This window comes from Lactuca sativa, chromosome 9, assembly GCF_002870075.4.
Source record: "Lactuca sativa cultivar Salinas chromosome 9, Lsat_Salinas_v11, whole genome shotgun sequence".
Lineage (NCBI taxonomy): Eukaryota > Viridiplantae > Streptophyta > Magnoliopsida > Asterales > Asteraceae > Lactuca > Lactuca sativa.
In genome coordinates, this window is record NC_056631.2 from 45,412,037 (window position 1) to 45,484,125 (window position 72,089).

General features: G+C 36.4%; 6 protein-coding genes, 1 long non-coding RNA gene and 1 pseudogene across 8 annotated transcripts; 5 read left to right on the forward strand and 3 right to left on the reverse strand.

The window, feature by feature from the left end:
* Nucleotides 1-20,491: 20,491 nt before the first annotated feature.
* LOC111876126 (uncharacterized) lies at nucleotides 20,492-25,680 on the reverse strand. The gene is made up of 7 exons (XM_023872659.3): nucleotides 25,066-25,680; nucleotides 21,914-21,994; nucleotides 21,674-21,748; nucleotides 21,499-21,543; nucleotides 21,306-21,395; nucleotides 21,111-21,212; nucleotides 20,492-20,868 (listed from the first exon to the last, which is right to left on the reverse strand). The coding sequence occupies exons 1-7, from the start codon at nucleotides 25,579-25,581 to the stop codon at nucleotides 20,683-20,685; spliced, it is 1,095 nt and encodes a 364-aa protein (XP_023728427.1). The 5' UTR covers nucleotides 25,582-25,680; the 3' UTR covers nucleotides 20,492-20,682.
* LOC128128399 (uncharacterized) lies at nucleotides 22,197-22,856 on the forward strand. The gene is made up of 2 exons (XR_008226301.1): nucleotides 22,197-22,377; nucleotides 22,555-22,856. It is a non-coding gene; the product is annotated as an uncharacterized LOC128128399 (long non-coding RNA).
* A 7,626-nt stretch (nucleotides 25,681-33,306) lies between the features above and the next one.
* On the forward strand, nucleotides 33,307-36,624 carry LOC111876124 (xanthoxin dehydrogenase). Its single transcript, XM_023872658.3, has 3 exons — nucleotides 33,307-33,468; nucleotides 35,436-35,489; nucleotides 35,742-36,624. The coding sequence occupies exons 2-3, from the start codon at nucleotides 35,446-35,448 to the stop codon at nucleotides 36,532-36,534; spliced, it is 837 nt and encodes a 278-aa protein (XP_023728426.1). The 5' UTR covers nucleotides 33,307-33,468; nucleotides 35,436-35,445; the 3' UTR covers nucleotides 36,535-36,624.
* A 1,247-nt stretch (nucleotides 36,625-37,871) lies between these two features.
* LOC111876123 (serine/threonine-protein kinase AtPK2/AtPK19) lies at nucleotides 37,872-40,559 on the forward strand. Of its 2 annotated transcripts, XM_023872657.3 has the most exons (6): nucleotides 37,872-38,003; nucleotides 38,540-39,308; nucleotides 39,405-39,525; nucleotides 39,624-39,797; nucleotides 39,908-40,015; nucleotides 40,118-40,559. In XM_023872657.3, exons 2-6 carry the CDS (start codon nucleotides 38,683-38,685, stop codon nucleotides 40,436-40,438), a joined length of 1,350 nt encoding a protein of 449 aa, XP_023728425.1. In that variant the 5' UTR covers nucleotides 37,872-38,003; nucleotides 38,540-38,682; the 3' UTR covers nucleotides 40,439-40,559. The 2 variants fall into 2 exon arrangements, with proteins under 2 accessions (XP_023728425.1, XP_052623309.1); XM_052767349.1 differs by lacking the exon at nucleotides 37,872-38,003 and having other exon boundaries at nucleotides 38,030-39,308.
* Nucleotides 40,560-50,118: 9,559 nt separating this feature from the next.
* On the forward strand, nucleotides 50,119-52,233 carry LOC111876122 (serine/threonine-protein kinase STN8, chloroplastic). Its single transcript, XM_023872656.3, has 4 exons — nucleotides 50,119-50,903; nucleotides 50,991-51,164; nucleotides 51,246-51,650; nucleotides 51,727-52,233. The coding sequence occupies exons 1-4, from the start codon at nucleotides 50,322-50,324 to the stop codon at nucleotides 52,072-52,074; spliced, it is 1,509 nt and encodes a 502-aa protein (XP_023728424.1). The 5' UTR covers nucleotides 50,119-50,321; the 3' UTR covers nucleotides 52,075-52,233.
* A 158-nt stretch (nucleotides 52,234-52,391) lies between these two features.
* On the reverse strand, nucleotides 52,392-55,993 carry LOC111876091 (eukaryotic translation initiation factor 2 subunit beta-like; annotated as a pseudogene).
* Nucleotides 55,994-65,477: 9,484 nt separating this feature from the next.
* Nucleotides 65,478-68,514, reverse strand: LOC111876090 (protein FAR1-RELATED SEQUENCE 5-like). The gene is made up of 11 exons (XM_023872618.2): nucleotides 68,322-68,514; nucleotides 68,218-68,277; nucleotides 68,061-68,129; nucleotides 67,825-67,977; nucleotides 67,442-67,719; nucleotides 67,302-67,399; nucleotides 66,930-67,158; nucleotides 66,586-66,811; nucleotides 66,353-66,513; nucleotides 66,188-66,240; nucleotides 65,478-65,832 (listed from the first exon to the last, which is right to left on the reverse strand). The coding sequence occupies exons 1-11, from the start codon at nucleotides 68,512-68,514 to the stop codon at nucleotides 65,478-65,480; spliced, it is 1,875 nt and encodes a 624-aa protein (XP_023728386.2).
* Nucleotides 68,515-68,927: 413 nt separating this feature from the next.
* Nucleotides 68,928-69,434, forward strand: LOC111876089 (uncharacterized). The gene has a single exon (XM_023872617.1). The coding sequence runs from the start codon at nucleotides 68,928-68,930 to the stop codon at nucleotides 69,432-69,434; it is 507 nt and encodes a 168-aa protein (XP_023728385.1).
* Nucleotides 69,435-72,089: the final 2,655 nt, after the last annotated feature.

The following is a 72,089-nucleotide window of genomic DNA, read 5'->3' on the forward strand; positions in this document are numbered from 1 at the left end:
GGTTTCTGTAGTTCCCTTCCTCAGATTGCTCGGGAATCAGTTCCGGTTGCTCAATGGGCATAGTAGGTTCGTCCCTATTCAACATCCGTCTCATTTCTTCCCTTTGTTCAGCCAACATAGCCCGAATCATGGCTTGAACTCCAGCCATGGTGACTGGCTCAGGCGCAACTTCTTCTACAACAGGTATTTGCTGAACCACTGGGGGTTGGTTCCTGTTCCCATTTGCGTTTACGTTTCCGCTACGGGTCCTTACCATCTCGATCTATACACCAAATAAGGTGAATTTAGACCTTTACTTGACCTTTAAATCATCCTTATCACTCCGAAACGTTTACATGCTAGTTCTAATACCGTAGTCGTACGTTTAGAATCCTAAACACATAAGGTTTCCAGATCTGGTCGGCAACAGACCATAGATCCGAACAATTAACAACATATCATGCACAAAGCATTTAGCACATAAAAGCATTTTAGGCACAATTCCTAAAATAAGCTAGTGCTCACACCTCACAATCATCGCTTAGCATTCTAAGTTTAAGTCTAGAAATAAATCCATATTCCTAGTTCGCTTAAACTAATGCTCCGATACCAACTGTGACATCCCCAAAATCACGGCCAGAAAAGACCGATTTTGTTTATGCTTTATAAAAATCAGAGTACTTCATTTTATAAAAAGGTTGCGGAATTTGTTCCCAGAAAAACATGGTAAATACGTTATTAAAACATTTTCAAAGAAACGTATTTATTTCATTTTAAAATGTTTGGGATGTCATCGTTAATACCGAAACATAAGCATAAACAGAACTTACAATGATTTACACTAGTGATCTACATCTCTTCTAAATCTCTTAGTGTAATGTCACTTCACTTCGTCACCTGTGATATACATAAACTAAGTGGGTCAGGTTGGGAAACCTGGTGAGTACATAGGGTTTTCAACCCACAATAATATAATTATTATGTTCAATCAAACAATCAACCCAATTACCCATCCCCATTATCTTCTTTACTCTTTAAGGATTTAACCTAAGAGTCATCTATCCTGCATTCGTTTATTCCGAAGTCCCTTACTTCCAGGGTTATAGGACTGGCACTAAATCCATAGCTGCCAATGTTCGTTCATAAGCACTAATTCCATAGCTGCTATAGTCTATTCATCGGGTACTAAATCCATAGCTACCAGTCTTTATCTAATAGGTACTAAGTCCATAGCTACCAATGTTCAACAGGTACTAAGTCCATAGCTACCAATTCCTACAGGTACTAAATCCTTAGCTACCAGCGTCTAACTAATAGGTACTAAGTCCATAGCTACCAATTCCCAACAGGTACTAAATCCATAGCTACCAACGTCTAAAAGGTACTAAGTCCATAGCTACCGGTGTTTTTCCCATAGGCACTAAGTCTATAGCTGCCAATGTATACTCACGTCATCTTCTATCTCTCATCATTCATCTACCCATCTCATACCCAACATTTGCATATATATAAGATACGTATACAGTTTAAGTCCTTTAAAACATGTATAAAACGTTCAACCAGCATAGACAGCAAGTATTCAGATAATATGCACACATAGCACGTAGTTTATATAAAATACTTCATATCTATGTGTAAGATGAAAGGGACTATGCACTCACCTGAAAGGTGGTGAGTCGGCACACGGACAGCACTTCGTTACTCTTAAAACAATTATCCCTTTACGAAACCTAGTATCATTACCACTAGAGTTTAGTCTAACGCTTGACGAGACTAATTTAATAGTCTAGCTATTATTACTATTATATAAGCGTTAAATAACACTCAATATAACTCATAATAATAGCCCAAATAATTATTTTAAGGTCCTAACAATGTTACTATAATTAAATAAAATCTATATTAAATATACTATAGGCGTAGCTCACTTACAGCGGGTTTTTATTAAAAATCGGGCTTCGCTGGAGCAGCGTTTCCGAGCCGAAGGCTTTTCTTCTCGGAGCCGTCGGGCGCTCCGGGGCTTTCTTCTCATGATAGGGAGGTTCCCTAGACTTGGGAGGGGTTTAGGGAGGTTAGAGAGAAGTTAGAGAGAGAAAGAAAGGCTTATGGTGTGAAGAAAATATGAGGAGTTCACCCTTGTATTTATAGGAAGTGTATAGTAAAGTAGTCTCCAAGCTTCGTCCGTAACTTTTGCGTACGAGCTCCGTTTTTGTCTGTCTTTTTACTGTTGAGTTCCTATTAATGAGATCTTCAACTTTCATTTAGACCTCGTTAGCTAATTCTCATTCTATCTCGGATTTACAAAACTGTATCAAATTCGCCGCGCTCGAAAAGTAGAGACTAAGCTTCGTCCATAACTTTCGCATACGAGTTCCGTTTTTGTCTGTATTTTTACCGTTGAGTTCCTATTAATGAGATCTTCAACTCTCATTTATACCTCGTTGGCTAATTCTCATTCTATCTCGGATTTACAAAACTGTATCGAATTCGACGCGCTCGAAAAGTAGGGACTAAGCTTCGTCCGTATCTTTCGCATACGAACTCTATTATCGACATTCTTTATATCCACGCGTTGGTATTTACGAGTACTACAACTTTCATTTAGATCCCGTCGGCTAAAAATCGACCGATCTAAAATTCAGATTTCGGGTTGTGCACTACTATGCCAAATCTTAGAAAAATCATAACTTCCTCATACGAAGTCAGATTTGGGCGTTCTTTTTATCGATGTTCTTAGTTTAACATATTCTACGACTTTCGTTTAGATCGCTAAGGCTAAATCTCGCTCTATCGTAAATTCACTATTTACGCTTCCCGGTATCGTGTCGGTTCCGTCGCGAAACTTCAACGGGTCATAACTTCTTCGTTATAACTCGGATTTCGGCATTTTTTATATGTACGAAAACCTTGTAACATACTCTACAACTTGGTTAAGATTATTTATTCTAAATAATCTTTTGTCGAAAAGTTGTTTTCGACCCCTATTGCCTCTAATTGACTAGCCCGGATCTACAGGCATTACAATTATCTCTCCCTTAGGATGATTACGTCCCGGAATCATCAACGAAACAGGGTCGTATAATCACTCCATGCGTCATCTCTTCATCCTAGGTAATAATTATAACTTCTACATTCCTTCAATTCTATCTCTTAAACTCATTGACTGTAAGAGTACTCGATCGTGCACCTGCTCTCTACCTCAGGTTAGACTCCAAATTATGACCTTCAAGTCACAATCTCGATCCATGCTGGATACGGACTTGAGATAAGTTCTTTTATTACTACTATAGATCGATGTGTCATATTCTAATGACCTATCATCGTATGTTGCAACACTTAGACTTAGGTCTCTTAAAGTTAAATTCTAAAACAAACTATGCCTTCCTTCATGTTCTAATGTGATATAATCACACTTTAACATTAGGCATTTCTAGCCACCAACTTCTTTAACAACGAGTGCGATACTTCTATTGATCGCTTTGATTTCAACCGTTTGGTTTAAGTCGGACGCTACATCAAACTTGGTTCTCTGAACCACAGAACATACTCATCGTAGTCGGACTCGATTCGATATGACCACTAGGGTCGGAATATCAACAATCTTCTTAGTCATTACCGAAACGATGGTAACAACACACTTGAATAAAACGAAATCAATTACTAGCTTCTTGGTAACCTTGTGACTTTCCCTGATCCAAGTGTGAGTCCTGTGCTTCCGGTAGTATAGGCCTCTACTACCATTCACACCTACTCATACTCGTCCCAAGTATTGTCTCGCAGTTTCCCAAGTCACCATGCAGCAAATCATACAATCATTCAACACATCAGATAACAAAACGAAGGTTTTATATTAATTCTTGAAACGATTATATAGGTGTTCAAGTTCACCCTAGACTATGCCTCTACTAGGCTACATCATACGAAACTATGGCTACTGCATAATCCGATCTTCGGGTAAGAAGTCCTCATTCTTGATTCCTCGCATGGTTCTCTGCTTCGTCGAGGATCATGTGAAATGCCCTTGGCCTTGGTGGCGTTTCTGGTCTTGCTGCTTTATTTTTCCTTGGGCAGTCTCTGGACATGTGCCCCTTGCCTCCACATCCGTAGCATACTTTGTCATTATGTGTGCAGTCTTTGGAATAGTGACCCGTCCTCCCACACTTGTAACAAGTCACTTCTTCGTTGCACTTTCCACCATGCTTCTTCTTGCATTTATCACACCATCATGTTTCACCTCCATCTGCTCCTCCAAGTTTTGAGAATTTGCTTTCCTTGTTCGACCTCGAAGATCCCTCAAACTTTCGCTTCTCTCCTGCCTTATCTTTTTCTAGACCCTTTTCTCTTATATGGGCCTCTACGTTCTTAGCTGCCCTAACAGCTGTTTTCAAGGTAGTTGCCATTTTGACCATTGGACCAAAGTCAGTGGGCAGTCCGTTAGCAAACCTATCGATCTTGGAGAGTTCAGTAGGCACCAAGTAGGGAAATAGCTTCATCCTCTCGGTAAATGCGGTGGCATACTCATCAACACTCGTCTTCCCTTTCTTTAGGTTCTGAAACTCATTGTTTAGGTCTATCAGATCTACCTCGGAGCAGTACTGCATTTTCAACTGTTCCAAAAACTCTTCCCACGACATCCTTAAGGCTTCTCCTCGTGGCATCGTATCTGCCAATAGCTTCCACCAGCTCAAGACTCCAGTTTTCAGCTGCCTTACTGCAAAGACAGTCTTTTGTTTCTCATTACAGCTGCAGCTCTCAAACACCATCTCCATCTCAGAGATCCAATCCATAATCTCAACCGGCTTTGGGCTTCCTGAGAGGCTTGGTGGTTTCGCACCCAAGAAATTCTTGTACATCCACCCATCCTTGTTGTTTCTCCCTTCTAGGCCATCCCTTTGCTCACCTTGAGTCCCAACTTGACTCACATGGTTTCTGTAGTTCCCTTCCTCAGATTGCTCGGGAATCAGTTCGGGTTGCTCAATGGGCATAGTAGGTTCGTCCCTATTCAACATCCGTCTCATTTCTTCCCTTTGTTCAGCCAACATAGCCCGAATCATGGCTTGAACTCCAGCCATGGTGACTGGCTCAGGCGCAACTTCTTCTACAACAGGTATTTGCTGAACCACTGGGGGTTGGTTCCTGTTCCCATTTGCGTTTACGTTTCCGCTACGGGTCCTTACCATCTCGATCTATACACCGAATAAGGTGAATTTAGACCTTTACTTGACCTTTAAATCATCCTTATCACTCCGAAACGTTTACATGCTAGTTCTAATACCGTAGTCGTACGTTTAGAATCCTAAACACATAAGGTTTCCGGATCCGGTCGGCAACAGACCATAGATCCGAACAATTAACAACATATCATGCACAAAGCATTTAGCACATAAAAGCATTTTAGGCACAATTCCTAAAATAAGCTAGTGCTCACACCTCACAATCATCGCTTAGCATTCTAAGTTTAAGTCTAGAAATAAATCCATATTCCTAGTTCGCTTAAACTAATGCTCCGATACCAACTGTGACATCCCCAAAATCACGGCCAGAAAAGACCGATTTTGTTTATGCTTTATAAAAATCAGAGTACTTCATTTTATAAAAAGGTTGCGGAATTTGTTCCCAGAAAAACATGGTAAATACGTTATTAAAACATTTTCAAAGAAACGTATTTATTTCATTTTAAAATGTTTGGGATGTCATCGTTAATACCGAAACATAAGCATAAACAGAACTTACAATGATTTACACTAGTGATCTACATCTCTTCTAAATCTCTTAGTGTAATGTCACTTCACTTCGTCACCTGTGATATACATAAACTAAGTGGGTCAGGTTGGGAAACCTGGTGAGTACATAGGGTTTTCAACCCACAATAATATAATTATTATGTTCAATCAAACAATCAACCCAATTACCCATCCCCATTATCTTCTTTACTCTTTAAGGATTTAACCTAAGAGTCATCTATCCTGCATTCGTTTATTCCGAAGTCCCTTACTTCCAGGGTTATAGGACTGGCACTAAATCCATAGCTGCCAATGTTCGTTCATAAGCACTAATTCCATAGCTGCTATAGTCTATTCATCGGGTACTAAATCCATAGCTACCAGTCTTTATCTAATAGGTACTAAGTCCATAGCTACCAATGTTCAACAGGTACTAAGTCCATAGCTACCAATTCCTACAGGTACTAAATCCTTAGCTACCAGCGTCTAACTAATAGGTACTAAGTCCATAGCTACCAATTCCCAACAGGTACTAAATCCATAGCTACCAACGTCTAAAAGGTACTAAGTCCATAGCTACCGGTGTTTTTCCCATAGGCACTAAGTCTATAGTTGCCAATGTATACTCACGTCATCTTCTATCTCTCATCATTCATCTACCCATCTCATACCCAACATTTGCATATATATAAGATACGTATACAGTTTAAGTCCTTTAAAACATGTATAAAACGTTCAACCAGCATAGACAGCAAGTATTCAGATAATATGCACACATAGCACGTAGTTTATATAAAATACTTCATATCTATGTGTAAGATGAAAGGGACTATGCACTCACCTAAAAGGTGGTGAGTCGGCACACGGACAGCACTTCGTTACTCTTAAAACAGTTATCCCTTTACGAAACCTAGTATCATTACCACTAGAGTTTAGTCTAACGCTTGACGAGACTAATTTAATAGTCTAGCTATTATTACTATTATATAAGCGTTAAATAACACTCAATATAACTCATAATAATAGCCCAAATAATTATTTTAAGGTCCTAACAATGTTACTATAATTAAATAAAATCTATATTAAATATACTATAGGCGTAGCTCACTTACAGCGGGTTTTTATTAAAAATCGGGCTTCGCTGGAGCAGCGTTTCCGAGCCGAAGGCTTTTCTTCTCGGAGCCGTCGGGCGCTCCGGGGCTTTCTTCTCATGATAGGGAGGTTCCCTAGACTTGGGAGGGGTTTAGGGAGGTTAGAGAGAAGTTAGAGAGAGAAAGAAAGGCTTATGGTGTGAAGAAAATATGAGGAGTTCACCCTTGTATTTATAGGAAGTGTATAGTAAAGTAGTCTCCAAGCTTCGTCCGTAACTTTTGCGTACGAGCTCCGTTTTTGTCTGTCTTTTTACTGTTGAGTTCCTATTAATGAGATCTTCAACTTTCATTTAGACCTCGTTAGCTAATTCTCATTCTATCTCGGATTTACAAAACTGTATCAAATTCGCCGCGCTCGAAAAGTAGAGACTAAGCTTCGTCCATAACTTTCGCATACGAGTTCCGTTTTTGTCTGTATTTTTACCGTTGAGTTCCTATTAATGAGATCTTCAACTCTCATTTATACCTCTTTGGCTAATTCTCATTCTATCTCGGATTTACAAAACTGTATCGAATTCGACGCGCTCGAAAAGTAGGGACTAAGCTTCGTCCGTATCTTTCGCATACGAACTCTATTATCGACATTCTTTATATCCACGCGTTGGTATTTACGAGTACTACAACTTTCATTTAGATCCCGTCGGCTAAAAATCGACCGATCTAAAATTCAGATTTCGGGTTGTGCACTACTATGCCAAATCTTAGAAAAATCATAACTTCCTCATACGAAGTCAGATTTGGGCGTTCTTTTTATCGATGTTCTTAGTTTAACATATTCTACGACTTTCGTTTAGATCGCTAAGGCTAAATCTCGCTCTATCGTAAATTCACTATTTACGCTTCCCGGTATCGTGTCGGTTCCGTCGCGAAACTTCAACGGGTCATAACTTCTTCGTTATAACTCGGATTTCGGCATTTTTTATATGTACGAAAACCTTGTAACATACTCTACAACTTGGTTAAGATTATTTATTCTAAATAATCTTTTGTCGAAAAGTCGTTTTCGACCCCTATTGCCTCTAATTGACTAGCCCGGATCTACAGGCATTACAATTATCTCTCCCTTAGGATGATTACGTCCCGGAATCATCAACGAAACAGGGTCGTATAATCACTCCATGCGTCATCTCTTCATCCTAGGTAATAATTATAACTTCTACATTCCTTCAATTCTATCTCTTAAACTCATTGACTGTAAGAGTACTCGATCGTGCACCTGCTCTCTACCTCAGGTTAGACTCCAAATTATGACCTTCAAGTCACAATCTCGATCCATGCTGGATACGGACTTGAGATAAGTTCTTTTATTACTACTATAGATCGATGTGTCATATTCTAATGACCTATCATCGTATGTTGCAACACTTAGACTTAGGTCTCTTAAAGTTAAATTCTAAAACAAACTATGCCTTCCTTCATGTTCTAATGTGATATAATCACACTTTAACATTAGGCATTTCTAGCCACCAACTTCTTTAACAACGAGTGCGATACTTCTATTGATCGCTTTGATTTCAACCGTTTGGTTTAAGTCGGACGCTACATCAAACTTGGTTCTCTGAACCACAGAACATACTCATCGTAGTCGGACTCGATTCGATATGACCACTAGGGTCGGAATATCAACAATCTTCTTAGTCATTACCGAAACGATGGTAACAACACACTTGAATAAAACGAAATCAATTACTAGCTTCTTGGTAACCTTGTGACTTTCCCTGATCCAAGTGTGAGTCCTGTGCTTCCGGTAGTATAGGCCTCTACTACCATTCACACCTACTCATACTCGTCCCAAGTATTGTCTCGCAGTTTCCCAAGTCACCATGCAGCAAATCATACAATCATTCAACACATCAGATAACAAAACGAAGGTTTTATATTAATTCTTGAAACGATTATATAGGTGTTCAAGTTCACCCTAGACTATGCCTCTACTAGGCTACATCATACGAAACTATGGCTACTGCATAATCCGATCTTCGGGTAAGAAGTCCTCATTCTTGATTCCTCGCATGGTTCTCTGCTTCGTCGAGGATCATGTGAAATGCCCTTGGCCTTGGTGGCGTTTCTGGTCTTGCTGCTTTATTTTTCCTTGGGCAGTCTCTGGACATGTGCCCCTTGCCTCCACATCCGTAGCATACTTTGTCATTATGTGTGCAGTCTTTGGAATAGTGACCCGTCCTCCCACACTTGTAACAAGTCACTTCTTCGTTGCACTTTCCACCATGCTTCTTCTTGCATTTATCACACCATCATGTTTCACCTCCATCTGCTCCTCCAAGTTTTGAGAATTTGCTTTCCTTGTTCGACCTCGAAGATCCCTCAAACTTTCGCTTCTCTCCTGCCTTATCTTTTTCTAGACCCTTTTCTCTTATATGGGCCTCTACGTTCTTAGCTGCCCTAACAGCTGTTTTCAAGGTAGTTGCCATTTTGACCATTGGACCAAAGTCAGTGGGCAGTCCGTTAGCAAACCTATCGATCTTGGAGAGTTCAGTAGGCACCAAGTAGGGAAATAGCTTCATCCTCTCGGTAAATGCGGTGGCATACTCATCAACACTCGTCTTCCCTTTCTTCAGGTTCTGAAACTCATTGTTTAGGTCTATCAGATCTACCTCCGAGCAGTACTGCATTTTCAACTGTTCCAAAAACTCTTCCCACGACATCCTTAAGGCTTCTCCTCGTGGCATCGTATCTGCCAATAGCTTCCACCAGCTCAAGACTCCAGTTTTCAGCTGCCTTACTGCAAAGACAGTCTTTTGTTTCTCATTACAGCTGCAGCTCTCAAACACCATCTCCATCTCAGAGATCCAATCCATAATCTCAACCGGCTTTGGGCTTCCTGAGAGGCTTGGTGGTTTCGCACCCAAGAAATTCTTGTACATCCACCCATCCTTGTTGTTTCTCCCTTCTAGGCCATCCCTTTGCTCACCTTGAGTCCCAACTTGACTCACATGGTTTCTGTAGTTCCCTTCCTCAGATTGCTCGGGAATCAGTTCGGGTTGCTCAATGGGCATAGTAGGTTCGTCCCTATTCAACATCCGTCTCATTTCTTCCCTTTGTTCAGCCAACATAGCCCGAATCATGGCTTGAACTCCAGCCATGGTGACTGGCTCAGGCGCAACTTCTTCTACAACAGGTATTTGCTGAACCACTGGGGGTTGGTTCCTGTTCCCATTTGCGTTTACGTTTCCGCTACGGTTCCTTACCATCTCGATCTATACACCGAATAAGGTGAATTTAGACCTTTACTTGACCTTTAAATCATCCTTATCACTCCGAAACGTTTACATGCTAGTTCTAATACCGTAGTCGTACGTTTAGAATCCTAAACACATAAGGTTTCCAGATCCGGTCGGCAACAGACCATAGATCCGAACAATTAACAACATATCATGCACAAAGCATTTAGCACATAAAAGCATTTTAGGCACAATTCCTAAAATAAGCTAGTGCTCACACCTCACAATCATCGCTTAGCATTCTAAGTTTAAGTCTAGAAATAAATCCATATTCCTAGTTCGCTTAAACTAATGCTCTGATACCAACTGTGACATCCCCAAAATCACGGCCAAGAAAGACCGATTTTGTTTATGCTTTATAAAAATCAGAGTACTTCATTTTATAAAAAGGTTGCGGAATTTGTTCCCAGAAAAACATGGTAAATACGTTATTAAAACATTTTCAAAGAAACGTATTTATTTCATTTTAAAATGTTTGGGATGTCATCGTTAATACCGAAACATAAGCATAAACAGAACTTACAATGATTTACACTAGTGATCTACATCTCTTTTGAATCTCTCAGTGTAATGTCACTTCACTTCGTCACCTGTGATATACATAAACTAAGTGGGTCTGGTTGGGAAACCTGGTGAGTACATAGGGTTTTCAACCCACAATAATATAATTATTATGTTCAATCAAACAATCAACCCAATTACCCATCCCCATTATCTTCTTTACTCTTTAAGGATTTAACCTAAGAGTCATCTATCCTGCATTCGTTTATTCCGAAGTCCCTTACTTCCAGGGTTATAGGACTGGCACTAAATCCATAGCTGCCAATGTTCGTTCATAAGCACTAATTCCATAGCTGCTATAGTCTATTCATCGGGTACTAAATCCATAGCTACCAGTCTTTATCTAATAGGTACTAAGTCCATAGCTACCAATGTTCAACAGGTACTAAGTCCATAGCTACCAATTCCTACAGGTACTAAATCCTTAGCTACCAGCGTCTAACTAATAGGTACTAAGTCCATAGCTACCAATTCCCAACAGGTACTAAATCCATAGCTACCAACGTCTAAAAGGTACTAAGTCCATAGCTACCGGTGTTTGTCCCATAGGCACTAAGTCTATAGCTGCCAATGTATACTCACGTCATCTTCTATCTCTCATCATTCATCTACCCATCTCATACCCAACATTTGCATATATATAAGATACGTATACAGTTTAAGTCCTTTAAAACATGTATAAAACGTTCAACCAGCATAGACAGCAAGTATTCAGATAATATGCACACATAGCACGTAGTTTATATAAAATACTTCATATCTATGTGTAAGATGAAAGGGACTATGCACTCACCTGAAAGGTGGTGAGTCGGCACACGGACAGCACTTCGTTACTCTTAAAACAATTATCCCTTTACGAAACCTAGTATCATTACCACTAGAGTTTAGTCTAACGCTTGACGAGACTAATTTAATAGTCTAGCTATTATTACTATTATATAAGCGTTAAATAACACTCAATATAACTCATAATAATAGCCCAAATAATTATTTTAAGGTCCTAACAATGTTACTATAATTAAATAAAATCTATATTAAATATACTATAGGCGTAGCTCACTTACAGCGGGTTTTTATTAAAAATCGGGCTTCGCTGGAGCAGCGTTTCCGAGCCGAAGGCTTTTCTTCTCGGAGCCGTCGGGCGCTCCGGGGCTTTCTTCTCATGATAGGGAGGTTCCCTAGACTTGGGAGGGGTTTAGGGAGGTTAGAGAGAAGTTAGAGAGAGAAAGAAAGGCTTATGGTGTGAAGAAAATATGAGGAGTTCACCCTTATATTTATAGGAAGTGTATAGTAAAGTAGTCTCCAAGCTTCGTCCGTAACTTTTGCGTACGAGCTCCGTTTTTGTCTGTCTTTTTACTGTTGAGTTCCTATTAATGAGATCTTCAACTTTCATTTAGACCTCGTTAGCTAATTCTCATTCTATCTCGGATTTACAAAACTGTATCAAATTCGCCGCGCTCGAAAAGTAGAGACTAAGCTTCGTCCATAACTTTCGCATACGAGTTCCGTTTTTGTCTGTATTTTTACCGTTGAGTTCCTATTAATGAGATCTTCAACTCTCATTTATACCTCGTTGGCTAATTCTCATTCTATCTCGGATTTACAAAACTGTATCGAATTCGACGCGCTCGAAAAGTAGGGACTAAGCTTCGTCCGTATCTTTCGCATACGAACTCTATTATCGACATTCTTTATATCCATGCGTTGGTATTTACGAGTACTACAACTTTCATTTAGATCCCGTCGGCTAAAAATCGACCGATCTAAAATTCAGATTTCGGGTTGTGCACTACTATGCCAAATCTTAGAAAAATCATAACTTCCTCATACGAAGTCAGATTTGGGCGTTCTTTTTATCGATGTTCTTAGTTTAACATATTCTACGACTTTCGTTTAGATCGCTAAGGCTAAATCTCGCTCTATCGTAAATTCACTATTTACGCTTCCCGGTATCGTGTCGGTTCCGTCGCGAAACTTCAACGGGTCATAACTTCTTCGTTATAACTCGGATTTCGGCATTTTTTATATGTACGAAAACCTTGTAACATACTCTACAACTTGGTTAAGATTATTTATTCTAAATAATCTTTTGTCGAAAAGTCGTTTTCGACCCCTATTGCCTCTAATTGACTAGCCCGGATCTACAGGCGTTACATCGGTATAAATGATGAACTGCACTCCATATAAACAGTGCCTCCAAATCTTGAGGGCAAACACCACTGCCCTCAGCTCCAGGTCATGTGTGGGGTAATTCGCCTCGTGAGGCTTCAACTGCCTCGAGGCGTAAGCAATCACTTGTCTCCTATGCATAAATATCGCACCTAACCCTGAAATCGATGCATCATAGTACACCACTAAATCATACAACCCCTCAGGTAGTACTAGAATCAGAGCCTCGCATAACCTCCATCTCAGGGTCTCAAAAGCCATCTGCTGATTTGCACCCCACCGAAAAGTCACATTCTTCTTGGTCAAGCGAGTCAATGGCACAACAATCTTGGAGAAACTTGAATAAATCTCCAGTAATATCCCACTAAACCCAAGAAGCTACAAATATCTGATGCATTCCTCAGCACTTCCCACCGCATCATAGCCTCGACCTTGGCTGGATCAACCGAAATACCCTCCTGATTGATGACATGCCCAAAAAATTGTACTTCCCGCAACCAGAAATCACATTTGGAAAACTTTGCATAAAATTTATCCACCCTCAGGGTCTCCAATACCTCCCTCAAATGTTGCTCATGATGTTCCCTGGTCTTAGAGTAAACAAGAATATTATCGATAAAAACAATCAGCGACCGATCCAGCATCGGCCTACACACTCTATTCATGAGGTACATGAACGCTTCTGGGGCATTGATGAGCCTAAGCCGCATCACCACAAACTCATAGTGCCCATACCGAGTCTTGAAAGCCGTCTTCGGTATATCCTCATCCCGAATCCTCATCTGATGATACCCAAACCGAAGATCAATCTTGGAAAACCAAGACGCACCCTGTAGCTGATCAAACAAATCATTGATCATCGGCAACGGATAACGGTTCTTCACGATTAGTTTGTTCAGTTCCCTATAGTCGATGCACATCCTATGGGATCCGTTCTTCTTTTTCACAAAAAAGATTGGTGCTCCCCACGGGGAACTGCTCGGACGAATGAACCCTCGGTCTAGCAGCTCTTGAAGTTGTGTACATCACTCCTGCATCTCTAGTGGTGCCAACCGATATGGTGCCTTTGCTATCGGAGCGGAACCCGACACCAAGTCAATGCGAAACTCCACCTACCTCTCCGGAGGCACTCCTAGTAACTCTTCGGGGAAAATGTCCTGAAAGTCTCGTACCACTGGCACACTGCCCACATCCGTCATGGTCTCTACTCTCGTATCTGAGACATAAACCAGAAATCCCATGCAACCCTGCTGTAAAAACCTCCTATCCCTCGCAACCGAACAGAGGGTCAGTCCCTGCAAGGCCCTCTCACCATGAATAACCAGTTCTCCCCCACTTGGGGTTCGATCCCTGGCCAACTGGAGCTCGCAATGAATCATGGCCCCGTTGGCCCCCAACCAGTCCATCCCGAAAATCACTTTCAACCCTCACAGCGGTATAGAAACTAGATCAACACGGAACCTCTCGCCCAATACATTCAGGACACAGCCCTGATATATACCCTCGTAGTACTAACAGTGCGGTCGTCTGCAATCTCTACCTCGAGCAGGGAATCCAAGGTCCCCGGTGCGTCCCCAAACTTCTTGCTAAGTGCAAGTGACATAAATGATCGGGTAGCACCCGAATCAAACAAAACATGAGCAGACATACCATTGACCAGAAAGGTCCCTATACAAGCATAAATACACATAAGTCATATAAATAAGAAGAGTAGAGAATAATAGACGCGTACAAGCCACAACGTCTGCGCGGCCCGAGCCTCCTCGGTAGTCAGTTGAAACGCGTGGCTCTTCACCGCCAGGGAATCCGCCTTAGCAAGGTGGCTATTAGTGATCCTCGGTATGGCGGGTGTGAGTACCGCCACTGCTCCTCCCCCTCCCTACAACCTTGGACAGTTGGCCTTTTTATGGCCAGTCTGGTTGCAGTGGAAACATATCAAACCCTTCTTGGGGAAGTCCCTAATCACGTGGCCTGTCTGACCACACCCAAAACATCTCGAGCCACTCGTCCGACAGGCTCCACTGTGCGGCTTACCGCACTTGGCTCACCGGCCCCAGCCCTGTTGGCCCCTGCTAGATGAATCCGAGGTCTTAGGCTTTTTAGCCTGACCTACTGTTGCCTGAGCCTACTCAGGCTTCCATTTTGTGCGGAAATCCAACTCCATCTCCCTCTCACTGGCCTTCTCCACCATCTCATTTAGGGTTTTACACCCCATAAATCTCACAAACTCCCGAATATCATCCCTCAGCATAGAATGATATCGATTCCGCCTCATCTCCTCATCAGTAGCATACTGTGGGATCAACAAAGCTCGTTCTCGAAACTTGGCAGTGATCTCTGCCACAGTCTCGGTGGTCTACTGCAAGTCATGAAACTCCATCACTAGTCATTGCACCTCAATAGGTGGTTCTAACTACGAATCAAATCACCGAACAAACTCATCCCATGTCATCTCAGCCACCCCGGCTGGTCCCACCTGACTAGTAACTTTTCTCCACCAATCTCGGGCCCTATCTCTCAGCATGCAAGAAGCAAACCCAATCTTTGCCGCATCCGAGAAAGAAATCGTACATTGGGCGTTCTCGATATCCGCCACCTAGCGTCGGCTGACAATGGGGTCCCTGACCCCGAAAAACTCTGGCGCCCCACACGCCTTGAACTCCTGAAACGAGGGAGTTCGGGTCCCAACCTGGCCCGCAACAATCTCCGCCCTAAAAGATCAAAGCCTCTCCTCCATGATCTCCATAATGCCCTCTTTGACCGTCCCAAAATGACTGGGTAGCATCAAGGATGCCCATGGTAACCTCGGCTACATTGAGCTCGTGCAGCCTCTCATCATTGATATCAGTGGTGTCGCCTAATCCCGCCCCGGATCCAAATCCCGATCCTGATCCTCCTACTCCAAATCGTGTCATCACCATGTTGTACTGAAATATCATAAATCACAATGATTAGGATTTCCATAAAAGGGATTTTCCCGCACAGGTCCTCCTTAAAGTCGTCAGATCTAACAGTGGTTCAGGTACAGGTCTTGCGCTTCCAGTAGTACGGGCCCAATACTACCTTCCACACCCACCTATACCTTTCCCCACTGCTCTACCTAATAACTCCAATTCGTCCCACAACCCAAACCATATCCCACAACTACCACGTACATCAATCTCAGTTTGTCCTCGAATTTACTCTACTTATATCAATCAAACCAATCATAACAGGTTGCCTTTATGCATGCAAATTGTACACAAAAAAAAGATCAAATAGACTTTTGAATAAAATATTCTACCCTAGGACCACAACCAAACAAGGAATAGGAAATAAGGCCAAATCAATCATTCTGAGGCTATAAGCTCCTAACCGTATACAATTTTAAAAGCATACACATACCAAGTTCCATATAATCAACAAGGTTCAGATATCAGTATAACATGGCTAACATATTGGGGAACTACTTACTTGGCTCGGCTGATCACGCGCGTTGCACTCTCATCTTCTAATTTCCTTTTTGAAAAACCCTTTTACGTTACTTTTGAAAACAATTTTACCATTTCCTTAGTTTGAGTCCCAACATACTCGAGAGTGTGCCCGAATCCCTCAAACCAAGGCTCTGATACCAACTTGTAACGACCCAAATTTTGCAAAGAATTTTTTTTTCATTTTTAATTAATAAAACACATTTGCATAAACCATGAAATATCAACATAATTGTTTTCAAATCAACATTCATTACAACTTTATTTAAATCATCATAGTGTCCCCACAATAAATTAATGAAAGAGAGATAGGATGCACGCCAAGTCATCACGCCTTTCCCTTGCCCTTGGGCTTAGATGTACCTAAAACAAATCCACAAATGGTAAGCTTGAAAGCTTAGTGAGTTCCTCAAAGCATAACCACACACAATCATATATAACATAACGTACTAGCTAAATAGCTATACAAATCACATAAGCCATGCATACAACAAATAGGGATGTCGTGGGCTCGTCCCCAAGGTCTTACTCCAGGATGCCATAGGCTCCCCACATGGTCTTACACCTAAGTGCCATGGGCTCTCCCATGGTCTTTGATAGGAAGCCATGGGCTCTCCACATGGTCTTACATCCAAGTGTCATGGCTCTCCCATGGTCTTTGATAGGAAAGCCATGGGCTCTTTACATGGTCTTACATCCAAGTGTCATGGGCTCTCCCATCGTCTTCGATACCAACTTGTCACATATAATACAAGCATACTTCCTAGCTTATACCAACTATCATACCAAATAATGCTATTAAAGTTAGGACACTACATATCATGAAGTGGGCCGGCCTTGGTGCCTTAGATCCATTGGTATGGTGAGGAAACTCACCTCTGTCTGTTGAATACGAAAGTTGCTCTCCTAACAGTGTGTAACCTCTCATGCTGAATAATAATATTAATCAATGTTAGGACCTTAATTGATCAAAGGAAACCCAAAACTCCAACCCTTCCATGAGGCCCAATTATCATTTCCTTGTTAATGGGCCCAAAGTCCATGTCCAAAATTATTGATGGGCCTTTTTGCCCAATAAGGCCCAATCAATATGTCCATGGCCCATAACAGATGAAATGACTCATAATTCCCAGAATACAACCATGTCCAATAACCAAATGAGGCTCAATAGTTCAAAGGCCCAAAACAGATTCGAGCCCAACTGTGCGTACGCTTGGCGTCCATCCTGGTACGCGCAGCGTACTGGGGTCTTGGGACTACGCGCAGCATACACTGGGTTACGCCCAACGTACTACCAGATTAAGCACTTTCTCCATTAAGTGCTTAATAATCAGTTCCTTTACGTCCAAAATCCAAATCTAAGTTTGTTAAGACGTCCTAAGGCATAAAGTTGGCAACTTTATGCCTTTGCATGCCTCATATGCACCCTAACATCTCCTTTAAGACCTTTACAAGGTCTTTAACCCATGCATGAGGCCAAAACTCCCATCAAGACTCCATTTTTATGACACTAAAGAACCAAGGGACCTCAAATCTGCCATTCCCATCTTCTACAGTTGCTTAACTCACAAATGGAGGTCTAAAATCAACCAAAGGGACAAAACTAGAAAACCCTAGCTAGATCTAGAGATTTAAGTGGAAAGGTGCAAGCTTTTTACCTCCAGAAGCTTTGCAAGATGACCAAGATGTAGATTCTTGAAGCACCAACTTGTCCCAAGCTTGCCTGACCACTTCTTCTTCTTGGGATGAACACTAAAAATGACCACAATGCACTCTTAAGGCTCAAAAAGAACCCACAAAGGATATTAGGGCTTCCAGGAATGTTTGAAGGTGAAGAGAGCTGATGAGGGTGAGGCTCAAGTGGGTTAAGGACGCTTAAATAGGCCACAAGTCCGAAATTTATTGTTTACACCCGCGGCACGTACGCCCAGCGTACATCCAGTTCCTTTGCGACCAACCATACAGAGTACGATAGGCGTACTCATAAGTACGCTCAGCATACTCAAGAGGCTATTTATATAAAAATGTAACTTCTTTGTGGGTTTCAAGTCAAACCTGGTTTAGGATGTTACATTTTAAGAGCATGACAAAACTTTGTAATAGATGAGGCACCTTTCTTGGTATTTCGAATATGATATTGAAGTTGAAGCATCTTGGACATTTTTTTATTCAAAAAAAATCATCTAGCTTGTCCCATATGTCCTTTTTTGTACAATTATCACTGGAAATTATCCACAATAAATTCGGGTCCATGATAGAATAAAACCATGAATTAAAATGCGATTCTGTAGACTCCCAATCCTCGTCTTCATCGATAGTGGGTTTGGATTTTCCATTGATGTGGCCACTAACCTTTTCACCTTTACAAATGTCAAGAAAGATGTGTCGCCAAAGCTTGCATTTTGACCCATCAACAATTACTTTGAAACTAAATTATTGATATATGTTTCTAACAGCGTAAACTAATTGATACGAAACCGGTAAGGAGCTCAAGGACCCAACGGGAGTTTACATGGGCCCAGAAACAGAAAAACCTATGAACTAAAAGACAAAACGAAGATCACAAAACTAACCGCGGGTAGAAGGATTATAGCCTCAGTACTAGACTAAAGGATCACCGATGGAGTAGCGAAAGGCGGAAATCAAGATCAACGGTAGGTAAACCGATCAAGGGAAGCAACAATGTATGAGGTTGCGCTGGAAGGGCGTTATATTCATGTAGACAACAATGTTGGCGTCCAGCTTGAAATAAATAACCATGACCCAAACATCGATTTAGTTGCTAATACATATGAAGACATGGATGATATTGATGTTAAATATGGTGGTAATGAGAGTTGGCATGGTACTGATGATGAGAGTGATAATTAAAATGAAGTCCATGATGTACTTCTTGATGATTAAGTAGTTGTGGAAGATATTAATGTGGACATGAGTAATTTTTGCAGTTTTGTTGAGAAGTAAATGAAATGAACATGGGTGATGGTGAGATGCAATAAGAGATTGAGGAAGACCATGCTAAGGTATTAGATCCTGATGTGTTTGAAACTAAAGGAGAAGAAACATAGAAAAGAATGAGGATGATTAAAAGGCTTCTAAAAAACTGCTATTTAGGTCACTTGCATGAAAAACCATTTGAGATTGTTCAATGATAAGGTGGTATTGCAAATGTTAGTAGACAATCATGTTGTTGAAACAACAAGAAACCTATATATAGCTAAAAATTATAATGTGAGAGTGAGAATTAAGTGCAAGGGTTAGCTCCACAAAGCGATGGGAGTAGACCACCAATAGGAAAAAAAAGTAAATGCTAAGGGGAAAAAGGAAACAAGTTGCCCCTGGGTACTTCTTGTTTCTAGAATTGAAGTTATAACAAACCCACAATTGTTTTAGAAGCTTTTCCATGAGAACACTCGCAAATTTTCCACAAAAACACGGAACCATGTTTTTAGAAATTTGAGAGAATTTTAGGAAAAAGAGAAGAAGGCGTTGGTGGAAGAACTTGAGATCTTTTGAGAGTGGGGGGGAGGAGAAGGGTTTAAATCACCTAATTTATCATTAGAAAGATGGAATGACAAATTTGAACCTCATTGCATGAGGGTCGACTAAGTCTAAAAGTGGACACTGTTGGCCAAAAGAACCTGAGGAGCAAGTTTTTGAAACCATGGAACCAAACACATTGGCCTTTTAATAGTTGTCCTGTTTAGAAAAACCGCATACAATCACATAATTTTATCTATATTAAATAAAGTTGGTTTAATAACCAAGGGATATCTATATATGTAAAATTTGTATATATTCTTTGTAAAAACGTTATATGTGGATTCTACAAGTGTTATTCAAAGCTTATATGTGACGTTTATTTGGTTCTGGGGTACTAATATATTATTAAACCATCATAAAAAATATTACATATTTAGAAATAAATTATCGATGCCAATTTATCAAAACTATTTCTATTTTTGGAAATTCATGGTTTAATTTAATCATTAATGTATATAGATAGTATTGTCTTTATTAATTTAATTAGTTTGACTTTAAAAGGATATTTTTCCATTAAAAAACACATTGTAATCAACAAAAACAAACAACTAAAAAGAGCCACCCATTGGAAGATCTAATAGCCAACTTCCTTAATCCATTACATCATGCATAAAAGCCAAAAATCGATCCACGACAACGGGGGCCAGATGCTAACATTACCAAATACACCCTGTTAATCATATATATTTAATTAACATAAGCTTTGTTTCCTTTTGAAACCAAGGATTGATAAGATAATCAAAACAATGATGACTCAATACATGATATGATATTTTACGTTTTCCTTTGTTTATATTTTATCGATTATAGTATAAACAAATACAAAAGGAAAGCTTTTCCCCATAACTCACAGATAATCCATAGGAAGATCCCAGTGTTCTTCATCATCAACAACGGGTCTTTTCTGGGGTTTCTGGGTTTGACCACTAGACCTTCTTCTCCTGTCCTTTCGGTATTCAGATTGCCCTTCAAAATCCGAGTAATCATCAAGATCTTCCATTGAGTACCCCACTTTCTGGCCACCCCAAAACCCCTAAATTCATCAAAATTTTCATGTTAAAAATCCCAAATTATGAAGAAAAAAAAAATACCATGGTTTGCTATAAAATGATTGATATTCGACAAACTGTAAGACCCCGTTTTGTTAAACAGGAAAGGACAGAACAGAACATGACTGTAAGATCTCGTTTGTTAAACAAAACAAGACATGGCATGACAGAACATGACATGACATAACATGACATGACATGACAGAACAGGTTGTATTACATTTACCTTAGTAAGCCGTTGTATGCGTGAGGCTGCAGCTTCATGCACAACAACTGTATCGGATACAACTTCAAGTACATCTTCGACCAGCAACGCGTAGGTGCTCACCTGTTATAAATCGCACTCTAATTTTTCCATCAAAAGTGAAGAAAGGGCAAATAGGTAATTTAAACTATGTGAGAGAGACCACCATCTACTTACCAAACTTGATGGGATGATGGATATTCCAAATGAATCGAGCTCAAGCGATTCTATTGCCCCCGAGTTTATATTAAAAGTATACCCTCGCACCTAAATACATGAAAATTAAAGTATTGGTTTTATAAAAGAATTATTCATATTGTTAAAAAATGAAATAAAGAATTGACGATGATCCTTGGGATAAAAGGCTTACCTTTCCAATATCTCGTCCATTTGGTGTCACAACATTATATCCTACCTAAGGAAAAGCAACTTATCAGGGGTAGAATCGTAAAGATGTCTACTACTTCCTATTCCAAAGAATTAATTATTAATTTTAAAGAATTAATAATTGATTTTAGTAAAAATGACGAGGGTAAGCATACTACCAGTGTTTCTAGTCCAACCATTTGAAACTCATTGTCCATCACACTCTCATCCTCGACTAGCACAACATCACCAACCTGTTCACATGATTTGTACAAACAACTGAATTTTCTTATAAGTTTTGTTCACATGATTGGACATTTTTGCCCCTCAAAGAACAATAACAATGATTTAAGATAAGTGTAACAAATGTTTTTAAAAAAGTTAAATGGGTTAGATTAGACGAATGAAAAACTGCTTACCTGCCGTGTATCCTCCAAAAAGAATCCTTCCTGTTCTCCAGAGAGTAGATTTGGTCTCACTTCTACGATCACTACCATCCACTATGAAGGAAATAATATTACTTTATGTACCAAAGATATATTTAAAAAACCATATAAATATTAAATACATAAACAAAAGCATCTTGAAATGTTAGTTTGATGTACATGGACATATTTGATGAGCTGTAAAGCTTGGCATTGACTACAATGGAACTACTCAAGTGGTTCAGAATGCTAGTTGCTATGTATCTATAGGGTTTTAAGTGAAAGGCTTCTTCTCGAGGATTCTGCTAATTTGGCTCAAGCTTTCACTGTGAACTGCAATCTTCATGAATCCAATCCATATTGGTATGTAGACTCTTGGGCCACGGCTCACATGGCTCCATCTTCTGCATCAGTTGACTCATCTCTTCCTTATCATGGAGATGATAAAGTTGCTTTTGGTAACACTAATATGCTTCCTATCTCTCGTATTGGTACATTCACAGTTAAACCCAATCTCAAACTGAAGAATGTTTTTATAGTTCCACATCTTAAAAAGAAACTTCTTTCCGTGAGCAAGCTAACTAATGATTACCAGGTTGACTTTCTGTTTTCTCGGTCTTTTTTTTGCCATTCAGGACACGAACACCAAATCAATTCTCGCAACCGGAAAGCATAAGGATGGGCTATTCGTGTTTACATACGGGACCTCAGGCTCTAGCTGCATCAGTTTCTTCTCCTATTAAAGCTTCATTTGAATTATGGCACAAACGGCTTGGACATGTTGCTTTTGATGTTGTTTCAGTTTTAAATAACCATGGACATTTGCTACTTAATTCTATTTTACCAAGACCAAATATTTGTTCATCATGTGCACTCTCAAAACACCATCGTTTGCGTTGCCCTTTCAATTAAATGAAAAGCGATCTTTACATGTTCTTGACAAAGTTCACTGTGATTTGTGGGGACCCGCTCTCGTTACTTCCGTTCATGGCTATCGATTCTATGCATTGTTTGTAGATGACACTCAAGATTTTCTTGATTTCATCCGTTGAAAACAAAGTATGGTTTTTTTTTTAAGTTTTACAAAACTTCTTACAGTTTGCTCAAACGCAATTTTCTTGTAAACTCAAAGTTTTTCAAAGTGATGGTAGCACCGAGTTTTTGAATCATCGTGTTAGCAAGTTATTTCTTGATAATGGCACTCATCATCAGATGTCTTGTCCATACACTCCACAGCAAAATGGAAGTGTAGAACGCAAACATCGCCATCTCACCGAAACTGGCCTCACAATGCTGTTTGGTGCCAATGCACCAGCAACTTTTTGGGTGCATGCCTTTTCTTCGGCTGCTCATGTCATAAATCGCCTCCCAACCAAGTTTTTAAACAACAAATCACCTTTCGAAGTTCTTTTTCATTCGGTTCCAAATTACAATAACTTTAAGGTATTTGGTTGTCGTGTTTTTCCTTACGGCCATACTCCGAACATAAACTCGCACCGTGTAGCATTGAGTTTGTTTTTATCGGTTATTACACATGCTACAAAGAGTATAGATGCCTCGATCCTTTTACATATCGAGTTTTCATAACCCACCATGCCCGTTTTGATGAAACCTCGTTTCCCTTTGCAGGAACAACAACACCCGCTGATCTTGCAACTTTATTTTTGTGTTCTTATTGGATGACTTACCTCATATATCTTCTTCCCAAACAGCCCCTGCTACTCCACATACCGAGACCCCTATCCTGTCGAAAACCTCCATGCCTTGTGCCTCCTGTTTGCATGATACTACCCCCACAACACTACCTACCATCATTGAATCTACCACCACCACTAACGTTCCACCACCTTCAACACCGCCATCTCAGTCACCTCCAGCTACACCTACACCATCGGTCTCTTCTATACCATCGACACACCCGATGACTACCAGGCGTAAAGCGGGCATTGTTAAAACCCGACATCTTCTCAATCTCCTTGCCATTTCTCCCACTCGTTTGCACGATGCCTTATTCGCAAACAACAAACCTTGCGGTTTTAAATCCGCCACCAAACATCAACACTGGTGTCGTGACATGTCTGAAATCCAAGCGCTTCATCAAAATAACACTTAGACTCTCGTTCCACGTCCGCCAAATCAAAATGTGGTTGAATCCAGATGGGTTTTTTGAACCAAGTATCATGTTGATGGAACAATTAATCAACATAAAGCACGTCTTGTAGCTCAAGTCGATGGCACCTTCATCAACTTGATGTGAAAGCCACAGTACAGATTGTTCTTTCCTTGGAAGTCACAAATCGATGGCACCTTCATCAACTTGATGTGAAGAATGTGTTTTTAAATGGCCATTTTCGTGAAGCAGTGTGCATGAGCAACCTCCAGGATATGTTGATCCACGTCATCCCACTCATGTGTGCCGCTTAAACAAAGCTCTTTATGGTCTTCGCCAACCTCCGCGAGCCTGGTTTCAACGGCTTATCGCATTCCTTATTACTCAAGGTTTCAACTGTAGTCAAGCTCACACATTGCTCTTTGTCTTTCATCGTGGATCATGCCTGTTTTATCTCTTAGTCTACATTGACGATATTATCCTAAACGGAAATCATGAGCCATCCATCCAACGTTTCATTACTAACTTAAAAAATGAATTTGCCATTAAATACTTACGTAAATTAAGCTACTTTATTGGCATTGAAGTCTCTTACACTGCTAATGGCTTGTTTCTTAGCCAAAGTAAATATGCTCATGTCATTTTAAGTCGTGCCGGTCTTCTTGATTCCAAACCCGTTAGGACTCCTCTCGCAACCAATTATGTCTTCACGACCGGGGGGGGGGGGGGGGGGGGGGGGGGGGGGGGGGGGGGGGTATTGGAAGATAAAATCAGATCCTAAATTAGTTAGTCAACTAATTATTGTATACCATGTATAGTTCCTATACGTTCGTTGTAATCTGTATTTATACTTATTATTCTCATCAATAATATTCTCAAGGAAAACATTATTAAACCCTAATAGTTTCATTCTAGAAGATAACAGATGAAATAGTTTCGCATAAAACCCAGTAATGACATGAAACCATAATTAAGTCTAGTTTAACAGTTATGGAAAATAGCATATAGTTGAAAGTCGAAAAGGGGTTTGACTCACAGTATTAGTATCCACCCAAAGCTGTGAAATGAACCCCAAACTAAGAGCAGATTGGATGCTTATCACTTGTTTTGCAATTACACTTGACCTTTTCATCAACTGTTTCCCTTTCCTTATAACCTTCACTTGATTGTTATTATCAACCTCTAATTCTTTCGATTTCCCATCGACAGCATCTTCTGTCTCTCCAATTTGGACCAAATCCTCTTGTTCTCCTTCGTTCTCTCTCAAATTCGTATCAAATGGAAAAGAATCGCTGTCTTCGTCGTCAATTCCACTCAATTGGAACCCGGGTTTTGTTGCTTCTCTCTCTTTAAACTTCAATTCATCGATAAGCCGATGTTCTGATGATCTTGAGCTTGAAGGATTTGAACTTTGACTGATCTTTAAAGAAAATTTCGTGGGCTTTTTTCTGTCACAAGCAAATGAACCCAAAAGGGAGATTGTATGAACTGAAGATGGAGGGAAGCTGATGCGATAGTAAGGAGAGAGAGAACACGCAGTGCAATCACACATGGTGATGACTCCAAAGTTGGTATTTTTGTTGGTGATCTTTCCTTGTTTCTTTGGATGAGACGAGTTGAAACTTGAAAAGAAATTAATAATTAAAAAAAAAAAAAAAAAAAAAAAAAAAAAAGGACAACTATGACATGGTTAGGGCTCGTGGATTGTGATTTTAAACATTACTTTTTATTTTTGGATAATGAGAATCAAAATAGGCGGATGATGAGATGGTCATGACTCATAAGGTTAATGACTTTAATTTTGTTTTCTCTCACGAACATTTCGTTATTTTTATTTTTTACGCATTTAATTATTAGATTTATTAGTTTATAACTCATAAGAACTACAGTTATAAAATTAATTAAACTTTCATATTAAAAAATCAAAATTATTAATCGGTTATTTTAAATCAATTATTACTTAAGAAATATTTTTTTAGTTATATAAAATTATAATCATTGATTTAAATAAATACGTGAAGTTATATCATCTTATACTCTGTATTAATTTTATTTTATTTTTTAATCTAATGTTATTAATTAATATAATTAAAATGAAAATTTTAAAATTTTAATGTAATTAAGGTGAGAAATTTAAAATTTAAAATTTAAAATGGATAATTAATATGTTGACAAGTGGCATGATAATGAACATATAATATTAATGAAGAGTTCTAATTTAATGGCATTTGTCAATAGGAGAATAATGTAACATTCCATTGTTCAAGTAGCTTCAAATTCATCCCTTGGATTTTAATTATGTCATTTTAGCCCTTGGTTGGAAGGAAATGGCAAGAAAGGACCATGCATTGCAAAGGTGGCAGTTGGGTGAGTACGCCCAACATAAGCTGGGGTACGCCCAGCGTAGAAGGTTAAATGGCCGCGGGTGTTGGAGGCGTACGCCCAGCGTATGCTCAGTGTCACTAAACACTAATTTTAGGGTCAAGCACTATATAAAGAACATGAGGACTTGAACCCTAGCCCCTTATCAGCCTCCCCAACCTCATAAAAACCCTAGAACGACTCATCCTTTCATTCTTGTGTGATTTTAGTCTTGAGAAGCCCATCTTGGTGATTTTAAGCTTGGAAGAGGAAAGAAGAAACTGGCAAGGAAGGACTTGGGAAGTTTGAGCTCATAGATCTGGAATAGCATCATCATTTGAGACTCTTTGGAGGTATAAAGTTCATAATTTTCCTCAAGAATGCTTAGATCTAGTGTAGTATGGTTTTAAAGTCATTTTTGTCCCAAGTATGGAACTTTATGGTTCAAATCCGATTTCTGGACTTAGAGTTGCCACTCTCAGTTCAAAATGAGTCCCTAAGGCAGAAAGTTGTCATCTTGAATGTCTTACTGGATTCATGCATGAATTAAGATCATTTCTATGAGAATAGAATGTTATTTTGGAGTTTGGGCTTATTAGGGTCATTCACAGTCACAAAGTCAGTGACTTTATGGATTAAGACGTTGAAAAGGACTTGGATATGTGATTGTAGCTTCTGGATTGGAGTATTAAGCACTTAATGGAAAGTGACTTAACAGGGGAGTACGCTGGGAGTACATGGAGGTACGCCTAGAATACTCACTATTTAGCTAGTACGCCCAACGTACATAGGAGTACGCCCAACGTACTCATCAGATATGGCCCTTGCGAGTTTTGGGCATCGGTTTGGGCCATGCAGGGGATTTTGGTTCTTTGGGCCTTAGTGGGCCATCAGAAGTCAAATAATATGGGCCAATAGGATGTTTGGGCTTAGGGTAAGGCCCATTAGGAGGATTGGGCCCAATTTAGCAAATTGGGCCATTAGTGGTCCACTAGTGGGCTTGAAGGCCTACTTAGTGTTGGGTTTTGATTTGGTTTTGGGCCTTGGCCCAAATTAGAGAAAAGACAAAATGGACTATATGGACCCTTAGTCAAGATTCATAGCCTATATGTTGACTCAACCTTTGTTATTTTGGATAGTACAGTATTTTCGGTGAGACAGCACTTCGGGAGTCGATACTTCAGTTCAGACTGGCATTGCGAGGTGAGTTATCTGATGGGTTTGAGCAACAAGAACTTTCCTATGTGCACATGCAAACCCTAATTGCTTGGATCTAGGTTTCTCTAATTGAACATGCATTAAATCCAAGACTTACAATACTAGATCTAATGTAAACAAGTGATTCTAATCATATGAATTAGGATCTAGAACAATACCTTGGATTACTTGCTTGATACTTCTTCTTCTTGGAGCTTAGAGTCACAATTATCACTCCTCTAATGGCTTACAAACACCAACTAGCAAGAAGATGATTTGAGAGAGAGAGAGAGGAGGGTGAGAAATCGGCCCTAGGGTTTCTTGCCTTGCATGAGTGCCGATTTCCCTCACCCTAGGGTCCTATTTATACTATGAGCTACTAGGGTTTCACTTTAAACCCTAATTGAATAACTTAGGCCCTAAGCAATCCAAGATCCTCCTAGATACTAGGCTTGGACGAATTTAAGGTTCCCAAACCCTAAATTTCGTCCACCCTCATATCCATAAGGATACATATCCCAAAACACAACTATCACACATTTGACAGTTTATGCCCCTTTATTCAATTAACCTCTTTAAGTCACCAAAATAATTCTCAATTAATATATGACTTATATTAATCAAATAACAATATTATTCCTTTAATATATTATTCTCATAATATATAAACAATAATATCTCTTATCTCTTAACAAATCATCCTGTCAAGTTGCTATGGTAAAGGCAACCCAAAAGGACCATGCACAACCGGGTCAAGTACTTACCAAATATAGTTACAGCCTTAGACACTAATCCAACAGTCTCCCACTTGGATAAGTCTAGTAACTATATATACAAATACAAACCGATTAGCAATCGTAGCTCTCAAAGACGCTGTCAACTCTGATCTTATCAATCTCCTGTCCTTTAGATAACGGATCGTACAGTCCTCTGTTTAGATATTATGTGGACAATCTTATGGAACTTATTGTCCAGCATTTTGGTTTCTCGATCTCAGATTCATTTGACATAGAACTTAATTGAACACATCAATTCAGTCCTGACCGGGCCCGGCACATAAGTCAAATCAAATCATCGAGCGGCCGTGATATCGCTTTTATGCTCTTAGAATAAAAGTAACAGATAAACCTTGACTTATATGCATTCATTATTTACTAATCAACTATACACAATAATACGTTTTATGACATCAATTTACTGATGCGGTTTCGCATAGTCAATGCATAACCAATTAATAAACAATAAACCATATATCTTGGTTTTAAGACCATATGATATTATCGTCTTGAGATCACTTGTGTCACATTCCAAAAAGTGATTCCAGCAAGCGCGGGTTTATTCCAATGCTCAAAACTTGTTCATAAGCACTCACGAACGTTGTAGCAAACCTTTGCTATGTCTAATACCCTTTTAGACAATCTACACACCAATTCATGACAATCTTCATTCATACCTACTTCCAACATATTAACTATTGTGGACCATTCGAATAATTCAATTATTATTAATAACTTAATTATTCAGGAAGTCAAAACATGCAAAGTGAAACAATAGTTAAACAATTAACATAAGACAACATCTTTACTCATAAATAATACTCTTTTATTTAATCATCAAATGTCAATTACATTTATCTATTACATGTTTCAAAACTATCTAATCTAAACCAATATCGTCTTTCAGCCCAATGCTCCTAGCGTGCTACATATGCTTAACCCTACTCAGTCCCTTCGTAAGCGGATCTGCTGGGTTATCTTCTGAGGATACCCTCTTCACTACGAGGTGTCCTTCTTCTACTCGATGTCTAATAAAGTGATATTTTATGTCGATATGCCGAGATCTACCATGATCCCTCGGTTCCTTGGTCAAGGCAACCGCTCCCTCATTATCACAGAAAATTCCATAGGCTCCTTTATGGCAGGCACAACTCCAAGATCACCAATGAAGTTCTTCAACCACATCGCCTCTTTTGATGCTTCGCTCGCTGCAATGTACTCTAATTCTCACGTTGAATCAGCTACGGTTTCTTGTTTGGAACTTTTCCAAGTCACTGCTCCTCTATTAAGGGTAAAAACCCAGCCCGGCTGCGAACGATAGTTGTCCCTGTCGGTCTGGAAGTTGGCGTCACTATTCCCTCACACCTTTAAGTCATCACTCCCTCCGAGGACTAAGAACCATTAATAGTTCGTGTCTCAATCAAGATCAATCTAACAATTATCAATTAATTACTCATTAATAATTAATCATTTAAATCATATAATGGATATAACAGATAACACATCAATGGATATTAGAGTAGTGTTACTCACCTAGTTAGTCAACATACTTATTCCAGTTTTGATTCTAATCATTTGATGCCTATCAACTCGTTACATGGTAGCACCTAATCATCAAATAACAAGTTTCTCAAAACTTGTCATAACTCACTACTAGCTACCCTCAGGGAACTCTTGTCACCAAGTAATCAAATCTCATATTATTACCATAACAGGTATTTCACAAATATTTGGGTTTATAACCCTTACAGTCTCAACTAAATCTTTAATGTGGTAAGATTTACTTACTAATCTTACCAACATGTACGTAACAACACCACATCACGAATACCCGTAAACCATACTCAGGTCAATTATATCTCAATAAATATAATATATCAAAATCATAAATTAACAGGGGTAAAAGATACCTCAACGCATCTCGTACTTGGCCCGGTATCACCCGTATAATGGTATAACATCTCCAGTATAATTTTCTGAGAATGACTCTTGACCAGCCCTTTCGATCACATGTGCCAAAACACTCCAAATGACTTCAAAATTTCTTATATTTATACTCTAAAAGACTTCACGTCGTGATAATGTATATGTCATGTCGTGACACCCAAAAGAATCCGGTTCTGCCACGTGTCACTCTCTCGACGCATGTCTCAGTGACTCAACCATTGTCACGTCGTGAGGATCATGTTTTCATGTCATGAAAATGTATATTCACGTCATGATGGTTAAGGGGTTGACCATTGACTGGACTTTCGTTGACTTTCTCAAAATAACAACGTATTTTTATCTAAACTTCAAACGACCATAACTTTCTCATACAAACTCCATTTCAATGATCTTTATATCCACGGGATCCTCTCAACAAGCTCTACAAAATTACTCAATTATCTTTTGCTAAATATCATTTCTCAATTTGAAGTAGCTTCATGCTTTATTTCTCTTACTTGCCTCATATCATTCTATATCTTCTAAGGCGATACATGGTCATGAAAAACAGGTATTACAAGTTCTCTTCCCCTTTAAAAGATTTCATCCTCAAAATCTCGCTAAGTAAGGGTGTATCAATTAAGCCTCCTTTCTTATATCATGAAATACTCGTAAGTATTTTAAATTAATCTTTCTCTTAAATCTTCTCCAATAACTCATTAGTCATAGTCCCAACCTATAATCACTCTCTCATCTCAACTTATCATATGTTTCTTATTAGAGATGTTATTCAAACATTTACTACAAAAGGACTCAACATCATATCTCGTTTCTCTTTATATTCAACTATAAACTCATCTTCCTGTATTCAAAATTTTCTCTTCGTCCTCATTTGCTCATGCCTCCTCTTAGTTTAAACAACTCACATATTTCTCATATGTTTAGACTTTTCTTCTGTCTTAAATTCACCATCTTGTTTATCTAACTCTTTGGTAATGATCGATTTGAATTTCTATAGAAAATAGTTCTACCATTACATATCAATACTCCTCTTAATCATTAACATTGTTCCCAATTATCAAGATCAATCAATATTCCTACTATTATTCGAAATATTAATCATCTCATTCACAACTGGTAGTAGTTCTCGTATTATCACTCAAAGTTGGCTATTTCTCTTAGCATTTTTCTCAATTATTGTCTGGTACTCGACTTACAGCTCATTTCTAAGCTAAAAGTGTATCACTATTATCAAGCATGTAAACTAGAAACTTAATAAGTCTATCACATAATGAATATCAATTAAGCACTCCACATATTGATCCTTGGCGAATCACATATTAACTGCTATCACTCATTTCTCAATAGTTTTACTATTTCTTATAATACGTAAATTAATCTTGTTATCCCTTACGATATTTACAATGTAGTTAATCCACTTGAATATATGTAAATCACTCAAATCACTCGGGTTAATCACTTCGATTACTCTAATTAATGATCTATTATTCAATTCAATTTCTCATATCACTAGGTGAATCTCTCAAATCTTTCACTCAAATTAATTACTCTAATCAATCTCTCCAATCAATATCAATTATTCGGATTAATTTCAATTGCTCAGGTCATATCAATCGTTCATATTTATCTCTTTAATCACTATAAATCATTCGATTGAATCACATAAATTACTCAGATGAATCAACCACTCAAATCAATCGCTCCGCTCAATATTAATCATTATGTTCAATCTCATCTAAACACTTGGATCATTCACTCAATTCAATCTAATCAATTACTCAGATTATTAATTGATCATTTTAATTGATCATTCTCCATACCCTTTGTATACTTAATTATGAAATTTTTTCTCTCATAAGTTTACAAATTCTCAGATTAGTTTCAATCACTTTGATAGACATTATTGTTGTAGTTGCTAGGTGTAAACATCACATTGTACATAATGTCGAATTTGATAGACAGTCGAATATTTGATTATACCCTAAGCTCACAACCAAATAAGGAATAAGAAATAAGGATGAATCAAACATTCTTAGACTATAAAATCATAGTATATTAATCTATCAGATGCTCATAAATTACTTAGATCGGTTACTCTTGGTTATTTGAATTAATTACTCAGACTATTCAAATTAGTTACCCAGATCAATTATAGTCGAAGTGCGATTGTACACTTTTGTAGCGTATTAAAAGGCATTAACATCTCCTCTGATCTCTGTTCCTTCTGTAACTTTGTCAAGGAGAGCACTTAGCACGTCTCCACATCTTCTTCTCTTATAACTTCGCTTCGAATGTGTGGAATTGGTTGATCAGGTGGTATGGTCTTATTAGTGAACAACGTTCTTCTTGATTCATCTCATGGAGCTGCTCAACTCATTCACAGATAGAAATAACAAGCGAACATTTATTATGGTGGGGAATGACTTTGCATTAGCACTTTTAATTAGATTAAATTTAGATCCAAGTTTTGTATCTTGGTTTGAGCTTCTCTCTTTAGTCATTTGTTTTGTGTTAATATATTTTGCTCAGTTAAAAAAAATAAATAAATCCCTATTCTAATAAAAGAATAGTTTTAATCTCCTTTTGACATGTGTCATCATATTAGGCCTCCTAATTAATACATATTTTTTTTGCCATGTGTCACCCTATTAAACATCTTAATTAATGCATGCCACTTGTCAACCTATTAATTCTCTATTTCAAATTTAAAATTTTCACTTTAATTACAATAAATTAATAAGAATGCAATAAAAATTAAAATAAAATTAATACATATTATAATGTGATATAATTTCACATATTTATTTAAATTAATGATTATAATTGATTAATAATTTTGTATTTTAACTCTTAAAGTTTAATTTATAGCTATGGTTTCACGGGTTATAAACTAATAAATAAATAAAATAAAATAGTGGGTTATAAACTAATAAATAAATAAAATAAAATAGTGGAGAGATAAAAGAAGGTATCAACAAAACTTTATGTAATAATACAGGTGTCAGTATTGAGATGTTTAACGTTGGAGATCTCTACCCCCACAGCATCCCATACGATTTCCACAGTCGACTTCCTTGAGTGAATCCAACTTTCGGCCACTCCACCGCTTTCCTCCACCAACGCCGCAACTCCAACGCCTTCCTCCACCAACGCCGCCGGTAAGCTTTTCTTCCCCATCTCTGAAATCGATTTCCTTTGGGGTGATTGAACATCGGTCAAAGCAAATAGCTTTTGATTTCCATTCACTGGTTTTTCACCGAGTTCTGATGTTTGTCCGACATCATAGTTGCAACCTACCTATCTCATAACGCTTCTTGCGAAGTTCAATTTGATTCGTCTTTGTGCTCCTCGAAGATTGTTGGAGTTGTTGCCGTGAATTAGTAGCAATCGCTTCCTTTTTTCCAGGAATTAGTTTGTTATCTGTCGGTTTTTCAAAAGGAACTAGCATCCATTCTTATCCATCCCGTCTTAAAAGTGAATGTTGTGTGTTAATCGACTATAAGACCTGTCATTTTTTTTAGTTTAGAATGATTTCTGGCTAAAAACTTGAAATGGGTTTGGGAATTTCATATAGTCTTGAGGGTAATTGATGTAATATGTATTGAAGTCAATTTGTGTTGTGGAAAGCAAGAATGGCAATTGATTTGTTGTTAGTTTTAAGTTGGTAAAATGGTAATTTTTTAAACAAAAAGGGTAAAATGGTAATTCAGCACAACCATTAGAGGCCTAACCAAACAACATGTTTTCACTCAGAAAGCATGTGAATCATTCATAGGCTGCTAAACAGCCCCTTAGTTAAATCGGTCTCATGGAGAGTATTAAAAGATCGATGTTAGGGAGTCGATATCCTTGGACGTATTCAATTAGAAATCGTATTTCTGGTAGAGCGTTGGCTTCTCGAAAGCCAAGAAAGTCTTGTAATCATCTCTTTTTATCCGGTCATACATAAATTAGTGTATCAGTTCTTGTAATTCTAATGTGGTTCTTATCAATCGGCATCAGAGTTGTTGGATCCACCATGGGAACTCAAGCAATCAATAATTGCAGATCAATAATCGTCTTGAAGAAATTCAAAGTGTGAATGCATCTTTGAAGACGAATCGAACTCAATTTGATTCCAAACTGGAATCAATTGAAGGCAGTCTAAAAGCCAATTATGAGAGATTTAAAAACAAATTTGAAGCAATTGAAGGAAGCTTACATGCTATTACGCAGCAATTAACGAGAATGTCCGAGAATACAGAAGATTCTGGCAAGAGTACACCAGAATTAGGACAATCGGTTCTAGATGGAGTCAATGCTATCCACATGTATCAATTTTCTCCATCTGGCGCCGATTGACTTAATTTTGGTTTTTCTCGGAATCTTCTGGATTCTTGGACATTCTTGTTAACTGTTGTATAATAGAGTGTATGTTTTCCTTCAATTGCTTCGAGTTTGTTCTCAAATCTCTCAGAATTCGCTTTTAGATTGCTTTTGATGGATTCCAGTTTGGAATTAAATCGAGTTTGATTCGTCAACAAAGATGCATGCACACTTTCAATTTCTTCTACGCCATTATTGATTGATCGAATTCCCATGGTCGATCATGTTGCTCTGATACCAATTGATAAGAACAGTGGTAGAATTACAAGAATTGATACACTAATTTCTATGCCCAAATCAAAAGAGATGATTACAAGATTTTCTTGGCTTTCGAGAGGCCAAGATTCTCCTAGAAGTGTGACTTCTAAGTTCTAACTTAATACATCCAAAGATACTCACTCCCTAACATCGATCTCCTATTAATACTCTCGATCTCCTATTAATACTCTCCATGAGACCGACCTAACTAAAAGAATGACCAAAATACCCTTCAATCTCACCTTTGTTACAGCTACTGTACTTTTTATTTTCTACAATTAAAACTAATATGAAGCGTGATAGAATCATATTCTACTAGTTCTTCCCCATTAATTGATGTTCTCAAAAACGAAATTGAATTTAGATCTTATCATGTTATGTTTAACCCCATTATTTCTTCTATATTTGATCTACAATTCATTTGAATTTGACGTATTTTTTTTTTCTAATTTGCACGTCAATTTGAATTGCAATCAAATATTTTTCTTGTGATTCATTACAGTGAGATTGAAATGACTACTGCTGGTTCTAGCGATTTGCCTCTTGTTGCTCAAAGGTTCATACTAATCCTTAATACTTAAACTTTCATGTATACACTTTCATACTTCGGTCCTGTCCTTCAAGTTTTAGCGCATATAATTCTCAACTAAATTCTAATTCTATGTTGTACATTAAATCGATATTCCATTAACCATATGTATTTTACTTAATCACAAATATTAACTTTAATAAAATAATATGTATAACAAAATGATGTAACAGTTGAAACGAAAGACTATTTGCATCAAATACTAAATCATTTTTTCAGGTTACTAGGAAAAGTCGCTTTAGTAACCGGTGGTGCAACCGGTATCGGAGAGAGCATCGTGCGTCTTTTTCACAAACACGGTGCAAAAGTTTGTATAGTCGACATCAACTCCCACCTCGGCGAACACTTATGCAAAACCCTGGGTCCCACCACCCGTTTCATCCACGCTGACGTGGCAATCGAGGACGACATCTCCCGTGCAGTCGACTTCACAATCTCCAATTTCGGCGCACTCGACATCATGGTCAACAACGCCGGTATGGGCGGGCCACCATGCCCCGACATACGTGAATTCCCCATTTCGACCTTCGAACAAGTATTCAATGTCAACACCAAGGGCACGTTTATCGGGATGAAACACGCATCTAGGATCATGATCCCGTTGAAAAAAGGCTCGATTGTTAACATTGCTAGTGTTGCGAGTGTTATAGGAGGGGTGGGCCCGCATGCGTATACGGCGTCCAAACACGCGGTTGTTGGGTTGACGAAGAGTGTGGCGGCGGAGCTTGGGAAACATGGGATTCGTGTGAATTGTGTGTCGCCGTATGCGGTTTTGACGGATCTTGCGTTGGCACATCTTCCTGAGGATGAACGGACGGATGATGCCAAGGCGGGGTTTCGGGCTTTTTCCGGGAAGAATGCTAATTTGCAGGGTGTGGAGTTGGTGCCTGATGACGTGGCGAATGCGGTGTTGTTTTTAGCGAGTGATGATGCGAGGTATGTAAGCGGGGATAATCTGTTTGTTGATGGTGGTTTTACGTGTACGAATCACTCGCTTCGTGTGTTTCGGTGATTTATATTTTTGGTTTTTGTAACTTTATTGTTGGATTTGTGTGGCTAAGATTTTCTTTGTTGAGTATAGTTATAACTCGCTTTTTAACAATTGGAATTGATGCATGTGCAAGTGTACCTAAAGACCAAATATTTCATTTTACGGTTTTTTGATTAAAAAAGTACAAAAAAATCTCAAAAGTTTAGAAAAAAATTAAGGTTTTTTTTTTTTTTTTGCTAAATCTTTTATGTATGATAGAACAATTGATTTTCGTTAGGAGACACTTCTTTCAAAATAAAAACAAAAACAAAAATTCAAAGCAATCTACGCCGTCAAACTCATTGATGTAACAAGTGTTTTATAGGTGTCGAGTTTCTGCATATATATGATCACAAGTGTTTCCATTACTTACTGCCATATGACACATGTTTGATGATGCATATCATGCCATACATGCATGTACTTTAGTAAAATTAAATACCTTATTTATCTTTATATTTATGTAAAATAATAATACTATAAAATCTCCTACTCCTTTTGGGAAATTAAATATTTTTTTATATTTTCTTCCTAACTATCTTTCAATTTATGTTAAATAGTGAAAATTATATTAAAATATTATTAATTTTATTAAATATAAGACATATCATCATTTAACATGGATTGGAGGATAAATATGGAGGATAAATATGAAGAAAATATAAAAAAATATTTAACTTTTAATTCTTTCTCTTAATCATCACTTAATTTTAACATTTGTTTTGATTTGTGATTAGAAAGGTGAACAGGACCAAAATACATGAGATATTTGATTTGTCGAAAAGCTTCCCCCAAATCCCAATAGAAGAATACTATATTTTAAAATGTAAATCTTATCTTGTTTATAATATAGTAGTAATCGTTTTGAGAATATGAATATCGTACATTATGCGAAAGCAGTGTGCTCAACTTTTAAATTAAAAGGATGTAGAAGAACCTAATTTCTTTTTATAATGAAAAATGAAATATTTAACTTGATATATTTATTAAAAATATCGGATTAATATAATAAATATGATGTATAGTTGTATACATTTGATATTAGTTATAAAATCTATAAGTATTGACTACATGTCTACATTAATTTGTTATTTCACTTCTAAACCGTCCTATGTTATGATGGAAATCGAAAGGGTAAAAGGCATATTTTAAAACACAACTTAAACAATGAAATAAGTCAATAACTAATCTTATATAAAATCGAATATCAGAATCCCAAAAGAAAATCTTGAAACGCGATTTACTGAGTATTACGTTAAAGATTTAAATTAAATCTTTAATTATGGAAACGTGTTTAGCGAGAATAACTGAAGATATATCTGCGTTTTATACGGATGATAATAAAAAGCGGCAACGCAAATATTTCGTATCGATCTTCTTTTTCATCGAAGGACGAACAAGCCTCAATATCAAAAACCACCTTCCATAACTCTCTCCTCAGCCCTCCCAAGGTACCCAATTCTTCTTCTTCTTCTTCTTCTTCGTCTCTTTTGTAAATTTATACGATTTGAATTCTATAGTTTCTTCGATTAATACGTTGAATAACATTAATATTCGAGTAGTATTTTTTTTCTTTAATTTTATAGAAAGAAACCCTCAATCTTATTTTTTAAAACAATCATAGATTTACAAAAATGCTGGTTTTCCCTTGTTCGATTTTATGATTGTTTAAGCTATTACGGGGAAATTTTATATTTGTTGGAATAAACAACTGATCATGTAATTGTTTTGTTTAAAATCCTAGTAGGTTTAATATAATAATTAACATCGTCAAAGTGGGAATGTTTTCTTGTATATTGTGAGTTAATTCTTCAAATATTTAGACCTTTGATCTTTTACAATAAGTTAACTTGTTTGATTGTTATTTTAGTACTTGCGTCCACAAGATTCTCTGTCTTGTGTTTATAGAATGATATTTAACGAGTTTCCAACATTCGCAAGATTCAGCGGTTTTCTTTCTAACTGGTCTCATAATTCATGCAAGCAGAACCGACAACAAGATCTTCATGAGTTCAAAAAACAGTCTGGCATTCAACGTTTCCTGTAAAACGGGAAACAAGAAGGATATAATTCCAGCTTGCATTCTGTCAAACTTTTTCAAGAATCCCATTGTCAACTCGAAAATCCACCATGGTTTCCTCTCAATTAACCGTTTTAATGAAAAACGAACCTTGCAAATCATCCAAGAATAATTCACCATCACCTGTGAGTCCTCTGGATGTCAATATCCCTTTAGATCATGTTGAATTCGACTTTTCCGATGTGTTTGGTCCTCTACCACCTCATGCTTCAAATGAACAAGCTAGTCATCATGAAGATTTTGAGAAACCAGCTGTTATTTACAGCCGATCACACCCCTCACCAGCTCATGTGATCAGTAAGCTAACCATACATGAAAAGGATGATTTATATGATGAAGAAGCATCGGTTGATCATCATAAGGTCCAAAGTGTTGGGCTTGAAGATTTTGAGGTGATGAAGGTCGTTGGGAAAGGGGCGTTTGGAAAAGTTTATCAGGTCAGAAAGAGAGACACATGTGAGATATATGCGATGAAGGTTGTGCGTAAAGATAAGATTTTGGAGAAGAATCATGCTGAATATATGAAAGCTGAACGCGATATACTAACAAAGATTAATCACCCATTTGTCGTTCACCTTCGATACTCTTTCCAGACTAAATATAGACTTTACCTTGTGTTGGATTTTGTAAACGGAGGTCACCTTTTCTTCCAGCTACATCGCCATGGCCTATTTAGGTTCCTTCTCCATCTTCCACTGAATTATTCATCAGTATATAATTAATCCAACATTAATTAAACAGTTAATTGGTAACTTGTCGGTTTAATTTCCAGAGAGGATTTGGCACGTATTTATGCTGCAGAGATCGTTTCGGCTGTTTGTCACCTTCATGCAAATGGCATAATGCATAGAGATCTTAAGCCTGAAAATATTCTTCTCGATGCTGATGGCCATGTACGTCTTTTCTTGTAATCTACATCGTAATCAACCGTATTCTTTATAAAATCATCAGCCCAATAACCCATGCATGCATATGTGTGTGATATATTCAGGCTTTGCTTACGGATTTTGGGCTAGCAAAAGAATTTGACACGAATGCAAGATCGAATTCGTTATGTGGGACTGTAGAATACATGTCACCTGAAATTATTCTTGGGAAGGGTCATGATAAGGCTGCAGATTGGTGGAGTGTTGGAATCCTGATGTATGAGATGCTCACAGGCCAGGTATTGTATATATCTAAGGGTGTTTTGGTAAATTCCATTCGTCAACTTGATATAAGGGGTCAAACACCTTTGAGTAAAATGAATCTTGTTCTTTTTTCTTACAATTAAAGCCACCTTTTCGTGGAGGGAATCGGGAAAAGATTCAGCAAAAGATAGTGAAGGAGAAAATGAAGCTACCTGCGTATTTATCAAGCGAAGCACATTCGCTTCTGAAAGCTGTAAACAAACTTTTTCTAACATGTTACTTCTTCGATCGACATTATAATAAGGTGAAATGGTTTGACCTTTTAATTGACCAACTTTTATATATGTGTGTGTAGTTGCTACAAAAGGATCCAAGCAAGAGACTTGGAAATGGTGCGATGGGAAGCGATGAAATAAAGCGGCATAAATGGTTCAAGCCCATCAACTGGAAGAAACTGGAGAATCGAGAAATTCAGCCAAGTTTCCGACCTGAAGTTGCCGGCGACCATTGTGTGGCTAACTTTGACAAATGCTGGACGGACATGCCGCTGACAGAGTCTCCGGCATCCAGTCCTAATGGCTCCACCACCCTCTTCCAGCGGTTTACATATGTGAAACCTGCAGTCTCGTTTCTTGAGAGTCAGAGTTCAGTAATTCACTACACTGATGTTCGTTAGAATTTGGTTTATCATGAAATTAAGCCGATATAAAAATGGCGGCTGACTATAGATCTGTGTGAACCATCTTTGAATATTTTCAAACAATAGAAAAATAATATTCATTAACCAAATTTGTATGCAGTCCAAAAATTTCAATTTCAAATTAAATAATTATAAAATCACTTGTATGAAAACAATCGTAGTATCACTCTTATCAAAAATCATTGTATCAATAATCAAAACATATCATGATAAAACATCATTAGAGTATAAATCCCAAAGATTTTTGGTGCGGAAAACGTAGTGTGATGCGCTGTGATCATGCCGACTCATTTCCTTTCGAAGAGAAAGTACCTGAAACCAAAACTGAAAATTGTAAGCACAAAACTTAGTGAGTTCCCCCATCATACAACATACCATACAATAACATACTGTCAGGCATATCTGGATGCCCAACCTACCCTGTCAGACATATATGAGTGTCTGATCTACCCTTACAGACATATTTTGATGCTTGACCTACCCTGCCAGGCATATTCGGGTGCCCGACCTACCCAAGCATATCTGGGTGTCCGACCTACCTTCCAGTTTATCTCAACCGACTACGGGGTCTAACCTACACCTCTTACCACTATCACATAATATCATAGCATACTAGCACATAAAGCATAACATATAGTGACATACCAGACAATTATCACAAAGAAAATCATCTCAACTATAATCAACCACTAGTAGGCCGACATTGGTGCCTTCAACCCACTCCTACTTGAAGGTAACTCACCTCAAATGTCATGAAGTAGCCGAACTGTCCTCGGCTCTGAAATCAACTCCACTCAAACTCCTACACATAAAAGATCTCCTTTAATTACCCTTTCATACTCATAACCCCTTACGAGTCAACTTTGGTCAAAGTCAACACCCAGGTCAAAGTCAGCCTTCTGGTCAAAGTCATTGTCCTGGGTTGACTCAACTCGCCGAGTTGATCCATCAACTCGTCGAGTTCCATGAATCATAAACCCTGAAATCGCGATCCAACTCGTCGAGTTCCTCCTATCCACAGAATCGGGACTTCTCCAGTCAACTCGTCGAGTCATCCTTGAACTCGTCGAGTTTTGCCCTTTACAGACTCGGGACACTTCGACCAACTCATTGAGTTCCTCTATGGACTCGATGAGTTCTTCATTCTGTTGAGCCATCTTAACAGATTAAGCTCTTATCCTTCAGATCTAAACTTCCCTACTTCATCCTCATATTGAAAATGTCCTTTTAAGGGTAAAGTTGGAAACTTTACCCTGTTAATAGCCTTCCTTAATGGGTGTAGCTTAAACCCTAACTCTTTAGGACCTAGATCTTGATCTACAAGCCATCAATTCTCCAAGCTAATGCATACAAACTGAGATCTGGACCCTAGACACTACACGAATACGTAAAGCTTCCACCTTTCTCTCCATGCATGGCCTTTTGGAGCTTAAAAGACCAAAATGACATCCTATAGCTTGCATGAGGCTTCAATGGCCATAAAGTTTGCACATTTATACCATGAAAGCCCTCTGTGGTTCCAGATCTGATGATATACTCACTTGGGACGTCCATTTCCCAAAGGTCATTCTTCTTGGACCAAAAATCCCATAAAATGATAATAAGGATATCTAAGAATTTACTAAGCAAGTTTGAGACTTGCTTACCAGAAAATGATGAGAATGAAATGGTGTCTCTGGATCAGGAGCGGAGGATGTGTAGGACCAGGAGGGGTTGTGCCCCCCCCCCCCCCCCCCTGATATTTGGGCTAGAAATAGGAATAAAACTTCAGAATTTTTAATTATAGGCCTTTTAGTGTGAAAATTGGGTTGTGGCCCCTCCCGATTTCATAAGTGACCAGGTAATCTGATTTCTCAATTTCTCCAAGGCTACAAGTCAAAATTGATTCTATCATTCGCACCTTACCCATCGCCGCTACCTCAGTATCATACCCAACATCACCATCGCGGTCCGCAAAAGCTGACACCGGTTACAGGATGACCGAAAACCAGGTATGGAATCCTGTTCTTTCTTGTTTCTTCTCTTCTCCTGTTCAGTTGTTGTTCTCCTGTTCGGATTCATATCCTCTTGGAAATTGGAATTAGGATTTAGGAATTAGAATTTACAAATCTCAATTCTCAATTCCTGAGTTATTTTCTGTTTTTGAAGTTAGATGTGAAGTTGATTTGGTGATTTGTTTAGCTCTTGAAGCCGTCAATTAAGGACTGTACAGTAAGACAAGGGACACGAACATAATTTTTTTTTTATGTCTGCTAAAACTGAAAACAACCAAGTTTCTTAGATGAGTTATTGTTACAGAACTGAAAACAACCAATTAGGATTTACAAACTGAAAATCTTTTTGATTTGGTTATGCTAATCTGCTTCAAACGAGAACAAAAGACCCATCACAATGTTGATTGTCAGTTTGTTACAGATTTTATTGTTTCACTTATACTCTATTTTACACATTGTTAAATGAGTTATTGTAGATTTTTGTTATTGTTTCTCTAGAATAAGCTGATGAGTGATTTGTCTAATTTTTTATTTTTATTGAATCAGTTGTTCCTTCATTTTGATTTTTATAGATACAATCGTGGGAAAGATCAAAACATTAGATTATTTTTACAAAAGAAAGGTTGATGATGAAGAAGCTCACAATGAAAGTGAAGATAGTAAATGTCACAAAGCTTCAACATGTGAGTTGTAATTCTTTTTCCAAGTGTTTTTGGTGTTTATTTGTTGAAAATAATTTGGTTTTAGTTATTTATTTATTTTTATTTTTTAAGGTAAGAACGTTAATTTTAGTTTATAATATTGGCCCCCCAAAATTATTTGTTCAAGCTCCGCCACTGCTCTGGATTTACTAGCTTCTTCATGAATCCCCAAGCTTCTCCTTCCTTCACAAGCTTCAAACACACAAGATTCGCTCAAAAATATCTCACAAGCTCATACAAAGCATTAGGGTTTCGTGGCTAGGGATTGGGACGATGGAGGCTATAAATGAGGCCAGCCTTTGGAGGTTAAGGTGTTCAAATAGGATGCTAAACCCTGAAAATTAGGGTTTCACTCTGGCATTCCTACTCGTCAAGTTGAGGGTTTCAACTCTTCGAGTAGACTTTCCAACCCGCGTCCAAATCCGTTCCTACTCGACGAGTTTGGAGCCTCCAACTCGTCGAGTCCTATATAAAAATGAATAAATTTTGAATTTAATACATACCAGGAACCGGGCGTTACAAATTTATTAAGTTTTGATACGTACAAATTGTGAGGTAAGGAGATACCATAGTTTTTAATTATCATACAAAAATTCACTTTTACCCATAGTTACCTAAAACGCAGTGCGCTCTGGTACAGGAACGAGAAACGAGTATGGGGTTCGCTAAATTGAGTGTATCGGTTACCGATGGTAGGCTCATTTCGGTACGGACCAGTACAATGTACCTTGTGGTCCGGTACGATGTACTCAATTGATTAAGCCAAAACCAGTAAACATACTAGATTAACCCAAAAACAGTAAACATTCTTGATTTCTCGGAATACATGTTCAATTAATACAAAGACAATAAACATAATTGATTACCAAATGAAAGGAAAGATAGTTGATTTTGATTATCAAGTGACAATAAATAAAAACAGAATTACAAATAGTACTTGATTAAGCAAAAGTGTAAGACATAAAACAGGAAACAAAGTAACAAACTTAATCACTATCTCTAGTCAACCCTCTGCCTTTTTCCTCTCTCATTATCCATGCCTTCATCATCAAGATTCTCCCACACCATTTCCTCTAAACGAGCATTTGAACCTGCAATGTAATAACTTTCTGGCTTCATGTCCTATTTTTTGTTAGGGGTTGGATTTATAAGATTCTGAAAAATGGGATATAAGTCTAATGTTGGAGTGAATAAACACAAGTTTATCCGCTCTTTGGCCATTTAAACGAGTCTGCTTGATTCTATGGATATGAGAGTATGTGCTCCAATTCCTTTCCTTTGAAGAGCTACTAATTTGTTGAAAGAGTACTCTTTTTGCTACTTCCGCTAAAACCGAAGTTTTCGCTCCATGTCTCCCACCAATCAATCGTGTCCATATTCACAACATCGGCTTGCGTCCTGCACAAGGAATAAATTCCTTTTTAATGTGAAATATCGCAAATTCTTCTCTTAACTTCATTTCCTCTTCATCACTATCTGATTCTTTCAAACGCTTTCATAACACCAAGTATAACTTCTTTTTCTTGGTTGGGAGGTCTTCTTTTCATGCCTCCTGGTGCCAACTTCTCAAGATAGTGTTTGTCATAAAATTTATGACTTAAAGCAAATCCTACACAATGAAGGGGGATATTCATTTTCCCCACCTTGCGACAACAATATCTTTAACTTCAAGGAAATATGATGAGAATTTATTGTCCCTCATAGTCATAGTCTCTTTGATTTAACCCATCATATTGTTCACTCGTTTATATATTTCTCCTATTTTGGGACCTTCACCACCACAAAACTTTATCATGTAAAAGATGGGTTTTTAATCACCAAAACATGATTAATATCATCCTAAAAGTCATCATCATAATTGCTTTTAGAACATCTTAAGCTGCTCAAATCATCTATCGTTGAAGATCGAATCGAAAACCACAAAATTTAATTTATTTGTGACATTAAAAATAAAATTTTGCATCAATTATATCCGAGAGTTATGGATAAGATATTTGAATAAATTAGGTTTTCCTGATTTCGTGGATATAAAGAACACCCAAAACGGAGATCATACGAGAATTAGATAAGTGGCTTAAAGGATTAAGTCCTTAAAAGTAAGGTTGGTAAGACGTCGTGTACGTTGGGCGTACTTGGTTGTATGTTGGGCATACGCCGGAGGGAGCCCTGATCTGGATCATGAGTATACGTGGCATACATGTCGAGTATGTTGGGCGTACTCAGTCTGAGTTGACTTCTTGACCTGTTGACTTTGACTTTGTGTAACGACGAGAATTTCAAAGCAATTTTTCATTTTTTAAAACATAATATAATTCATAAAATAATCTCAAAACTCAATGTATCACATGTTATCTCGATAAACCAATCCCAGAATCTCAAAATACATAAATCTCCATAAGTGTGTACAGATCATGTCGGCGCCTTCCCGCGATCCTCGCTGGTACCTGAAATGTATATTACATAACACGGTAAGCATAAATGCTTAGTTAGTTCCCCAAAATACCACATACAACACATACGCCACTCGAGGCTATAACTTGGTATGACCATCTGGTCGATGTGTCTCAGCGGGACCCTCCAGTCCCGTAACTCGTTGGACCCTCCAGTCCGATCTATATATCACATAACATACATGTATCCCAATGCACATAATCTCAAACATACACATACACATAAGACCCTCCGATCTGCATGCACATAGATACCACTCTAGATAATGTATAGTGAGAAGACTCACCTCGTATGAAGTCGAATAAACTCTCGTGCTCAATATCCCGACCTAGCCTCCTCCTATCAAAATAATAACATCTCTAATCAATACCCTCTTATGTTCTCATCTCTAAATAATGAGTAGAAGACCATTCTACCCCTCCCTAACCTCTCTTGAATCAGTTTGACCAAAACCCTAATGGTCAACTAAAGTCAACTCCCGTCAACGGTCCAACTTTGACCAGACTCATCGAGTGCACTTGGGTGACTCGGCGAGTCCATGCGTGTCCTCTGAATCCTCCTAAGGCCTCACTCGACTCGTCGAGTCAACCTTTCACTCGACAGGTTACCACTGGTCACGAATCGCGGGGCAACCTGACTCGACTCGTCGAGTACTCTTATGGACTCGGCGAGTTTCCTCCATGGCAACACTCAAATGACCCAATAATCACGTAAAGGTCCAATCTTTATGCTCATGCAACACTTATATGGCTCTATTTGATGAAATGACTCCTAAAATGGCAACCTAGGTTCACAACTCCAATGGAACAATATAAAGCTGGAAGATTGGGACTCTCTGGACCTCCAGATCTAAATCCTATTCCACATTGGGACTTCATATGCTCCATATTCCACTAAAGAAAAAGGGTCAAGAAACACTAGATTCATGTAATCTACACCATACAGAAGGAAAGGGTCGATTTGTTACCTTAAAGTGAAGCTTTATGCTTCAATGCCCCATAATATCAACCTCCTCTGTCCCCTCTTGTTGGAACTCCCTTCTTTGCAAAATCACACCAACAAGGCTCAAGATGGCTCCTCCTCTCACACTATACGCTCAAGCTCACTAGGGTTCTTTTCTCTGGAATGGTAGCCGCAACTGAGGGCTATAAGGACCCTTAAATAGGTCACAGGCCCAAAGATTTAGGGTTTCTATCCACAGCACGGACTCGTCGAGTCCATTCATTAAATCCAGTCAGCAGTCGCGATCCTACTCGACGAGCTTAAGCATCAACTCGTCGAGTCCCTCTTCTAAACTCAAAATAAATAATTGAAATATGATACTTGGAAATCCGAATGCTACACTTTGACCAAGGTTGACCAAGTTTGACTTAAGAGTATTTTGGGTATTTTGAGCTATAGTTGAGCATTGGTCTCTATATCTTGAATAGGTGACATGTAGAGACGGTATTTGGAGCAGTTTATCGTTCAACTTTTCGTCGGACTGTAAGGTGAGTTTCCTCACTGTACTTGTGAGTCAAAGGCACCAAGGCGAGACCAATTGGATTGTTATCCTGTTATACCTTGTTTGATGATATATTGAGTATGGGGTAGGTCTATATGATTGTATGATAGTTGTTGATATGCATAGACTGGTAGATCTATAGGACTACCTATGATTTCTGTCTGCATGATTATTTGTCTATTGAATATGTTTGTTATTTATTATATGTCGACATATTGTGTTAGGTTGAGACTTTAGTGCTATGTGTGTGTGAGTCAACAGACCGGGGGTATTCCAGTCTGATGACTGAGTGAACCCGTTGTATATTGGTATTCCAGTTCGATGACTGAGTGGACCTGTTGTGTATTGACATTCCATTCCGATGACTGATTGAGCTAGAGGTAATCCAACCCGATGGCTATGGACCCGTGGGTATTCCAGTCCGATGACTGATTGGACTCGACATGCTTGTTTGTATGTGAGATGCGTATAGTGTGGTGGTACCTTGGGGGAACTCACTAAGCGTTGATTTTTGAGATGTTACAGTGTGATTTGATACCTTCAGTCTGAGGTGAGTTTCTTTCACTTAGGGGTGAGCATAATAACAAAAAAACCGAACCAAAACCAAATTAACCGATATAACCGAACCATAATAACCGAACCATTTTAAAAACCGTTGGTTCGGTTTCTAATTTTTGTTAACCGATAACTAACGGTTCGGTTATGGTTTTATAGTTTAACCGAACCGCTAACTTAATCACATTGAATATATGGGTGGTTGACTTTTTCTTATCCAGATAACACATAATATGGATGTTTGGCTCTTTTATTTGATAGTTTTTGATTTAATCGCATTGAAAGTGTATGATTGTTAGACTTTATTTTAATATTAATATCAATTATCAATATATGCACTTATTAATGTCAATCTTTTTTAATGTTTTATATTTTTGTTGAATGTTTTTTATTTTGAATGTGACTATGTGTTATCTCACTCTAAGTATTAAAGGTACACATTTTATTCTATTACTATAAGTTAGGTTACAAACATTGACGTCAAGGACTTTTTGGTATTCTATTTTCAGTTTTTATGCCAATATACTTTCGCCATTTATATTATTTTGAACATTATGGTTAACCAATATTAACCATTAACCAAAATTGTTAACAGATAAAAAACCATTAACCATAACCAATATTAACCATACCCAATGGTTACCAAAATGCATTAACCAAATCATAATGGTTATGGTTCGGCTTTAATCAATAACCGAACCAAACCGCCCCATACACACCCCTACTTTCACTGTATCCGTGGGTCGAAGGCACCAATGTCGACCCACTAGTTTATGTTATAGTATGATGATTGTCTTCGTAACAACTGTCAGTTATGCATGTATTTGCCTGATGACTCCGTGATTCTTTTGTTATGATATTATGTGGTAGTGGTAGGTGTGAAATAGACCTGACATCCGATTGAAATAGACCAAAGGGGATTGCTGTAACATCCCATAATTTAAGGCCAAAAATTTCATTTTTAATTAAGTTATTATAAAACCAACGGTATAGAAACATTCATAATAACATCCCATGTCAAAACCAAAATGTCAATAATCAAAACATGTTATAATAAAACAATATCAGAGTGTAATCCCAAAGATTTCATATGCGGAAAACATAGTGTGATGCGTTGCGATCATGCCGGCTCCTTCCCTTTTGCAAAAGAAGTACCTGAAACCAAAACTGAATATCGTAAGCAGGAAGCTTAGTGAGTTCCCTCATCATACCACATACCATACAATAAACATACTGTCTAACATATTCGGGTACTGGACTACCCCTTTGGTCTCTTTCAACCGGTAACTGTCTAACATATCAGGGTGCTGGCCTACTCCTTCGGTCTCTTTCAACCGGTAAATTGTCTAGCATATCAAGGTGCTGGCCTACCCCTTCGGTCCTTTCAACTGGTACCTCGCCTAGCATATCAGGGTGCTGACCTACCCCTTCGGCCTTTTTGACCAATAAGTAAATACCCTTAAGCCATTCCCCGAGACTACCAGTCTCGCGCACCTGGTCCAACCACCATATTCCTAAGAGATCAATATCGAGGCTACCTGGCCTAGACTCCTTTGCGTCACATACTGATTATCCACATGATCCTGCAACTCAAGATCCAAACCCTCGACTCAACAGTCTCTACCAATGCCATCATGAATTCCCATAAGGAGTTTGAGTCGCACCTATGCGGAACTTTACTGTTTCTAAGGATGGTCTTTTTTTAATATATATATATATATATATATATATATATATATATATATATATATATATATATATATATATATATATATATAAATTGTAAGATATATATGAAGTCTCGTATTAACTATTCAAAATAGTCATTATAGAAATAAGAGACTCCATATATTGAAACATAAGATACATAATAATGAACTATGTCACGGTGATTTAAGATACACTAATAATAACTATTAATTATTAATTTTTTATTGATGTTTTTCGATTCAAATTTATTTTATATTCGCATAAATATTTTTTTTAGAATGACAACATCTTATATCATTTGGTTAGAAGTTTTTTCATTTTTTTTATTGACAAACTTATATACTCCTAATTCTATTTATGTTTCAGATGAGATTTGAACTCTCGACTTCAAAGAAAAAACATCACCAAATAAGTCTTTTGGCAGAAGCCCTTTGGTAAACAATACTTAAAACACATAATTCTACTGAAGTATTTGTTAAAATTGTAACTTACAGAAATAACTAGTTTTGTTAGACGATAAAGGGTGATTTTTTTTTTCGGCTGACCTAAGGGGGTGTTTGGATTAGTTTTTTAGCTAATTTCTTATAGCTTATTTGTGGTGGGAATAAGCAATAAGTAATAAGCATGGGGATGGAAGCTTATTAAAATTAATTTATTTAGTTTAATAAGCTGGATTTTATTCAAACACTCAAATTAACTTATTGTAAGAATAAGCAATAAACTTTTTTTTTTTTCTATCCAAACACCCGTTAAGAAAGGGGATGATGCTTTTGATTTGAAAAATGACCGAAGGCAAGAGCAACAAGTGGTGTTTACTCGGTCTCCACACATCTCCTGGCTAAAAGGATAAACCATCAGTTAGCCACGCGGCAAAAGTTCATCCTTTTGCTGACGCTACGAATTACAAAATCACCCAATAAACCTTTCAAGAAAACAATCCAACCATGGCTTCTGCTACCATGCTTTCTTCAACAAACCTTAAACTCTATTCCAACTTCATTTGCTTCTCCCCTTCCAAACCCACATTACCCAACACCATTTTCCCCTTCACAACTCATTTCAAGAGAAACCCATTAAAGCTCAACGCATCTTTCAATGAGATCTCCGATGATTTATTAGAAACAACACTTCATTTAGACCAGTTCCCGATCTTCAAATCCGGGTATGCTGAATTTCAGAGAGCTACCGAGGATCTACCTGAGAATGAAAAATGGGGTGTTTTGGTTTTCGCTGGTTTGGTTTGGATTTACTTAACTGCTAGGCCTGGTGTTCTGTTTGGCGCCATCGATACGTATCTTCTAGCTCCTGCACAGAAGGTGTTTGATAGTTTGTCTGGCAGAAGGAACTTGAAGCGTTCCGATTTCTTGATCGGAGATAAATTGGGAGAAGGGTCGTTTGGCGTTGTTTATTCCGGCGTCGTGGTTCCTAAGAATTTCACCGTAGAAGAAAGGGTCAGGAGCAGTGGGAGTAAGAGGAGGCAGCTCGAAAAGGATGAAAGGTTTAAAGAAAAAGTCATCCTAAAACAGGTGACAATTCCGACGTTTTTATCGAAGGAATTCATCACTTTTTTCCTACAAATTTTGATTCAAATTCGATTCTGTGTAATTCATCAGGTAAAAATCGGAGTCGCAGGTGCTATAGAATGTGGCGAATTTGAAGAATGGTTTAACTACAGATTATCAAGAGCAGCTCCGGAGACATGCGCAGAGTTTCTCGGGAGCTTTGTTTCAGACAAAACTTCTTCACAGTTCACAAAAGGAGAGAAATGGCTCGTATGGAAATTTGAGGTAAATCCCAATTCCGAATTCAGATAGCTTCAATTCATGCTGCGACGATTTAAGTTCATTGGAATTAAATTAATGAAACAGGGAGATCGAGACCTTGCTGATTACATGAAAGATCGAATTTTCCCTCTAAATCTGGAATCGCTCATGTTTGGTCGCGTCTTACAAGGACTTGAATCCATAGAACGAAACGCATTGATAATCAAACAGATAATGAGGCAGATAATTTCATCATTGAAGAAAATACACGACACTGGGATTGTTCATCGCGATGTAAAACCAGCGAATTTAGTCGTAACCAAAAAGGGACAAATCAAACTTATAGATTTTGGCGCAGCAACAGATTTAAGAATCGGGAAAAACTATGTACCCAATCGAGGTCTTCTAGATCCAGATTACTGCCCACCAGAGCTCTACGTTTTACCAGAAGAAACACCATCGCCACCTCCAGAACCAGTCGCAGCTCTTCTTTCCCCAATTCTATGGCAGGTCTGTGATTATCAATTCAAACATTTGATCTTTCTGAAGCTTTTATGAATGAAATTTAGGGTTCGTTGTGTTGCAGCTAAACAGTCCGGATTTGTTTGATATGTACTCTGCGGGGATTGTGTTGATGCAAATGGCGATACCAAGTTTGAGGTCTAGTGCAGGATTGAAGAACTTCAACCTTGAATTGAAAGCTGTGAATTATGATTTGAAATTGTGGAGGGAAAAGACACGAACTAGACCTGATATAAGTGTTCTTGATCTTGATAATGGAAGAGGGTGGGATTTGGTTACGAAGCTTATCTCTGAAAGAGGGTCATTGCGTAGAGGTCGTTTATCAGCTTCTGATGCACTCAGGCATCCCTATTTCTTGTTGGGTGGTGATCAAGCTGCTTCTGTGCTTTCCAAGCTCAGTTTATCAAAGTAGAAAACTCAAATTGGTTCCTTGGTTTTCAATCCAAAAAGAGATAGATATTCTTCTCTTACACTTTGATTTTCTGGTAAATTTCTTTGCTTGTGTAAAGCTTCCATGAGTATAATTCATAGGAAGAAGCAAGATGAATGAATATGTAGGCTTCTTTCTCTATTTTATGATACAACCATATATAAGTCAAAAGTCAAAACACTCCCAAAAAATCCATTATCAAATTAATGAAATGAAATAATACTTTTAAAAATATATATATTAGAGATTTTATAAATCCGTTATTTGTTACATTTTTATTGTCGAGATGTTTACTTGAACTAAGAGCCAGCTTTCCTACGGCCAACTCGTGCAACAAAACCAGTCTTGATGGGGTGACTGACCTCCCAGAACCACATTGTAAACCAAATTCAAACAATATAATTATCAATTAACAAATAAAATAAAAAATGTGTTTTTCTATTGTTTTTTAGTTGTTATTTACTTATTTAATTAGTTACCTGTTCACATCTTAAGAAGAAGAGACGATTCTCCTTTGAAAGAATTGTATCCGGGCTTCTGCAGCCATTGCATATCACATATTTGTCTGCAATCACAATCATTATAACGTTTATTATAATATTTATAATGACATTGATAATATGTTTGGAATGGAAATAATTTATAACAAAGAGCAAGAGTTACTTATTGCATATCACTACCAATCTTTGTTAACCGGTAAGGGAACCACTTGTTCCCATTTCAGCTAGAAGGAAAGTCATCACATGATCCAGCTGTCTATGCATTCTGGGAAATAAATAAAATGAACCGTAAGACCCTATTTGTTACACATGACTGGACATAATTGAACTGAACAAAAAATGTAGCATTGAATTTAGCATGTATTGGAATGAGATTGAACCGATAACATCTGTCCCACCAAACAAAAAGTGAAATTTGGTGAGACTGTCATTGTCACAGTAATCATCCAAGAATAGTCTTACAAAGTTTGTCCAGTATTGTATACTAAAATAGTAAATGTAAAGAAAAATACTAAAAATGAAGACATGCATACGTTCGACATAAATCCATAAAGTTAACAGATACTGTCTTTTCTGTGCCTTCTCGAAGAACTTGTGGGTGTCTTATCACAATCCTTCGTCTATCTCTAGCGAGTTCAGAGTTGTTCTCTCGCAAAATATGAAAAACTCTACTTAAAAGCTACATATATACACAGTTTAACGAATATATTATACACCTCATATAAATAATCCTGGTCGGTTCCTTCCCATGGATATTTTTGTCGCGAGCACTGTTTTGAAAACGGGACCGGACCGGCCGGTTGAACCGATTTAACCAAGAACCGGCTTTGATACCGGTTTTTTAAGGCCTTAAAACCACTTGTAAACCAAACAGGAAAAAACCGACGGCTAAACCAAAAACCAGTTAAAACCGGTGTGATCGAACAGGAAAAAACCGATGGTTTTAGAAAAATATATATAAAATTTGTACCGAGCGAAAACCAAAGGGAGGGTCCCATTTTTATTAGAGAAGTCCACTCTTTGTTTTCGAGCATTCTTAGTACCCGACTCTATTATATAGAACTCTAAAAGCTCCCAGTTCAGTGTTTTTTTGGCTATGTGGGACGTGGAGCAAACTAAATAAAGATAAAACAATTATAATGGATTCTCTTTATTCCTCTCTACACGTAGTTTTTTCTTTTTTCTTTTTATTTTTCTATTATCTTTATAACAAACATTTAAGAAAGAATCATATAAATTATTAGAACACAAAACTTAAAATGTGTTGTTTTATTTTAAATTGTAACACACACACGTGTGTGTGTGTGTGTGTGTATATATATATATATATATATATATATATATATATATATATATATATATATATATATATATATATATCCGGTTTTTGGAACCGGTTCGACGTCCGGTCCGGTTTTCAAAACATTGATCGAGAGTTGTTTGCATCTTCTTCATCCTCACCACCATGCCCTATCTATATCTATATCTATATCTATATTTATATTTATATCTATATATCTTATAAAGCTAACATTTTTCCTTAAACCTCATGCATTTGAAACTTCCATGTATTTTTTCTTTCACCAAATTCATTTGAAACTCTCATGACTTTTCAATTTCTTTATAATAATAATTATAAGTTGGTTAATAAGTTTAAATAAATATCAAACCTAAAGTGTAATCATATATAAACTAAATTTCATTATTCAAATAATATATTTACTTCTACTTATAAAGTTATGTTTTTAACTTGTAGCATATTATACTTAATTTATTAGTTTTAATATATTGTTCGATGTAAACGATTATAATTAAAAAAAAAACAATTTTAGAACAATTTGTATAAAACGGTTAAGTTATTAATTTAAATATAACATTACAGGGTCAACTTAAATATAAATTTTAGTTTACCTTAAACAACCCAAAAAATATTTTATAAATAGTTAAAAGTGATAAATTGTAGTGTTTTTCTAATAATGATTATAAATTGGTTAAGGTTAAATAAATGTCAAACCTAAAGTAAATTCATAAATAAACTAAATTTCAATTTTAAAATAATATATTTACTTCTACTTATAAAGTTATGTCTTTCACTTTTAACATATTATATTTAATTCATTAGATTAAAAATGGTGTTGTATCTAAACCATTATCAGTTTAAAACTACAACTTTTGAACAGTTTACACAAAATACTTAAATTGTTAATTTAAATATAACATTACAGTGTCAACTTAAATATAAATTTCAGTTCCACTTAAAAAAAACCAAAGAATATTTTATAAATAGTTAAAAGTGATAAATGCAAAAACTAAATTGTAATCTCAATTTAACTAAAATATTTCCTAAAGATGTTTTTATAATCATTAAAAGTTTTCAAATTAGTAGCTTAAAATAACTTATAATAAAAATAGTTAAAATAATTATATATAAATGATTATATTGTTACCTTTAAAATCCAAAAACAATGTTTGATGTTTTACATAATTATAATGATAGACATTAAAACATTAAGCAAATAAAATTTAAAAGCTTTATGAACAATAACAACAACTATAAATAACATTAAACCATATATTATATTTAATTTTATTTATGTGTAATTCGCGGGTATAAGTCATTCAAACGATTGAGATAATGCAGTTATAATAAATGTATATATTATCATATGATTCAAAATAATCAATATATTATATTAATTTAGTATATGAATTATTATATCAAATTTAGCAACAACATTATTGTTATATTTAAAAAAAACATATATTTGTAAATAATTCAACTATATAGGTGTTCTTGCGCAACGTGCGGGCACTCGCCTAGTGTACAACATACAAGGGTGTTGTTTCTGTTTAACTTTATGGAGACATTATTTAATCTTGTAAGGTGTATATGTGTTTCTTTTTCATTTAATACAGAAAGAACAAATTAATAGAGAATGTAAAGTGAGCCTTAACTGTTTAAAAATTTTCTTCCATTTGTTTTTATCTTAACATTTTTCTATATTTTTAAACATCATTTATACAACATAAAAAAATGTTTAAGAGAAATTATGCACCTGTAAGCACACTTCCATCGTTTGTCAAATCGCTTCCCACCTATGAAAACATGAATCAACAATTTATGGGAAACATTTTTTTTTGCATTTGGGTTATACCGTCCCTTTTAAAGACATAAGTTGATATGTAAATCAGGTATACAAATGTAGACTAAGTGGCTAACATAAAAAATATGAGTTAAAAACTTACTCGTTTTTTTTTCTTATTTTTCATACCCACAAATGCATTTTCTACTCCATCAGCAACTGCAATAAACCAAATATCATCTCTTAAACATGAAAAATAAAAGTTTGTTTTATGGTAAGGCCGGACGGAATGGAGATGCGGGGAGGGTTACGGGACATTTCCCGCATGCGGGAACACCGTACCGTGGGCGCGGGATGTGAAGCGCGAGAAAGGGGTGGGGGTGGGGATGTCGCGTTCTCACTCCTCGCCTCATTGGTCCGTTGTTTTTTTATTTTTTCTTTTCTTTTTTTTATTCAAACGGCTATATAGCCATTAATATATATATATATATATATATATATATATATATATATATATATATATATATATATATATATATATATATATGGTTAGGTTAAATTGAGAACACTTTTTTATGTGACAACATTATAACTAATTTTAGCCATTAGATTTGTTGTATTTAAGGGTCAAGATTAAGTATTCCTAATTTATATGTATTCTAACGTGTTTTGTTAATAAAAGGTAATATTCAACAATGGTTTTGTAGCTCGTTAATGAGATATATGTAACATCCTATATTCATAAAAAAGGTAATACTATCAAATTGCCAACTGTTCCAGATAAATCCTTGCGGAAAAATCTACCCAAATCGATTCCATTTGGGTGAATCGATCTTCACAAAATCTTCAAAAAAACTGTCAAGATATTAGGTTAATCGTTTTATCTTATAAAACTCAAGTGATATGAGGTGGACGAGAGCACAGAGCTTGAGAAAAAGTCCAAGAATAATGGAAGCGGGTTTTCAATCAAATTTTACTAATACGGCTAACAATGCTATCGATCTTAAAGAAGAAGAAGTCTTGTACATTGAATCAGGTAAGATAAAGATTAATTTTTTAGTTTTTGATCTACGATCGGAATTAGGGTTTTTGTTTTAGGGTTTTCTGAGGAATTAGGATGTTTTGGTTGTTAATTTGTCGGTAAATTAGAAGTTTTTTTGTGTAACAAGTAGTTGGTACTGAATGTATTTTGTGTTGTGAAAGTAGGTTTACTTTTCTGGAAATTTTATTTTGTTGTTTTGTGATATGAGCTAAGGTTCTGTTTTGTTTGAATGCATATTTTAATGTGAATCAAGAGTATGTGATAGAGTGTTTGATTAAACTGTGAACGTTAGTGTGATTTAAGTTTGAAAAAAAGAGTACATAAAACCTTAAATGGTATACGTTAACTCTAAATTGCTTCAAATTTATAAATTATGTTACATGATTAAGATTGAAATCTGTATTCCTGTTAGGTGCATACCTCTGTATTGGAAAATAAAAATTGTAATAATATAGATGCGTTTATGTAATTGTTATGTAGGAGTTAGTAATATGTGTTGTTTAATGATGGTAATACTCAATTTGCGGAGTTATGTTGATGCTTTAATGAATGTGTATTCATGGTCGAATGTGTGTAATCATGCAAAAAAATTCAACATTAAATCAATGTAGAAGCGTATGGTATTACTTCTAGGGCCATAGTTTGATATTGTAAATTAATAAGTTAAGCAATGTTTATGTGTGTATGAATGGGTGCAGGAGTAGTGGTGAATATGATATTTGTTGTTTTTTCTGGTGACTTAATGAATGTGGAAGTGAATGAGAAATTTGTAATGAATCTGTATTCATTTGTGAATATGTGAGTAAGTGATTGTATAGTGTGTTATGATTACATGAATTCATGGATAAATTGGGTGTATACAAATTGTATTGATTAATTTGTCATGAATATGTATTCATTTTTGAATATGTGAGTAAGTTAATGTTTATTCTGTTATGATTACAATAATTCATGGATAAATCTGTTCATAAAATTTGTAAAATGTAAGAATAATTAAGTGATTGTCTAGTGTGTTATGATTACATGAATTCATGGATAAATTGGGTGTATACAAATTGTGTTGATTAATTTGTTATGAATGTATATTCATTTCTGAATATATGAGTAAGTTAATGTTTATTCTGTTATGATTAAAATAATTCATGGATAAATCTGTTCATAAATTTTGTAAAATGTAAGAATGATTATTTTCATAACAATGTACATGGTCATCTAGCGTACATGTAGTTGAAGGAAAGAATTCTATGATGAATGCATGGAAGAAAGGGGTAGCTAGTAGGGGACGAAAACTAGAATTACCCAAAAAGACAAACAATTGAAAGTCATATAAGAATGACACAAGTGATGATGATTTTGTTGAGAGGAAAAATAAGATGGATTCTGGAAAGAATGAAAAGGAAAAGGGTTGACAAGAGTGTTAAGGATAAAAAGGTTAAGGTGAAAGGGAAAAAAGTAATTGGATCTCAAGAAAAATGTAAAGAATGGAAGGTAGGAACTGAATTTCAAAGGTTGAGTACTCGTATGTCTCCGAATTCATTGTATCTAGCCATTAAAAGTTTGTCAAAAAATCAGAGAGAAATGGTACGCAATATGGGCTTTGGATCTTTTCTGGGAATGAAGATTGATACACTACCTGGAAAGCTAGCATATTTTGTTGTAGATAGCTTCTCAACAAGTTCTTTCTCCATAAGGGTTAAAAGTGGTGAAGTGGCCATAACAAACGAGACAGTGGAAGCTATGTTTGGACTTCCGAATAAGGGTTTGGATTTTAACACACTGGATGAATGTGATGAGAATGTTCATTTTCTTGAAGCTTGGAAAGGACAATATGGGAAGGGAAATTATTATAATGAGAACTATTTGAAAAATATAAGGAAAACAAATGTTGTGGATGAGATGTTTAAGCTGAATTTTTTGACGTTATTCATTAACACTTTTGTTGAAACAGAGACAATGGGGTCTTGTAGAATTAATTTTATTGAGAAGTTAATTCAATGCAAAGATGTGTCAAGGGTTAACTGGTGTGAGTACATAGTAAACTGTTTAGAAAAAAGCAAGAATAAATGGAGGCCAAACGACAAAAATTGCTACTTCACAGGACCTGATGCGTTTCTAATGGTATGATATTCAACATTAATTTAATCTGTTAAATTATATTATCATTAAAATTTAATTTTAATGAAAAAATTATTGAATATAATTGTGCAGATGGCGTATGCATACAGAGTGATATGTGAAGATGTAAATTTGCAAAGGCTTAGGCCCTTCATCACATAAATTGATTCAGAGCACCTAAGAGTTTTAGAAGAATATGAAGTAAGCATGGGTGTATTTGGAAATCTAAGTTTAAGGGAAATGTAGATGGTGTGTTTTATGATGAGATGATGAATCAAGATCATTCAAAAGATAGATCAGTTAAGGTAAATAGATTTTATAATAAATATAATAGTAATAGTATTTATTTTATGTTAGTGATTGTTAATTGTATAGTACTAAAAAATATTAGAGTGTTCAAGTAACATTTCATTGATTTTTATTGTAGGAGAGTTGTGGGATTATTGAAAGTATGGTAGGAAGGTTGGTTGAGCAGAAAAAAGTTGTAGAGGAAAGTAGTTTGATGAGTATGGAAATGCATCCGAATAATGATAAGATGAAGGCAGTGATTAAGAAGGTTGTTGACATATTTAATGGGACAACACTAAAAGCTTTAATTGTTGATGGGAATAAAGATAGAATGGGGTTTGATGGTACGAGTGTGAATGCAACAGAAGGAGAAAAATCAGCCGAGGATATGAACCTAATGATTACCAATTTGACCAACAAGATGGGGAAGGATTTACTTAGTGGACCAAAAGTTTATTCTGATTCGAATGTGGATGCTTCAAATCAGGGAATGGAAGGAATGTCCCCAACAATTGTGAAGCCAACTGGTATGTGCAATGATAAGGTTCTGTTTGAGCATCAGGGTGGTTCACATCAACAGAATATAGGAATTGGAGTTGTAATGTACAATGGGAATTCTAGTTTTTATTCTCCTTGTATATTAACACCTGGTTGGATAAAGCAAGCTGATGAAATAGAAAGAAACAACTCTAAAAAGAGTATGATGTTTAATAATGATTGTCCATCGTTTGAAGCTAGACTGAATGAATGTGCAGATGAGATGAAAACTTCGAAAGGGAATGAAGGTAATGATGATGCAATTGTTGAACAGGATCGTCCTAAAAGGACAAAGAGAAATGTTGAAGCTGTAGTAGGGATTAAAATGAGAGAAAAAAGAGAAATGAAGCATGGACCTACATTGAAGTCACCTTTTGTAAAAAGAGTTGTGAACTTGAAAGATTCAATTGAGCAAAAAGAAATTCTGGTTGCACAAGCTATTATTGGATTAGGAATGGATAAAAGGTGTAGTTGAATACTTTTTTATTTGTTTTTTTATGATTAATGTTGTGTAAAATATATGATGTATACAACCGTGACAAATGCAGGGAGCTCGTATGGGAATCAAAAGAAGGGTTTGGAATGCATATAGAATATGCCAGAACTATTGCAGCAAAAGTGAATATTCATTCAAATGTAATAGACTGTTGGAGTGTTCTACTAAACAAATTGGAAGAGTAAGGCAGAGTCGCCATATTCTAGACTTTTTTTTACAACAGGCACACTGGTATGGTTTATTTTATAAAATATAATAATAGTTTTTAAAAAAAATTATGTTACTTATTGTGTTGTTTAAATGTAATGTCCAACGTGAATCAATGTATGATGAAAGGGTGAACGGAGATGTAAGATACAAGGAGTTTGAAGTTATGGTCTCCTCATCAATTGAAGATCTTACAACTGATTCTGAGCTAAAAAATGTGGATTTGGTAATAAAAACATTTTTATTAAAATTTTAATATTACATTTATTTGTTTTTGTTATTAAATGTTATATTTTGATTAAAATGTTGTAGGTTTTCTTCCCCATTGTTGATGGGAATTACTACCTAATATGTTTTAACCTTACAAGTTTTTCAATTTTGATAATTGATCAAAGGAGATTGGTGGGAACAGTTGAGTCCGTCTATGGCAACATACCCCGTGTGCTGGTAAATATGAAAATAAGATCATTAATCATAATATATGTTTGTGATTATGTAAATGGTTAATACAATTTCTGTTACATAATTAATGAGTGTCATTAATGATATGGTAACAGCAAAAAAATTTCTTCCATTTTCTAAATGATGTATGTAAGAAGAAGGTGAAGACTCTGATGACAAGGAACGTGATGGTGTTGAAAATGAAGTGTTAAGCATACAACCTTTCAGATGATGGTGGAATCTGTCACACCCCAAAATCGGAATGGCGGAAACGTTCGGGGGTGGAGGACGTTGTGTTTAGTATCACAAGACATGCATCATAGTAAGCAAAGTAATGAACAACCATTTCATTAGAAAGAAAGTGTTTACAAAGTATGTGTTCACAAAACATAGAATACATAAGCAAATCACAAAACAAGACTTGAAGCTATTATGCTCCATCTTCTGAATTCCCAGTGCGAGTACCTGTCTACTAGTCTCCTGAGAATACATGTTATTTTGAAAGAGTTGATCACCAATTAAGCTGGTGATTTCATAAGATTTTAGTGATGTAAGTATGTTGTAGAAAGTTGTAGTAAAATGTAGTTGAAAAATGTAGTAAGTTGTAAGTTCTGTTTAGAAAAGTTCGCCTATTCCTCTAGAAAATCCTATATTTCCTACTTTGATGAAAGATATGTAAAAATGATTCAACAATCCTTTCTATGAGTACTAAATGGATACAAGTTATATAAAACTCAGAGTAAACAAACAATCGATTGTGCGCATCTTCCCTAAGCCCACAACTAAACAAGGAACATGAAGTAAGGCGGAAAGCACACATCCCATTGTTTGTTAGATAATTGTGGTATATAACCCTGGCGTATTCACTTGTTACTCATGGAGTTAATTGTAATAGTTCCTTTATATTTAATAAAAATATTCTTTAAGAAAACCCTTATTTCTTATAATAAAATGGTGACCACAGTGATTACTTCTATAATCACTTAGTTTATACTGACTATATATAATCTAATCTCGAATAGATAGTTAATTGTATGAATCTGCCCTAAGTCCACAACCAAACAAGGAACATGAAGCAAGGCGAAAAACACACATCCAACCACCTGTTGGGTATTAATGATATATAACCATGATGTATAAACTAAAATATTATAGAGTTAATCACCTAAGGTCCTTTAAGTTTATACTGGTTTAATAAAATGGATTAAACCCTTTACTGGTAAGTTTCTAGTTTTGTACACCAAATGTTCTATTTGAAAAGTATGTTTTGTACTAGAAAACCGTGCATTGACTTTGTGTCCTATGACCTGACCCGTACCTGGTACCCCTTATGATGAATTAATGTATACGGAACATATATATAACTAAGATTATATGGATAATAGGCTGGGTGGATCCGCTTTAAGCCCACAGCCAAACAAGGAGCAGGAAATGAAGCGAAAAGCACACATCCTATTACCTATCGGATCCTATTAATATATATCCCTTGATTTATACAGTAAGGAATCATAAGGTTAGCATTATGGTCCCTTTCTACTGAATGTACTAGACTCGACTGTTCTGTGTTGTCGTTTGTAAAAATGTAAGTTTTCCCTAGTTTATAACTATCTTAACTCGAAAATAGTTTGCATTAACTTTCAAGTGGTACTGTCATAATATGAAAGTAATGGGAAAGTGTAAGTACACAGTTGTCTTTTAAACTGACATCCTGACGTACTGATTACCTTAAAACATGTATGTTTTATAAAGGTCATAATGTGAAGGCTAGTACCCCTACTATACGCTCTCCCTGTCAAGAGATTAAGGGAACCAAATGGGACTTTTTAGCAAACCAGTTGCTACGTCGTGTAATTCACATTAAAGTTATATGATCATGTATACCCAATTTAACTATCACCTTTTGTTTAGAACAATGAGTTCGTGATTCATTGGTATAATTAGATCCTGTAGTAGTTCCATGCTATAGCAACTTAATATGTTCGTTCTGTTTCTCATATAGTATGTTCGTTCTGTTATCGTGTATTGTATCTAGTATGAACTGAATCTCTAAACTATACCTATTATAGTTTACTAATGTTTTACTTGGGCTGTTATTGAAAAGACTCATTTATCTACTAAGTTATGCTTGTACTTTAAAAACGGAGTTTTGTTAAACTATGAAGTAACATAACTTTAAAAGAGTTTTTGAAATGTTTTGATTACTTATAAACGACATAAGCAATCTTTTGAAAGATGTATATATAACAAACATTTACACAATTATCATTGTGTTCATCTTGTATTCCACCCCTTAAAAGCATTTAAAACAGTTAAAAGATTCATTACGGGGTATGAACTCACCTGATGTGGGTGATTCAAACGAATATGTGCGTAAGGATGAGAAGTTCCACGAATGAAGCCCCGAGACTTAACGAATCCTAAATGACATATAATGACATGTATTAACATAAATACAGTGTTTTGAAGCAATCAAATGCAAGGAAACATCTCACGGGACTAGGAAACACTTTGACCAAGTGTTGGAATCACATGTGATTGGACTAAGGAGTGTGGAATGGCACTAACAAGAGTTTATGGCCATGGGTTTACGGCCAAGGGAGTTTATGGCCGTAAACTCATGGTCAAAGTTACCAAGATGTTTGGTTTGAGGTCCTACAACATCCATTAAGGGTTCAAGGCCTAGGGCTTGCTTATTAGAAGAGTTTAAGGTCCAAACATGCATCAATATGGAGTTTACGGCCAAGGGAGATCTTGGCCGTAAACTCATGATCTTTATGGGGAAAGCATGTTTAGATGGTGTATTTCAAGGCTTCCTAGTAGATATGAAGTATAATGAAGGGATACTTACAATATAGAGGCTTAAAATGGTGATTAAGGTCCAAGAACACTAGTGTGTGTTCTTGGTGTTTCTTGAAGATCTAAGAAAACATGATTTCTATGGATGAATCATGAGGATGAAGCTAGTTAAGAAGGATTAAAAACAAACTAGAGAAAGAACACTTACACTTTTGAAGATCTAAGATGAAAAGTTGGATGATACTTGAGAGAGAATGGAAGAAAATCGGCCAAGGAAGGAAAGAATGGAAGAAATGGCCAAGACTTTTATATATAGAGGTGAGTTTACGGCCGTAAACTCTAAGTGTTGTGCCTGTGAACTCATGGTGATGATGGTTAAGGCTTGTATGTTGTTCAGCGGGTTTAGCAGGTACTTCCTAACACTCATTCCTTAAGTGTACTAGGCTTAAAACTCCTTAGAATGACCTTTAACCAGGCTAGAACTCATTACCAATGAGTCTGACACTTAGTTGAGTTGACTGACTGAGCTTTCAAAGCAAAAAATTTCAGGTTGTCACAGAATCTACCTTATGCGACATATGGAGAGTTATATGGGGGATCAAACATCAAAGTGGGATTATGGGCTAGTTGTGGATTTAAAAACACAAGATATGTATTTACAGAAGTTAAGGTACAAGTATTTGGTGAGGTTGCTTTTGTCTGATCATAATATTTTAAAGTGTGAATTTGAAAAGGAGTATGCAAAGTTTATTAAGATGGATAAGGTGACAAGGAAGAAAATCGTTCAAGGGGATCTAAAAGTAGTCTTTGATGAAGCAATTGGTTAAAAGCTGATGGGGAAGGTATTGGTTTTTTTTGGGTTTGGTTTGATGTTTGGTATTTTTGACAAACAAATTTTTTTGGTGCGATGGTAACATTTGGACTAGGGGTAATGTAGTATGGATATGTTTTAGTTATGTGTCTCTGAAGTTATTATGATGTTTGTGGTTTGAACCTATATTATTACTATTTATGTATGGATTATTTTGTTGACTATGTGTTGTCTGTTTCATGTTTGTGGTTTGAACCTATATTATTAGTATATGTTTGTGGTTTCAACCTATATTATTACTATTTAGTTGAATGATAAAGTTAAGTTGATTTACAATAATAAAATTGTGTAGAATACGTACTTTAATGGACTTATCATGCCATGTATGATGAATGTTGTATGATCCAAATTGTTAAATTCACTTTTGAATATGTAATTGTGTTACCAATTCTTAAGTAGAAGAACCAAATCATTATAAATTAGCAATTAGCAATTTATGTACATGTTTGTTGACAATTATTTGATAATTTGGAGTTCAAGTAGGAAAAGATATTTATTTTTAACAATTTAATGTAGATATATGTACATTCAATGTGTACAAGTTTCTTTTGAAAACACAATAAATGTATATACTTTACAGTACAAGATATGTACATTAAGTGTTGAGAAGTTTTATTTGAGAAGGTATGTAGTATGGTAAATGAATGTGAATGTGAGTGTACTCTTTTGGAGGGGTGTTGAAAAAGTTTTCATCTTTTTTGTATGCAACAAAGCATGTTTTGAGTAAGAAAAAGGAGTCATCGTATATTGAGTGTACTGCAATTGAATGCTAATATCATTCAATGATGAATAAATTTATACATCAAAATTTAATATAAAATGAGATAACAATAACATCTATTGAGAAATGGAAAACAATCAAAATTTTTATTAGCATTGAAAAATGTCTTTAGATCAAAATGACAAATCTAAAACAAGCAGATGTAAACAAAACAATTTAAGTATAAAACATGCATGCACAATAAAAAAATAAAAACAAAATGGAAATTAAAACAAATGCTAAATATAATTAATTCTTCTTTCCGGGACGTTCTTTGAAAATGTTGTTCTTTTCATCTTCTTTCCTTACAGGACAATTTCGCCAATCATGATCGTTTCCCTTGCGACAATAACTGCATCTGGAACCCTTTGATTTTTCTGTTGCAACCTCTCTCGAACTTTTCATTGTTTCTTTAGTGCCACTTCCTTTGTTGCGGATTTCTCCTGGATTGTGAATATCCACACTAGTGGGAATGGTAACACCAAGTGTTTTTTCGAAATCTTTATTCTTGTTTCCTTTTTCATGAGTTGTGATATTAGAAAGGAACTTTGCTTCAAGCTGCTTTATTTCCTCCAAGTATTCTGTCAATCTGGTGTGATTTTTGCTAAGAGAAGATACACAATTGTCAACAGTAGAAAATATATCAAGTGCAACTCTTTAGGTATTCTCATCAGAATCAGCATAACAAAAACACTTTTTCAATAGTTCTGTGGGGATGATGTCCTTCTGCCGGCGTCTCAGTAAATATTTAGAAGGAATCTATTTGATGTTATATGACTTCATTACAGTAAAAATGTGGCGACACAAAAAACCAAATTGCTCAAACTTCATACAAGGACATGTAAATGTTTATACAGACTTATTGTGTGTAACCTGTATTGAATAAAGTGAAGAAGACTTAGAAAAGAAATATATATCAATATTAAAAGATTAAGAGTACAAGTTTCAACAACGATTACCTTGTAAGTAGACTCACGTATAGGTATATCCTATTGATCATCATTTTCAACTTCTGGATCAATATGAGAACCATTTGAGTTAGAAGGAATGTAATGAATAAATTCATTGACAAGACAATCATCAACATCATCAAATGTGCTTATACAAATTTGTGAACATGAAACCATAGACAATGACATTTCATTCTGAACTTGACGAAAAACAGTGCGAGTGTAAAACATTGATGCATTCCTCTCGATCTCAAATGGTGTCCTCATTGTTGGATGTTTGTCGTTAGTCTTGAAGTCAAATGATGATTGAGCGAGTCTTTGCTTCTCCATAGCAACTTCAAAATAAATCATTAAATGGACAAGAGTAGAACCATAATGAGTGTTCTAGTGAAATGCAGAATTCTCACTTTCAAAATGAGATGTGGTTCTCATTAGTCCTAATAAAGGTACATGCTTGAACCAGAAATGTATCAATCCATGCATATCATCCAACCATTTATTATCTGTGAGCTTATATTCATTCAATAAGGACTTCCACCCTACCTCAAAGTCATCACCTTCAAGCCTATAATTCCATATCAAGAAGTTGAAATTTTTACGAAATTCTGGATTGTTGAAAATGTTCAAAGAAACCTGGGAATTTGTAAATTTAATATACATAATCAACTATAAAAAAAACATTTTGGTTTGAATAGACAAAAAAAATGATTATTTTATTGGTAAAGTGTATTACATAGACAAGAATAAATACCTTCAATGGCAATTTAGATGTGATATGCCACATGCAAAGCCTATGAATCGATTCTGGGAAAACGGTTTCGATGGCTTTCTTCATTGCAGGGTCTTGGTCGGATAAAACCAACAATGGTTGTTTGCCAAAAGCTTTAGGAAAAGATTTCAACAACCATATATAAGAATCAGTGTCTTCTGTGCTCAACAAGCCAGCAACAAAAGTGACACACCTCTTGTGATTATCAATTCTAGTAAAATGGACGAAAACCATATGGTACATGTAAAACTATTTGAATTAATATATTAATATATTAATTTATATATATATATATATATATATATATATATATATTATTAATAAATAGAAATATATTAAACTACAATCATTTACAACATGTTAGTTCGAAAAGTAGCATCGAAAGAAACTACATCACCAAACTCTTTATAATTGATCTTGGATGTTTCATCTGCCCAGAAAAGAGCATTCAACTGCTAATTCTCAACTCGATAATCAAAAGAAAAGTTCTTAACATTCTCTTTTCTGTTATTCAGCTTGTCCACTAGCATCTGAGTATCACTACCACCAATAAAGCAATTGAGATCCCTCATGTATTTTTTAAAGTCATCAATTAGACCGCCTACAAATTTGTATCCACGAAGAATACTTGTATACAGCCTGTGAGCTATGGTTGCACCAATATTCTGATTAGACATTGTAAGAATGAAAGATTTTTTAGTGTCATCCAACTGCCTATGATGACGTGAAAACAACATATTGTCTCTTGATAAAAGTGGATAATTGTGTTTTTCTTCAAATTCATATAACAACCAATTGGTAGTTCCATGAAAAAATTTAAATCGTATATGTGCCTTGCATCCGGTCCTACTAGTGTCAACCCTTCTTTTAATTTTACTTATTTTTGGGTCCAAAGTATCAACAGGAGATGTATTTGGGAAACCTTCCCTGTTACATAGAAGATATTTGATGTACACAATTTTACGCTTCTTTTTGTTTGTTGACTTTCTAACATCAAAACCTGCTGCACATGCATATCTTTTGTACATGTCTTCAATTGCATCATCAGATGGGTATTTATGCTTTATTATTGGCTTAATATCATCAGGGATAGAAGGAATCCAATACATTTACCAGCTATTACCAAGTGTTGATCAAGATAATCATCTTTTCTCTCTTTACATAATTCAATGTCTGTAACATCTAGTAACCATGACAAGTTAATAACATAGTACAATTAACAAATCAACAAATCAAATAAACTTAAATATACATTTTCAATAAAGTATACGATTCTGAAATGTCAATTTTTTGATAGTATTATAACAAAATACAAAATTGTGTAATATAACTGACACATATTTAACAAAATTAAAAAACTTCAAAAAAACATACCAGGAACTTGAATATTGTGGTCATCCATGATGTCAACTTTTCCGATTGAGGGATTATCATGATCATTCGAACAAAAATCATCATCACCTGACAAAAAATCGTCATCGACTAATGCAGATTGAACGTCATTGATCTCATCCTCTTCATTGATCTCGATTATATCATCAAACTCGTTGGAGAATGACAAATCCATTAACGGATTCTTATGGAAAACTTTCAAAACAGCTTAACTTGAATATCCAATTCAGTATGGTTTCTTAATATTGATGACTGATACACACGATTGATACACACGATTGAGGATTGAACATCGAGATAAATGTTTGTTATAACTAATATTAAACGTTCCTTAATTATAGGAGTTTACATTGATATATTTTTTAAATTTGATTAAACAATCAAACCTTGCCTTATTAATGTAAAATAATCAAAAAAAAATTATTGAGTTAAATATATATATATATATTGATTGGCTGAGATTTGTCCTCGTGTTCTCACTTTAAAAATAGTTCTCATTTGAATTAATTATATATTTATAATTACCACACCATCCAACCATTTTTTTAACCCATACCTTATACTTCTCTCCAAAAAATATTAATCAAAATGCCATCATCTTTATCATCTGATTTGGCGGCTCTAGAGGAGGCTAAGTTTATCGGTTCCGTCATGGCGAAAACAGTTGCATATTATCAAAACCGACTAGGCGAAACATCACGTGCACGATCTAAACCAAGAAATCCGCGGTTGCGTAGAAATCACGAAGCCGGACACTATCGTCTTATAGAAGATTACTTTGCAGATTACGTCATCTACACTGTGAAGTTTCAACGTCAGTTCCGGATGAGGAAGGAACTATTCTTACGTATTGTTGGCGATTTGGAAGGCCGCTTTCCATATTTCCAATGGAAAATGGATGCGAGGCGGATAAAAGGTTTCTCTCCCATTCAAAAATGCACGGCTGCAATTCATCAGTTCGCATATGGCATGAGCGCAGACAAATGGGACGAGTATTTTAGGATGTCAGAGCGTACCATGTGGGACTGTGTGTACAAGTTTTACGATGAACAAATGATGCAATCAATTCACCACCTGATGCAAATCGATTTCTAGAACCAAATCGATGAAACTGAATTCAAAATGTAAACTAAAATTCGATCTCAAACTGAAATCAAACTCAAATTCGAATTTGAAAATAAAAATCAAACCTAAAACTAAAATAACACTGATAATCAAACTCGAAATCAAATGTAATCGATGATATACATTTGGTTTGGGGAACTGAAAAGAGAAAAGGGACAATTGAAAATGGCGGCGTTCGAGAGCATGTTCCACCTCCGCCTTCTCCGACGAACGTCATCAACATTCATTAAAGGAAGAACGTGATGGTAAGACTACCACGCTGGAGGCCAATGGCCGGGGCTACGTATGTTGGGGTGAGGATGGTGGCGGGGTCGGTGATTGATGAAGGGAAGAGGACAGGTAATGTTGGTAGAGAAAATGTGTGAGAGGAAATCAAGGAAGTGGGAACGATTAGATTAGGTTTAGAATTTTTTTTATTTTTTATTTTATATAATAATAAATCAGAAAAATAAAAGAAAAAAAAACAATAAGGGTAATATAGTCATTTTAGGTCTATCAGGGACCCATCGCGCAATAAAAATACTTTTTAAGGACCGTCCGATTTTAAAAAATAATATAAGGTCCAAGGGTGCATATTACTCCAAACCACAGGGACCATTCATGTAATTTACTCTTTTTACTAATGTTTCAACATTATGGTATTTTTATTATGACAAAACTGCAAATTTGGTCATTGTGGTTTGCAAAAACTTTTGGATGGTGTCCAAAAAGTTTTTAGTTTGCACCGAAGGTCCAAAATCAAGGTTTTTCTATATTTTTTATCCTAAAAAACTTGAAAAGACGGTTATACCCTTTTACTTTCTTTTTTGTATTTTTTATAAATTTCCAAATACTAATTATTTTAAAAATAAAAAGAAAATAATCTCTCTCTCTCTCTCTCTCTCTCTCTCTCTCTCTTCAAAACCCAGTTTCACCCTTCTTCCTTTCTCACCCATCAGTCCTCTCCCCCCCCCCCCCCCATCTAGTCGAGCACCATGTTCACATATTAGATGGAAGAAAAGGAAACCCATCAAGCAACACAACAACCATCATTGTCAAAAAAATAAACCCAAACATCTTTGTCGAGCTCCACCATCCACGAGATCAAAGCGCCGAAAAAAAATAGATCGGTGGTCTAAGTGCTACCAAGATCTTCATCGTTAGATACACCGAAAAATCCAAGTTTCAAGCCCCGTTTTTGTGTTGTGGTTTTGATCTTAAAGGTTAATCTCCATATTCACATGCATCGGTGGTTTTTTATTTTGGTGGTTAGAAAAATCGACGTGGCCGCCATCTAATTCCGGTACTCCGCCATTACAACCATCAGCGATCTCCACCGTTGCAACTAACAGCGACCACTACCGCTGCAATCTCGTATGAGTTTTCTAACCTGCAAAACAACCCATATATGATGGGTAGAAATCAAAAGTCTAGAATCGATCCTCACAACATGCTTTCAGGCTGGAATCCACAGGAGGAGGCTGATCAAATTTGGGGGTTAAAGAGTCTTATAGTGATCGACATTAAAGGGAATTTGGTTACTGGAAGCTTATCCATGATCAATTTCTCCAATTTAAAGAAGTTGCAGGTTCTTTGACTGTAAGATTCTTTTGACAAACAATTTGTTGTCAGTTTTTGGATTTTGATTTGGGTTTCATTGTATGTTTATGGGACAAGTGGTGGGGTTCCATCAGCAGGAGGGTGGATCAAAGTGAAGGTTATGTCGATGGAGTTGTGGAAGATTTTTAAAGATGAACAGGAATGAATCTGCGCTAGGTTAGCTTAGGAGGGAGGGAGAGAGAGAGAGAGAGAGAGAGAGAGAGAGAGAGAGAGAGTGAGTGTTGGGTAAGATTTTATTTTTTTATTTTTTTAATTATTTAAATACCAAAATAAATAAAAAAAAATAGAAAAAAGAAATGAAAAAGGGTAAAATCGACTTTTCAAATTTTTTTTGGACCAAAAACAATGAAAAACCTTGATTTTGGACCTTTCGGTCTAAGCTGGAAACTTTTTGAACCTCATCCAAAGGTTTTTTGCAAACCACAATGACCAAATTTGCAGTTTTTTTAAAAAAAATGTTTTTCTTTACGGTCTGAAGGCCGGAACACAAACAATCAAACGATCAAAGAAAGATTGTTATTACAGATTGTTGCGTTTTTATTTAAACATGTTTTTCTTTACGATTTTGAGTACCATTATTTTTCTTGAATCCATTATATGTTTTTTAGGGTGTATTCTAGTTTAATTGATAAGAAACAATTAGGAAATCCTAATTTTTGCTATGGTTAGCCGAAGAACAATCGTCAGAGGTGTGTGGATGAAGAACACAGATTCGCAGAGAACCTTTCTGCGGATCCACAGAAGCCTCTGCGGAATTGCATTTTTTTTTAAATATTTTTTTACGATTTCTTTTGTCTTTTTCCCCTGTCACTTTATTTTTTCATTGTTGTTCACAATCCTTGAAGCTATAAGGCTTCGACAGAGAAGGTCTCTGCAGAAGTCATGGTCATTTTACAAATCTTAGTTTTTCATGATCAAATTCTTCATACACGGGTTTATATAAACGTTTAATTAATCTCAATATAAATAAATAGTTTAGATAACATTACGAATGAATAGTGAGATTGATAGCCGGTAATGCAACTA

Bases quoted from the DNA above. Each gene is read 5' to 3' on its own strand.
- LOC111876126 (XM_023872659.3), bottom strand. From the start codon at position 25,581: ATGTGTGATTGCACTGCGTGTTCTCTCTCTCCTTACTATCGCATCAGC. The intron at 21,749-21,913 runs GTAAGCAGTTTT...TCATGTGAACAG, and splicing joins TTTTGGAGGATACACGGCAG to GTTGGTGATGTTGTGCTAGT. The intron at 21,213-21,305 runs GTAAGTAGATGG...GATTTATAACAG, and splicing joins CCATCATCCCATCAAGTTTG to GTGAGCACCTACGCGTTGCT.
- LOC111876124 (XM_023872658.3), top strand. From the start codon at position 35,446: ATGACTACTGCTGGTTCTAGCGATTTGCCTCTTGTTGCTCAAAG. The intron at 35,490-35,741 runs GTTCATACTAAT...TCATTTTTTCAG, and splicing joins TTGCCTCTTGTTGCTCAAAG to GTTACTAGGAAAAGTCGCTT.
- LOC111876123 (XM_023872657.3), top strand. From the start codon at position 38,683: ATGGTTTCCTCTCAATTAACCGTTTTAATGAAAAACGAACCTTGCAAA. The intron at 39,526-39,623 runs GTACGTCTTTTC...TGATATATTCAG, and splicing joins TTCTCGATGCTGATGGCCAT to GCTTTGCTTACGGATTTTGG. The intron at 40,016-40,117 runs GTAAACAAACTT...ATGTGTGTGTAG, and splicing joins CACATTCGCTTCTGAAAGCT to TTGCTACAAAAGGATCCAAG.
- LOC111876090 (XM_023872618.2), bottom strand. From the start codon at position 68,514: ATGGATTTGTCATTCTCCAACGAGTTTGATGATATAATCGAGATCAAT. The intron at 66,514-66,585 runs GTGAGAATTCTG...TTTATTTTGAAG, and splicing joins AACCACATCTCATTTTGAAA to TTGCTATGGAGAAGCAAAGA. The intron at 66,241-66,352 runs GTTTCATGTTCA...ATATTGATCCAG, and splicing joins ATGAAATGTCATTGTCTATG to AAGTTGAAAATGATGATCAA.
- LOC111876122 (XM_023872656.3), top strand. From the start codon at position 50,322: ATGGCTTCTGCTACCATGCTTTCTTCAACAAACCTTAAACTCTATTCC. The intron at 50,904-50,990 runs GTGACAATTCCG...GTAATTCATCAG, and splicing joins AAAAAGTCATCCTAAAACAG to GTAAAAATCGGAGTCGCAGG. The intron at 51,165-51,245 runs GTAAATCCCAAT...TTAATGAAACAG, and splicing joins GGCTCGTATGGAAATTTGAG to GGAGATCGAGACCTTGCTGA.
- LOC111876089 (XM_023872617.1), top strand. From the start codon at position 68,928: ATGCCATCATCTTTATCATCTGATTTGGCGGCTCTAGAGGAGGCTAAG.